General features: G+C 37.4%; 4 protein-coding genes and 1 long non-coding RNA gene across 10 annotated transcripts in view; 2 read left to right on the forward strand and 3 right to left on the reverse strand.

Annotated features, from left to right (window-relative positions):
- The window catches only part of LOC104604862 (F-box/LRR-repeat protein At4g14103), a 2583-nt gene extending 1977 nt beyond the window's left edge, over positions 1-606 (reverse strand). Inside the window, exon 1 of the mRNA XM_010269428.3 lies at positions 454-606. The gene's annotated coding sequence lies outside the window, so the exon portion shown is untranslated. The remainder of the gene's footprint in view (positions 1-453) is intronic.
- A 17914-nt stretch (positions 607-18520) lies between these two features.
- Positions 18521-44857, forward strand: LOC104604863 (polyadenylation and cleavage factor homolog 4-like). Of its 6 annotated transcripts, none has more exons than XR_736478.2 (8): positions 18522-19101; positions 24081-24182; positions 32630-32866; positions 39604-40410; positions 41289-42326; positions 42435-42974; positions 44065-44165; positions 44532-44857. XR_736478.2 is itself a non-coding variant. In XM_088903603.1 (8 exons), the coding sequence occupies exons 4-8, from the start codon at positions 32469-32471 to the stop codon at positions 43044-43046; spliced, it is 2724 nt and encodes a 907-aa protein (XP_088759729.1). In that variant the 5' UTR covers positions 18971-19101; positions 23320-23387; positions 24081-24182; positions 32289-32468; the 3' UTR covers positions 43047-44100. The 6 variants fall into 6 exon arrangements, 5 of the variants coding, with proteins under 5 accessions (XP_088759726.1, XP_010267732.1, XP_010267731.1 ...); XM_088903603.1 differs by lacking the exon at positions 44532-44857 and adding exons at positions 23320-23387; positions 32289-32498 and having other exon boundaries at positions 18971-19101; positions 42435-44100; XM_088903600.1 differs by lacking the exon at positions 44532-44857 and adding an exon at positions 32289-32498 and having other exon boundaries at positions 18521-19101; positions 42435-44100.
- A 5754-nt stretch (positions 44858-50611) lies between these two features.
- LOC148803420 (uncharacterized) lies at positions 50612-53306 on the reverse strand. Its single transcript, XR_016076383.1, has 2 exons — positions 51162-53306; positions 50612-50823 (listed from the first exon to the last, which is right to left on the reverse strand). It is a non-coding gene; the product is annotated as an uncharacterized LOC148803420 (long non-coding RNA).
- On the reverse strand, positions 51544-52344 carry LOC148803421 (uncharacterized). The gene is made up of 2 exons (XM_088895705.1): positions 52051-52344; positions 51544-51888 (listed from the first exon to the last, which is right to left on the reverse strand). The coding sequence occupies exons 1-2, from the start codon at positions 52342-52344 to the stop codon at positions 51544-51546; spliced, it is 639 nt and encodes a 212-aa protein (XP_088751831.1).
- A 1652-nt stretch (positions 53307-54958) lies between the features above and the next one.
- Positions 54959-56329, forward strand: LOC104604982 (aspartic proteinase nepenthesin-1-like). The gene has a single exon (XM_010269574.1). It carries the CDS (start codon positions 54959-54961, stop codon positions 56327-56329), a length of 1371 nt encoding a protein of 456 aa, XP_010267876.1.
- The last annotated feature ends 4619 nt before the right edge of the window (positions 56330-60948 follow it).

The raw sequence follows: 60948 nt of genomic DNA on the forward strand, positions 1-60948 counted from the left end.
AGATAAAATATAATCAGGAATAAGACGACATAAACCAAACCGAGTTCACGAGTAACACGGAAACCAGTTACCAATTAAATCGGAAACGCGTTTCAGATAAAACCGTAAAGACAAAGGGTCGAGCTCGGACTATATGAAGACGAAGGAGCACGTATATTTGTTATCAAGCAAAATGTACAACTCAAAAATGACCACCAAACCCTAGAAAGATGATATGGGTTCCGAATTCCGATCTCCTAATTACGTTACAGGAAAAAAATAGAGATCATAAAATCAAAAGAACCATTACAGATCCAGTTGAACCAGAAGAAAACCTCACACCTGAGCCTAACATTAACTTTGAGGAAAGAGCGAAGGGCGAAGATCCAAGGAAAAACGAATCAGAATTCAAAACAAAGGTCTGAACTTTGAAGCTAAAGGCAGCCGATAGAAAAGTAAGTAGCTCAAACGAACCTGATCGATTAATGATAGATGATTGCGCAATCGATCTTTGACAGAAATCGGGCTTCGTAGTAGATTTCAGGGTTTCTTTTGTTTTTTCAAATTTCTTTTGGTAATCGTGTTCAGGGGCATTCTCTTTCTCTTGATACAAGCACTACCGCAAAATCTGATTTTGGAGAAGAAATTATAAAAAGAAAAATAATTAAAAAAAAAAAAAAGAATGGCCCAGCACTCAATGACTCAACAGTTGATACGAATACCTCGACTCGCACGTGGGGCGCGGAGATTCGAAGAGAAGAATTTCGTGGCGACACGTGGCAAGCTATTTTGAGGAGCTAGCGAAACGAACCGTGAAGAACCGCCAGTCGGCAATCAGCCTGTACGGTTGGGCGGTCAAGAATCCAGACCCACCGTTGAATGGGTCCCACCCGAACCTATTAGAAACCTTGGCTTAAAAGAAAATTAAAAAATCAGCATATTAATCAAGATGATCTTAATTTTCACTGCACTGTTTAAACATTCATCAATCGTCCGATATGAGTAAAATCAGACGGTTATAGTTCGTTATGCGCACTCTGATCTTTTGCCCAGATGATCTTATACCAGTTGGGCCCCTTGGATGGTTGGTGCTGACGTTGGGATCGTGGGATGGCATGGGACATCGGAGAGGTGGCAAAGGTTTAGGTTTTAGGGTTTAGACCATAATAGGAATAGACTTTTTCATGGGTCGGGTTCGGGTTTGGCTTTTGCCGGATTTTGAATGGGTCCTGAAACTCGAACCCGATATGGTATAAAATTAGGCCCCAAGCCTGCCCTATAGAGCTGTTCACAAACAAGGCCAAACCTATCAAATCGGCCCGATCCAATCCAATTTGGTCGGTTTTTCTTCATCACCGATCGGTTTCAAGTTGTGAAGAGGGATAAACAGATAATTTGGTTCATGAAAATAGAAACCGAACCAAATCGAACTGAATTAGTTTTTGATTTCCTAGTCTTTCCCTATCTAGGTAATCCCTATCCTAGAGGTGTAAAGTGGATCGTGCCAGACTGGCATGGCACGGCCCGCGGGTGGCCTACGCAAAGTGTGGGCCGTGTCGTGCTGGCCCGTGGGTTGTCACGGGCTATGCTGCCCTCCCCGGTGAAAATTTTGGGAGTCGGCTCAGCACGGCCCATGGCCTAGGCCTGTGCGGGCTTGTCCCGTGTCGTGCCATACCGCGGGCCTTGGGCCTACGCCGAATCGGGCTAGACTGATTTTTTTTACTTTTTTTTATTTTTTATTTTTTTTATATAAAAGTGCAAAACTAAAATATTTAACTTTCCTTTGAACTTTGGAAACTATTTGAAAAATTAAGAAATGAGAAATCTAAGTTATCTAACACATAAATGAAAAAATAAATACTTAACCAAATAAAAATGATGGAATAACAAATTGGAAGAAAAATAGGAATTTTATTTCATTTAAATTTGAATAATATAAATTACAAATACAATCATTGGATCATTGGATACTTGGATGAATGAAAAATGAAAATGGAATAAATTAATAAAATATAAAAAATACAATATAGTTACAAATAGAAAATACAAAAATACATTGTTAAAAAATTAAAAAAAATAGCAAATAAATTAAATAAAATTACAATAATTTGAAAAAAATAAAAATTCTATACAACTAGTCAACTTCATGAATCATGACTTTCATCATATGCTTCAGGTTAAATATATGGTGTAATATCATGCCCTCCTTTGTCTTGTAATCTATCTTCTGCATCTAACCAATCCTTAAAACAGATGCGCATCTCTATACTTTCATCATTCATGTAGATTCTCTTGTTGTCCAACACCCTAGTACCTACACTAAAACAAGACTTTGATGGAATTGTAGACACCGCAGGGGTTAATAGATTACGTGCCATGGTGGCGAGAACTGGATAATTTTTTGAGTGTTCACTCCACCATGCTAAAATATCAAAATTATTTGTTCCCTCACCTAAACTAGAAAAATTTTGTTTTTAAAATAAAAAATAAGTTCAGTAAATGAACTTGTTGTAGAAATAGCATATTTATGCCTTCTACTTATTAAATAAAAAAGTTTTTCTCTTCTACTACTAGGCTCAAGATCAAAAGTAGAAGATATTGTACAAGTTGTAGGAATATTTTCTACAGTTTCAGATTCATATAAACTGTATATTTCAAATAATAAATTATTAATTTCTTCTTTTTTATTTCCAATTTCAATATTCATATTTTCACAATATGTTTCGAGTAAAATATCTAAACCATCTTTCCTAATCTTAGGGTCTAATATTGTAGCTAAACAATAAAGGGGAGAAATGTTCTCCCAATATTTTTTAAATTTATTTTCCATTATTTCAACAATACATTTAAATTATGGATTATTTCTATATTTTGAAAAACAATCACTAATTACCATTAATTGATAAGGTAAATTACAACTAGTTGGATAATAAATACTTGATAATTCATTAGTTGCATCATAAAAATGTTCTAAAAAATCTATTATACAAACTGCCATTTCCCAGTCTTCCTCAAATATAATATCATTAGTTATTTTTGCATAATAAAAATCAGTAAGAATTTGTTTATGAGAAATACAACTTTCTAACATATCATAAGTAGAATTCCACCTATGTTTTACATCTAATATAAAATGTTTATATTTTAAACCATAATTTTGACATAAATACTTAAATTCTTGTTTTCTTGTCCCTAAACTTTTAATATATATATATAATATATAATTTCTAATTTTAGAAATATGAATAGAAATAATATTCAAGGCATCTTGAATACATAAATTTAAGATGTGACATGCACATTTGATATGAATTAATTTACCATTTAAACATGGTTTTAATTGAGATTTTAAAATATTTATTGCGGAATCATTATTGCTGGCATTATAAAAATGAATAGAAAATCCATAAGCATGTAAAGTTTTTAAAATACTTGCAACAATAGCTGAGCCAATTTGTGGCCATTCAAGCATGGTTTTTAAAACCAAACCGGTCCAAGGGTCCGGTTACCGGGTCGAACGGTTTGACCATTCGAACCGAATGGTCAGCCCATTCTGACAAAAAAATTAAAAATTTTGAAAAATGGTTAAAACAATTCGAATGGTTAATCGGTCGGTTTAGCGGTTGTGTTGTACCGAGTCGAGTTGGTCCAATTTCGTGCTGGGCCGCAGGCGGCACAACCCGATTTGCACCTCTCCCTATCCTAATTTTTTTATTTCTAGTTAGTTACTTATTTTTAACATTAAAGAGCAATAAAAAATTAGTTAAATGGGAATTACTTTTGTCTTTATGATTGTTTTCCTTTTTTGAATAAGAAATTTTACACCAAAAAAAGGATGTTCACAAATAATGTCAAACCGACCCCTTATGTTTAGATTGGTTTTGCTTAATGGTAGATCGGTTTTAGCTTACTCTTTAAGTAACCTGAGCAGATCGGGTCGATTAAAAAAATCTATTAAACCGACCCAACCCGACCCGTGAACAGTCCTACCACTCCGTGACATAAATAGGAGCCAAGTATTGCCCCCCACTAGGTCACCAAAACCCTTTTCTCCATCAAGTTAAGAGCAATTTATAACATTGATAAAACTTAACACGTGGAGACAATTGTTTTAGAAAAGTAACAAAATAGACCTTTATAACATGGTGCATGTGAGCATTGTTATGCTCAGCGTCAAGCCTATGAGCCTCTAGCTCGAGCAATGCATGTTTTTATTTCCTTTCCCTCATCAATCCCTCATCAAGTATTGTTAAGAGAATAGTCTACGATTTAGAATAACACATTTCCTGCGAGCTGTGATCACCGTCACAGGACAAACCCAATACCATAGTGATTGAAACACATCAAGCCAGTGTGAGATTGAAACACTCTCGCGTGTTAAAATAAAGGGATAAGTAAATTGCACTCCACCTCAGAAATCTGAAATTACAGTTAGGGGGGCTCACCAAGGCAATAAGAGGCTCGAGTTCAAGTTTAGTTTGAGCTCAGCTCGAGTCAAAAACTCATAAGTTCGAGCTCGATTTGAGAAAAATGTTTTATAAAAATAAAAAAAAAAAGTATATATAAAAAATATTTTTATTTGATATTTAAAAATTAGGAATTATAATAATTAGTTATTATTATATATAAAAATAAAAATATTATATCTATAATATTTTTATTATATATATTATTTTCTATAATAATAATAATTATTATTATTATAAGTAAGTAAGTATGTATTTATGTATTTATGTATGTAGCTATTCGATTATTAGGCTCGAGCTCGACTCAATTAATAAGCGAGCCTGTAGATTGGGTTCAAGCTCGACTCAAATCTTAGTTGAAACCAAGCTGAACTCGAGTAGCTCGTGAAGAGCATGTCTCGTGGCCACCCCTAATTACACCCCCTCCTACTTTACTAGTAGCCCCATATAAATCACATCCTACCCGTGGATTTGGCATCAATTTACGGTCAGGATTCATCGCACCTATACAATGGAGCTAAGATTTCTGGGGGTGGACTGAATAGTAAAAAAACCCCTAAAATCAAAGGGATCTCGTAGGGGTGTAATTGTGTAAACGGATCAAATTCGAATCTAAGGCAATATTCTAATTCAATTGGATATCTTACGAATACTAAAAATTAATATTTGAATTCACATTTAATTAAATATTCAAATATTTGGTTCGGTTTGAATTTGACTAATTAATATTTAAGGTAATTAATAAATAAATAAAATAAATGTTTCATATATTAATTATTTTATTTATATAAAGCATTTAAATATATAAATTATTTATATAATCTAATTATTATATATATATATTATAAAACATTTAAATATTTCATATATTATATATAAGAATTAAATTATCCAAACTCAATTTGATTATGTCGAATCTCAAATTCGAAATAGGATTTTTGAATACCATTGACACTCTTATGCAATGGTGGTTGTAGGAAACGTAAGTTTGAGATTTCAGGTCCCCAACTATTGTGCCACATTGCCACATAGAGGGTAATTCGGATTAGTTGAACACGATGGTTGTTCAGTTGTAAGAATGGCAATTTTCTCTGTAAAATCGAAGCCTAGCCCCACCTTACCTCAAGGTGGGTTTTTCCCGATCTTGAATGAGGATGGGGTAGGGACAGGAAAAATATTTTTACCTTGAACCAGGGATGGGGTGGGGACAAGGTTTGCATATAATTCCTCAAATTCGATGATAAATTAATAAAATACCCTTAGATTTAATATTGTTTTTTAAAATATCTCTAAGGTTTCCCCAAATTCTTAAAATCCTAGAATCCCATCATTCCATTTCTAAAGTACCCCCAAATTGTCATAACTCAATTCCTAAAATACCCACCAATTACATTATTTTTAGGTGGTTGCCTTGGGGTGGAGAAAATTTGGGAATTCCCATCCTCGATGAGGAGTGGGTGCCATGCCTTGAACTTGCCCCACCACTAGGGACAGAGAGGGGGTTCCCCCGTCCCGTTGCCATTTGTATTCAGCTGGCTGTCAGACCAATGATAATATTCCACACTAGTAATAAATTCATAAGCCCCACTATGAGAAGGTGTAGGACTCGTGTACTATAATACCGACATAGGAAATTATCATTGGTTCCACATCTCGTTGAGCAAGAGGTAAATTTAGGTCATGCAGGCCTGTGAGCGAAGTTGGGTTGTGCTTCCCTCCCCTAGGATACTTCAAGGAGTCGGCCCGGCACGGCCCACGGCCTGCGCTCATGTGGGTCCGTGCCGGGCCAAGTGGGCTACAGGCTATGTCGTGAGCCTAGCCCATGTAAGGCTAGGCTACGGGTCGGGCCTTGGGCCTATGCCGATTCAGGCCAAACTATTTTCTTTTTTTTTTGCTAAGTAAAACTAAAATACTTCACTTTCCTTTCAGTTTTGGGAACAAATTGGAAAAATAAAAAATCTAACAAAGAAATAAAAAATACTTAAATACTTAACAAAATACAAAATAAACAACAAATTGAAAAAAAATAGGAATTTTATTTCTTGAATTTGACAACGCAATGGTCAATGGATGAATGAAATATAGAAAATGGAATAAAATATAATACAATTATAAATTGAAAATAAAAAATTACATTGTTGAAAAAATAACAACTAATTTAAATAAAATTAAAAAAAATTACAATGATTTTAAAATTTAAAAAATGATAATAATTGAAATATTAAGTATACAAAAATATAAAAAATATTGACTTCATTTTTCTTCAAGTTCCACCTTCACTTACATCTTCATTTAATCATCTCTTTGATTTTCATTATTTTAACATCCAACCAATCTTTAAGATAGATGAACATCATCAGACTTTCATCATTCATGCAACTTCTCTTGTCATCCAACACCTTAATTAGTACCTACAGTAAAACAAGACTCTAATAGAATTGTAGACACCAGAGGTGTTAGTAGATCATGTGCCATGGTGGCAAAGACTAGATAGTTTTTTTCATGGCCTCTCCACCAAGCTAAAATATCAAAATTTTTCCATTCCTTCGAATCAAAGGAATCAACAAAAGTAGAAAATCTTGCTTATAAATAAAAATTAAGTTCATAAAATGAACTTGTTGAGGAAGTGGTAGTAAATTTCTGCCTCTTATTTATTAGAGATCAAATTCTGTCTTTTCCACTACTAGAACTAGTTGTTTCATAAGTGGAGCTTGGACATGTACAAGAAAAACTTCAAAATCATCTTTCCTAATCATAGGATCTAACATTGTAGGTAAGTAATAAATGGGAGAAATTTAATTCCAATATTTCTTATATTTATTTTCCATTATTTTAATAATACTTTTAAATTGTGGATTTTCCTATATTTTGCAAAACATTCACTAATCATAAATAATTGATTAATTAAAAGGCAACTAGTTGAGTAATAAACACCCGAACTTTGGGGGTAGTGTCAAGTTAGTACCCAAAATTTCAAACATGTCACTGCAGTACCTAAACTTTCAAAAAGTGTCAAGTTGCTCACTGTTGTTATCTGACCATCAGTTATTTGTTAAAAATGTTAAAACTATCCTTCAAAAGAAGACATTGTTCATTGTCTTCTACCTTGAGATTGAACCACAAAAAAGAACATATGACGTGTAAATTGATTAAAACAAATTAAAACGAGGAAAAATAAAGAGAAAATAAGAAGGCAATGACCATTAATTCAGAAATTATTTGCAAAGCATTTGCTCATGGGGATTAATGTCAGAACTCAATGAGAAGTGGAAGCAACTCGTATATATCATCGAGTGTTTAGTATTTCAATCTAAAAGCAAGAACACGGAGACACCAACACCATAATATATCTTTAATTTGCTTTTTTGTATTAACAAACAATGAAATTGAAGAAACACAATGATTATTAGATCAAAAGTTGAAGCTTAAGCCATACAAAGAGAAGATTTAACACCTATTTTCAATCCTCAACCTACCAGAATTTGCTCGTCGGTTCTCTTTGATCAGTGCTGCACACACAGACATTAGTCCGTTGGGAACAAGTGATGAATTGAAAGCCAAACAATTGATCCAATCCTTCAAAAGATCCTCCTGCACCCATATATCTAGTATCCAAACATGACCTACCACCTCGGTCCGATGTCTCTTTAGTCTTTCACATCTAGAAACCTCCATTGATGCACAAGTATTAATAGTTTCCATTTTGATGCCAATGGTGGTGGTTGTTAGCGATGGGCCATGTAATTCTTAAATCCAGTCCTCCTCCTGCTCTTGGGTTTTACTGGGTTCTGAAGAAAGTGGAACCTCCAACGATGCACAAGTATCAACAATTTCTTTTTCGACATCAATGGTGGTGGTGGTAGATGTGGTCGGCGATGGGACCTGCAATTCTTCATCTGGGTTCTCCTCCTACTCTTGGGGTTTATTAGGTTCTAAAGAAGGTGGAGGAATCCAGTGGCTAGAGTTACTCCGGTTCTGGTGACTCATTTTTTGGGTATATAATTTTCTAATGAAAGGAGAATAGCTCTATCTTCTTGGTCGTTTTTGTTTTTTGGTGCTAATGCAATAGTGTCGAAGGAGGAGCTTTGAAGATGTATATATATATATAGAGAGAGAGAGAGAGAGAGAGAGCTTCATATGTGGGAGCAAAGCTCCATGGGAAGAAACGAATGAAGTGTCAATTTACACGTCATATGTTCTTTTTTGTAGTTCAGTCTCAAGGTAGAAGACAATTAATAGTGTCTTCTTTTGAAGGGTAGTTTCAACATTTTCAACAAATAATTGACAGTCGATTAACAATAGGGACCAACTTGACACTTTTTGAAAGTTTAGAGACTGTAGTAACACATTTGAAAGTTCGGGTATTATCTTGACACTACCCCAAAAGTTCAGGGTACTAAAGTGGAATTTTTCCTTAAAAAATTGTAAAAAAAAATCTTTTATATAGATTGCCATTTTCAGTCTTCCTCAAGTATAATATTATGTGACATTTTTGCATTATAAAAATCAGTAAAAATTTATTTGTAAGCAATACAACTTTCCAACATAGAATAGGTAGAATTACATCTATGTTGAACATTTAATACAAAAATGTTTATATTTTAAACCATATTTTTGACATAAATATTTAAATTCTTGTTTTCTTGCTCTATAACTTTTAATATATATTATACAATTTCTAATTTTAGAAATATGATGAGAAATCATATTTAAAGCATCTTGAATACATAAATTTAAGATGTGATATGCAAATCTAATATGAAATATTTTACCGTTTAAACATGGTTATAATTGAGATTTTAAAATATTTATTGTTGAATCATTATTACTAGCATTATCAAAACTAATAGAAAAATGCTTATTTTCAATTCCATAAATATGTAAAGTATTTAAAATACTTGCAACAATAACTGGCTAGTATATGGCCATTGAAGCCTAATAAAACTTAAAATTCTTTTATATAAAATCCATTTTTCATCAATAAAAGGACTGATAACACAAATATAACTTATATATTAAATCTGGATGTCAAAATATCAGAAGTAATTACAACTTTAGAATTAAAATCTGATAACATAGAAATCAAATTTTGTTTATATGAATAAAAGATTTTTAAAGCATATGTTCTAATAGTATTTCTAGAAACTTTTTTTTTGTTAAATTGTGACATAAAAAATTTTCAAGTTTAGTATCTTTAGCTAATAAAAATGGATGTTTAGCATGCATATAGGTGTAAATCGGGCCATATCGTCCACGGCCCAACATGACACGGCACGACGGCATGCGGGCCGTGCCAGGTCCGGCATGATGGTCTATGTCATGCTAGGCCTAGGGTTTGAAGTCCACTAGATGGCATAGCTATTGGGGATCCCCTCGCCCCCAACAACTAGTTTTAGTTTTTTTTGGGGGGTGGTTTATAGAAATACCCCCAACAACTATATATATATATATATATTGGTTATGGAGGAGAAAAATGACACAAATGCCCCCAATAGCTATATAACGCTAGTCTAGGGGCATTTTGGGTAAAGTGGTAAATAACTTTACAATGACCAAAATATCCTTCCCAACAACTAAACTACATCTAGTTTTTAGGGTATTTTGGGCAACTGAATTATTTTCAATTCCTATAAATAGCCCTATCCTTCACCATTCTCATCATACACCAATTCAACAATTCTCTTAATCTCTTCTCTAGTTCTCATACTTTCTTATGTTTCAATCTCCCAATCTCTCAAATTTTCAATCTCTCACATATTCTCTAAAGTTTGAACTCTGATTGATTAATTTTCGAATTCTCAACTTTATTGAGGTTTTAACAAGAAGAAGGTTTGCTCAACCAACTCAAGTATCTTAAGTTAGCAATTTAGGAGGCTTAGACTCTTGGAGTTGAAAGGCTTCAACCGTTGAAATCAAGTTGGGATTCTAAATCGACAATTTTAAATTAGTTTTAATTTTTTTAGAATTAAAAAAAAATGGCTGGTTCCTTCCAAAACCAATTCCCCAACATTTTCAATGTTAACAATATTCAGTCACATCATGATAGTGTTAGCACCGATATGAATGCTATTGATATTAATGGAACTTCCATCCTTGGTATTGCTACTAGGGGAAAGAAAAAGAGGGTCTCTAAGTTGATTAGCCCGGTTTAGAAAATCTTTAAAGTAGAAAATGTTGAGGGGAAGGGAAAAAGAACTGTTTGCAAAAAATGTAAGAAAGAATTTAGCTATTGTAGAAAGGATGAATGGTATTGGCCATTTGAACAGAGATTTACTCACCCATGAGAAAGAAGAAGAAGAAGGGAGAGAAATAACACAAACACAAATTGGGCGGGGGGCTGGTACATTTAAATATTCTCAAGAATTTTAAGTTTTACTAGGCTTGAATGGCCACATATTGGTCCAATTATTGCTATAAACATTTTAAATACCTTTCATGCTTATGGAATTGACAATAAATTATTTTCTATTAGTTTTGATAATGTTAGTAATAATCATTCAACAATAAATATTTTAAAATCTCAATTAAAACCATGTTTAAATGGTAAATTATTTCATATTAAATGTGCATGCCACATCTTAAATTTATGTATTCAATATGCTTTAAATATTATTTCTACTCATATTTCTAAAATTAGAAATTGTATTATATATATTAAAAGTTTTGGAGCAAGAAAACATGAATTTAAATATTTATATCAGAATTATGGTTTAAAATATAAACATTTTATATTAGATGTTAAACATAGATGGAATTCTACCTATGCTATTTTAGAAAGTTGTATTTCTCACAAAAAAATTCTTATTGATTTTTATAATGCAAAAATGTCTAATGCCTAATGATATTATATTTGAGGAGGACCAGGAAATGGCAATTTGTATAAGAGATTTTTTAAAACATTTTTATGATGCAACTAATGAATTATCGGTCCAACTAGTTGTAATTTACCTTATCAGTCAGTGGTGATTAGTAATTGTTTTGCAAAATATATAAATAATCCACAATTAAAAAGTATCATTGAAATAATGGAAAATAAATTTAAAAAATATTGGGAGAACATTTCTCCTATTTATTGCTTAGCTACAATATGAGATCCTAGGATTAGGAAAGATGGTTTAGATATTTTACTTGAAACATATTGTGAAAATATGAATATTGAAATTGGAAATAAAAAATACGAAGTTAATAGTTTATTATTTGAAATGTACAACTTATATGAATTTGAAGTAATAGGAAGTAATTCTACAAGTTGTATAATTGCATCCTCTACTTCTGAACTTTAGCACAGTAGTAGAAGAGAATTTTTTTTTATTTAATAAGTAGAAAGTAGAAATTTGCTACCTCAACAAAAAGTTCATTTATTGAACTTAATTTTTATTTACAAGCAAATTTTTCTACTTTAGGTGAGAGAACAAATAATTTTGATATTTTAGCCTAGTGGAATGAACATTGAAAACATTATCCACTTCTCGTCGTCATGGCATGTGATCTACTAACCCCACCGGTGTCTACAGTTCCATCGGAGTTTTGTTGTAGTGCAGGTACTAGGGTGTTGGACGAAAAGAGAAGTTGTATGAATAATGAAAGTATAGAGATGTGCATCTGTTTTAAACATTGGCTGGATGCTGAAGACATCTTACAAGACAAAGGAGGGCATGACACTACACCTGATATTTCACTTGAAGCAGATGATGAAAGTCATGAATAGTAGATGTATAGCATTTTTTCAAATTATTGTAAATTTTGTTTTAATTTTATTTAATTTATTTTCTATTTTTTAATAATTTAATTTTGTTTTTTCAATTTGTAACTATATTGTATTTTTATATTTTATTAATTTATTCCATTTTCCAATTTTCATATTTCATTAATCCAAGTATCCAACCATTGTATGCTTTGTAATTTGTATCATTTAAATTTAAATGAAAGAAAATTCCTAATTTTCTTCCAATTTGTTTTTCCATTCTTATTTGTTTAAGTATTTTTTTCATTTATTTGTTATATTTTTTCATTTCTTATGTTTTAAATAGTTCCCAAAGCCCAAAAGAAAGTTAATTATTTTAGTTTTACACTTTTACTTAGAAAAGAAATAAAAAAATTCAAAAAACAAAAAAGGTAAAAAACCAATCTCGCCCGGTTCAGTCCACGCCCAAGACTTGGCCTGTGGCTTAGCCTGGCACAGCACGGCATAGGCCTGCACGGGCTTTGCCCATGCTAGGCCGACCCCCAAGTTATCCTTAGGGAGGGCGGGACGGCCCGTAGGCCACCCACCTAGCATGACCCGTTTTACACCTCTAAGCATGCACAATATATTTAGTTCGAGTCTGGATCTACTCTTCACACGAATCTCACAACATGTCCCAAGCGCACATTGGGAACATGTCCCGTCCTTGTATGTTGTTATTCATGGGAGATGTTTAATTCCAATACACGGTATATGGTTGTGATGTCAACATGAGGAGTGCTCTGTGAGGAGCAAATCCCAATTCATTTAGTTTTTTATAAACAAGGTCCTTTGTTCAAGGTTGCCTTTGATCAATGAGGAGAGGTTTGTGTCCATGTAAGATGGAATCAATTAAAGCTAATGGGTAATAAAGGGCATCATTGGAATTTAAAAAGTTGCACATGATGTCATGTGAGAACAAACATGGATAGAGAGTTAAGGCTTAGTTTGGAAAGAGTACAAATACAAATATATACAATACAAAGAATAAACTATTAATTTATTCCTTTTTATTAATAAAAATGGTTTTTCTCTTCTACTACTGGACTCAAGTTCAGAAGTCTAAGATGCACCTATACAAGTTGTATAATTTTTATTATTCCCTATTACTTCAGATTCATATAAACTATACACTTCAAATAATAAACTATTATTTTCTTCCTTTTTATTTCCAATATCAATATTCATATTTTCACAATATGTTTCAAGTAAAATATCTAAGCCATCTTTCCTAATCCTAGGATCTAATATTGTAGCTAAGCAATAAAGGGGAGAAATGTTCTCCCAATAGTTTTTAAATTTATTTTCCATTATTTCAATAATACTTTTAAAATATGGATTCTTTCTACATTTTGCAAAACAATCACTAATCATTATTAATTGATAAGCTAAATTACAACTAGTTGGATAATAAATACCTGATAATTTATTTCATAAAAATGTTTTAAAAAATCTCTTATACAAATTGTCATTTCATAGTCTTCCTCAAATATAATATCAATAGGCATTTTTGCATTATAAAAATTATTAAGAATTTGTTTGTGAGAAATACAACTTTCTAAAATAGCATAGGTAGAACTCCACCTTTGTTTAACATCTAATATAAATTGTTTTTATTTTAAACCATAATTTGGACATAAATATTTAAATTCTTGTTTTCTTGCTCCAGAACTTTTAATATATATAATACAATTTTAATTTTAAAGATATGAGTATAAATAATATTTAAAGCATTTTGAATACATAAATTTAAGATGTGCACATGATATAAATTATTTACCATTTAAACATGGTTTTAATTGAGATTTTAAAATATTTATTGTTGAGTCATTATTCTAAGAATGATCAAAACTAATAGAAAATAATTTATTGTCAATTCCATAAGCATATAAAGTATTTAAAATACTAGCATCAATAGTTAGGCCAGTATGTGGCCGTTCAAGCCTAGTAAAACTTAAAATTCTTTTTTTTAAAAGCCAATTTTCATCAATAAAATGACTGGTAACACAAATATAACTTGTACTAAATTTAGAAGTCCAAATATAAAAAATAATTACAACTTTAGAGTTAAGATTTGATAACATATAAATTAAATTTTGTTTATATGAATAAAAAAATTAAAGCATATGATCTAATAGTAATCCTAGAAACTTTTTTAAATTATGGTTTTACAAAATTACGCAACCATATCTTCAGCTAACAAAAATGGTTGTTTAGCATGTACAATGTATTTAGCTAATTCTTGGTTTTTTTTTTCTTGAGAATATTTAAAAGTACCAAACTCCCTGCCCAATTTGTGTTTGTATTGTTTATTCTTCTTCTTCTTCTTCTTCTTCTTTTTCATGGGTGAGCAAATGCCTGCCCAAATGTCCAGTAACACCCTTGCTACAATAGCTAAAGTCTTTTCTACATTTTTTACAAATAGCTTTTTTTTCCCTTCCCCTAAACCTCCTTTACTTTAAATATTTTTCAAATTGGGCTAATCAACTTAGTGACTTTTTCTTTCCCCTAGTATCAGTACTAGGGGTGGAAGTTCCGTCAATATCAATAGCATCCGTATCAGTGCTAACACTACCACGTTGTGACTAAATATCGTTGACATTGAACATGTTGGGGAATTGATTTCAGGAGGAATCAATCGTTTTTTAATTATAAAAAATAAAAATTAATTTAATTGCACTTAATTGGATTGCCAGTTTGGAATCCCGACTTGATTTCAATGGTTGAAGCCTTTCAACTCCAAGAGTCTAAGCCTCCCAAATTGTTAACTTGAGATACTTGAGCTATTAAGCAAGCCTTCTTGTTGAAACTTCAATAATGTTGAGAATTGGAGAATCAGATAATGTATGAAAGGTTGAGAGATCAAGACTTGAGATAGTATGAGAACTAGAGAAGAGATTAAGAGAATTGTTGAATTGATATGATGAGAATGGTGGAGGATAGGGCTATTTATAGGAATTAAAAATAATTCAATTGCCCAAAATACCTTAAAAACTATTAATTTTTAGTTATTTGGAGGGGTATTTTGATCATTGTAAAGTTATTTATCACTTTACCCAAAATGCCCCCAAGCTAACTGTTATATAGCTGTTGGAGGGGGCAATTGTGTCATTTTTTCTCCCCCAAACCAAAATACATAAATACCCCTTATATAGCTTTTTATAGTTGTCGGGGGTATTTTTGTAAAAAGCCCCAAAAAGCTAAAACTAGCCGTTGGGGACCTCCCTAACAGCTAGTTCATTAGGCGGGCTTTCGGCCCGCTACGGGCTTGTGGGCTAGGCCGTGGATGGTCGTGCTATGTCATGTTGGCCCATGGACCTGGAACCCCAGGTCCAACATGGCTCGAACTATGCCAGACCTAGCATGACCCACGTGCTGTTGTGTCGAGGGTGGCACGACCCGATTTACACCTCTAGGTGCACCCACTATTAATGGATGAGTCATGAAGGTAACATTCATGAGTGTGAAAGAAAAAGTTTGCAATAAGCTGGCTGGTTGGACGAGAAATACCTCATCTTTGGCGGGAAGAATTACCTTGTTGATTTTAACTACCAGCATGATGCCTAAATTCCCCATGAGTTCCTTTAAGCTTTCTCAAAATTTAATTGAGGATATTGAGAGATGTCAAAGAAATTTCAACAAATATAAGTGATAAAAAACCTCTTCACCTCATAAAGTAGAGGAAGAATTGCTCTCCAAAATGCTGGGGTAGTTTAGGATTGAAAAACTTCCAATGGGTCGATGAATCCAATCTTGCAAAGCTAGGTTGGAAAATTATTAGAAATAAAGAAAACATTTGGGTCAAAGTCATCGCTGGTAAATATTTACAAAAGAGAGGATTTCTAGAATGCAAAGCAGAAAAGGTATATCTTGGAAGTGGAGTAAAATGCAAAGGAGAAAAGTCATCGCTGGTAAATATTTACCAGGTTACTAAGAACTCCCTAGTAAGGGGCTATGATGGGAGGTTGGCAACGGTAGGTCTACCAGATTTTGGAAAGGTAGCTGGTGGGCTATGGATGAGGCTTTCTCTGAGATCATACTCCGGGACGTCATTGAAAACCCTGACATGCGTGTTGATGAGATTATTGATCATTAAAGAAAAGTTTGGTTAAATGATAAGGTTCGTAATCTTGTTCCTCCAACCATTTGGGAAAAATTCAAACCTATATGTATCCCTACTGAACCTAAGGAAGATAAATAGACTTGGAGACTTAACCCAAATGGTAGATTCTCTACTAAATCGGCCTACAAAGTTAAATGCAACTCAATGTATTTTAAAGGAAATAACCAAAATTGAAATCCAGATATATGGAACCTATACTGTCCTCTAAAGTTGAAAGTGTTCATTTATCTCTTTCTAAATGAGAAACTTCCTACTAAATATCATCTTGGTAATAGAAGTTTTAACATAGATGGAGGGTGCAGTGGGGAGGAAGAAGACTTGGACCACATTTTTAAGAAATGTGAGTTTTCAAATCAGATATGGAGTTTGTTATCTCCAACTATAGTTGGTCCAAATAATTTCGATTCTTCTCTCACTGAGTGGTGGGATAAAATAACGAAGAGAGATATAGATGGAGATCCAAACATTAAAGAAATTTTATGAAATATCTGGAAAAGCAGGAATAAAAAAAACTTTCAGCAATGAATCTACCCCTCTCCATAAAAAACTCTCAAAAGAGCTTTAAAAGCTCTTTTAAAGCTCCACTGATTCCCTATGGAGGCTAATGCAAGATTATCTTCAACTACGTGATCGTCTAAACAAGGAGATCCATTATAGACACATTAATCACGAGGCAAATTAACCATGTTGCCGACTGGCTGGCTAATTAGGCTATTTCTTCTCACGGACTTGTTAACATAAAGCCAAACAACCTTCTGGGTCCTCTTGCGTTTATTTTCTTTAATGATTTGAGGGTATGTGCTACCCTGTCTTGTGTAGCACCTACACCTACTAGATTTATTAAAATTAAAAAGGCTTTAGAGGAAAAACATTTGAGTAAAAGGGTTGAGATAATTTTGCTTATTAAGCAGCACGATGAAATTTTGAACCAGCAAATCAGTGGAAACTTTATTGAAAGCAAATTACTATTGTAGTTGCTTGTGCTTGTGTTTTATTTATTTTTAGCGTAAAGAGACAATCCAAAAGATGTCAAACAAGAGACTTAGCAGCTATGGATCTATCTACCCCCACTCTAGTGTTGCCTTTCTTTCTTCGTAGGCAATGACACTATTGGTTGTTCTTCATTGGTGACAACATTATTTGTTTCATATTCTCCTTAAGGCTGAGTTTGGAAGCGATGTAAATGGAGTATAAATCTTGGTTTAGGGTAAATTTACGCTTTGTTTCAGTTTTGCTTGTGCTTTGGTAACAATACATTTATGCATTAATAAATGACAAAAAACACATTTTTCAATACATGTTTACACCAATAATGAGATATAAAAGTACATCAATAAAAAAGAAATAAATTTGCATTCAACCAGGCTTTTGATAAAAAAGGCATATACTTTATTGGAATTCTTATTTGCATATGATAAGAAGATTAGTTTGACAATACAAAACTAACCCAACTTTGTATTTGCATTCATACTCTATTTGCATCGTTTCCAAACACAACCTAAGTGAAAAACAAAGAGAAAACAAAGAAAATCTTCATTAGGGTTCAGTTATGAAGGATTAGGGCTTTCCTAATGATGATTTTATTTTGCTAGTGATGACCTTATGTTGAATCTTCTTTACCAACACAAACACAAACACATAATCTTAAGTAGAGTAGACGAAGAACATACCCCACTAAAGTACGGCCATTTTGGTCATTTAGAATTTTTACCTAGTGTTTCTAACCTATGTTGTTTTCTTGAAAAATGGTGTTACATCAGCACCACGTCTAAAATTCGTTTTTTAGGCATGTTTGGTTATACGTTTTTATTGAAAAATGTTTTCTCGTACCATGCCTTAAAAATAAAAAAAATGTAAGGTTTGAAAAAACATCCCTTTTGGTATTTTGTCATTTCTACTGTTGCCAACAATACTATGCTGATGTGGCATTGAGAAACATACTCGTGTGGTAGCAACCAGCAACGGTCCGGTCCGAAACAAAACAAAGGTGTTTTCTGAGAAACCAACAATCATTGCAAACACATTTTTTTTTCTCAAAAAACACATTTAAGGAAACAACATTGGTTCCAAATGTCTTTAATCTCTCTCACATTCAAATTGCGAATGGGCAGTTTGGTAATTTTATCATCCATTATAACGTTGGTTAACGGGTGCTCCACTAAAGTAAAAGGCACCTATATGTAATTTACCCTTTAAAAGTAAGGCGCCACCGCGACAAATAAAAAAATTTTCATGGGAACCACCCATTCTCAGAACTCAGAAGAAACCGATTTTTAGGCAAAATAGCACGGTAGCAGCAAAATCCAAAGTAGTTTTCTCTCACCTCTTTAATGGCGAATTGGCGACTGTGTCGTCCAGGCCTAGTCATTTTCTACACTTTTATAAAGACAGAAAACTCTAAGAACTGATACGCCAAAACAATTACGGCTATGGAGGAGGAGAGGTTCTTCTCTTCCAGAGAAAACCCTAGGAATTTGGGGTTTTTATCGGAACGTGGCGCTAGCAACAGTGGCAGCAGCAGCAACAACAACTGCAAGGCCGTGCCCAATGATCTCGTTCAAAAGCCTCCACCCCCAATTCTCGAGCGATTTAGGTCTCTGTTGAAAGAGAGAGAAGAGGAGATGAGGGTCTCGGAGGATAATGACGTTCGGGCGCCGAGCACCGAAGAGACTGTTCGGCTTTATGAAGTTGTCCTATCGGAGCTCACTTTCAATTCGAAGCCTATTATTACGGAGCTTACGATTATCGCCGGGGAGCAGAGGGAGCATGGCGAGGGGATTGCTGGAGCAATTTGCGCCCATATTATTGAGGTACGTAGTGCGTTAGTGATTTGGAAGGATAGGAGTAGCTACGATTGCCTCGTGTTTGCTCTCTGCAGATTAATGTGCGGAAAGTTTCGTTTAGTTAATCATTGATTTTTCTATTACACCTCTTTTTATTGGTTTGTAAGAGTACAGGGAAAGTTGGGTTTCTAAGTTCTATAAGTAGAGTAGTTCTTGGTTTCTTGCTCATCCGAAAAAAATGGACCAGGTGTGGAGGGGGACTAAACAAGGGATTATGCCTTTTTGGTGTTTGGGATCATCATCTTTCTTAACAAGTATTTTAAGCATTCAGAGATGCATAAGAAACTTATTTTTGCATTAAGAAATGTGGATATCCGAGATCACAATTTTGTTTATAGGCAATTAATAGATTTATCAACAAAGAAAAATGAAGCAGAATTAGTGCACTGTTAGATTAATCCATTAATGCAAGTGAATACTGTTTGCCCCATTTTTTTAAGCTCATCTGACAGCCTGCCAACGGACATAGAGATCCTTGTGAATAAAATGCTTCAACTGCACAAATGCATGTGGGTATAGGATATCTTCCAAAAGGTTGGCTCAACAAATGAGATGACATTGGTGAAGTTCCTTTGAAGCATATCTTCTTAACCCACTATTTTTTTTTGATAGGAAATGGTAACTTTCATTAAGATATTAAAACAAGATATTACAACTCCAGCATTCCAAGCTGAAATGCTGAACCCAAATTCATAACCACTGTTACGAAACAGCCCAGAAAAGTTCACTCCTGTTTGATCCTTGTTTGGCTAGAGCATCAGCCAGGCCATTTGCTGTTCTTCTAACCCATTGGAAGTTTGCTTCAATTTCCCGTGCAAGGCACCAGACTTCTCTCATAGCTTGTCTGTGTTTCCAGATTCCCAAATTTCCAGATTTCATCCAGTCTATTACTAATTTTGAATTCCCTTCCACTTCAATCTGGTGTAGTCCCATCTGTTTAGCCAATCTCAGACCTGCAACAGTGCTAACACCTCAGCTCTTAACGAATCACCCACTCCTATAGGCACCGAAAAAAGAGCCAAGATTTTGCCTTCCCCATCTCTAAAGACTCCTCTTACACCTGAGGGCCCCGGGTTACCAAGGGAGCTTCCATCAAAATTGAGCTTTACTTTTTGTGTGTAGAGGCTGCCCAACTCTCTTGAATTGTTGGGCTAGATCTTGAAGAGTTTGCTACTAAATTGCAGCCTCTGATTATATCATCCACTGTGATTTCCTTAAACAACTCATCTGATTTTACCCAATGTACTATCTTGATAGTGATGCAATCAATCAAGTCCTCCCTCGATTTCCTTTTCCCTTAAAAGACTCTATTGTTTCTTTCCTCCCAAACTGTCCATAAGATTGTGGCTCTTGTGTCTCTCCTCAACATCCTTCCCCTTATTTTTGGGCTGTCTAAAGAAACTTGCTTTATAAAGACCTGCTACATTGTGGTGGGGGGGGGGGCAAAGAGAGAAGAAAACCACTCCCTAATAAAAGAGACAAAAGTGCGAGAAATTAACAGGTGCTCAGAAATTTCACCACAACCATAGAAAAGGGAGCAGATGTGAGGGGAAAGACATTGATTTGGCCTTCTTTTTTGTAGTACATCACATGTATTGATCTTTGACAGAGCCACTTCCCAGCAAAAAGCCCTCACTTTTGGAGGTATTGGACTACACCACACTTATTTAGCTGGGAAAGACACAGCTGCAGATGAAGAGTGGAGGAGGGCACTGAAACAAGAGGAACACGAATACAGACCAAAGGAATAGGCTGACCAAATTCTACTATCTTCACAAGAAGCATCTAGAAAAATAGTGCTCAAAAGGGAAATAAATTCATCCATTGCCCCCATTTCAGCTTCCGTAAGGCCTCTCCTCAAACCCATGTCCCAAGAATCTCCATTACGATTAACAAACACGATCACTTTCCCCTTGTTCAAAAAAAGGGAGTACAAGGAAGGGAATTTGTCCATTAGAGGGCTATCCCCCAACCAAACATCTTCCCAGAACAACACTTTATTTTTGGAACAAGCATCATACCTGAGAAACGGTTGCAGAGTAGGGATGACTTTGGAAATGGCCTTCCATGGTGATAAGCGAAAATCCCTAGGGTCGAGTCCTGCCTCCAAACCATTAGATGCCCTGCCATGAAAACTTGCTATCACTCTATGCACAATCTATCCTGCTCACAGGGCCATCTCCACACCCACTTTCCCAACAATGCTACATTTTTCTTCTTGATATTGCCAATGCCTAAATCCCCCTGTTCCTTGCTTCTGGTCACTACCTCTCACTTTACCAAATGATCCTTCTTAGTATCAACTTGGCTCCCATAAGAAATCCTTCATAATTTTCTCTAACTTCCTGGCCACGCCCATTGGAATACTAAAGGTTGAGAGGAAGTACACCGATAAATTTGCTAAAGTGGGCTTAATTAAAGTGATTCTCCCCCCAAGAGAAATGTGATTCCTTTTCCAACCTGCTAACCTCTTCTCAAACTTCTCTATAACTGGGTTGCCAAAAACTCTCCAAACAAGGATTCCCCCCAAGCGTTATGCCCAAGTAGTTCATTGGACAGACACTCACCTCACAACCCTACACCAGTTAAAAAAGTGATTTTCTCTGTCCTAATTATTCTTGCCACACAACTCTTACACCAATTATTTAACAAAAAAAAAAAGAAAAAACTCTTACCCCGATTCACCTTTAGATTAGACACTCTTGCAAACCGGTTTACTAAAGCTTTAAGATGCTCCATTTCCTCCCTTTCCCCCTCACAAAAGAGAATTAAATCATCCGTGAACTGCAAGTGAGTAATCACCACCCCCTCCCTAGTCCCTCCCCACTTTCCATCCTTTTAGCAAGTTCCTAGCATCAACCTTAGCAATCATAACACTCAATACATCAGCAATCAACGTGAAAAGAAAGGGGGATAAAGGGTCTCCTTGCCTTAAGCATCTTTTTGCCGGGAAAAAAATCTCTAGCTATGCCATTTACCAGAATAGAGTAGTGGCTGGATGAGATACATCCTTTCACCCATCTACACCACCTCTCTCTGTAGCCCCTATGCATTAGGATTTCCAAAAGGAACTCCTAATCCACCAAATCGTATGCCTTCTTAACCCACTATCATGATTTATTCTCATTATATAGCAATTCTACAGCTTGTGCAGCTCAGTGCTGTCAAAATTTTGACTAGGCAGGTGAGGGCCAGATGGACTGCATCACTAACTAGCCGGTCCATACTCATGATGCTGTCTTATATGACTAGGGCTTTAATTGGGTTGCATCAGGGTTGTATTCAACCACATCCAAATAAGATCTGATTATTTAAAACCTAAATCTGAATTCAATTTGCAATCCAATCAGATTTAAGTCTAAGGGTCTCGGATCAGATTTGGATCCTATCAGATTTCAAATTGGATTTGGATTTGATCCAAGTTCACTTTATTGTTTCTGGAATAAAAGAATAATTAAAAAATTTAAATGGTTAATCACTTTTTTTTGATAAGTAAAAGGTTAGGTTAATCACTGTTAACAATTTAACATTTACATCTAAGTTTTTATAAATATATAAGATGCTGAATTTTTTATATTTAGGGATCCATACTTGGTATAATGGTAAAATCTTGGGCCGCAAGTTTGAGAATGTGGGTTCAAGTCTGAGAGCGGCCACTTTGTGCAAAAAAAAAAAAAAAGCCAAAGGTTGGAACCATATCCAGTCTACCCCCTCCCAAGACTCCAAATGGCTAGGACCAACATTTGGTAATAGCCTTATAAAATACTGAATTTATTAATTACAAGCTTTATATAATTATATATTTTATCTATGCATGTGTATACACATCATTATATAATACGTATAATACAAAATTTAATTGGACTCAGATCTTAAATGGATCGAATGTCAGTCGGGATCAGGTGTTAGACTTTTGGACTGTTGACAGCCCTGCCTAGGATGACTAAGCATCGACTGGGTCAAGTTGTTAAATTGAAGTTTTATTTGTTTATGTGTATCTACTGTTAATTAAAATAATAGAGAATATGCTTATATTTTATTATATTGATGATGTTTTAAATATTTGTGGTGGAACATGATTGGATGGTGATATATAAAATAAAAAAAGGCATAAAACAAAAGAAGGCAGTGAAGGAGTTCTTTTAAGTTTTCTTCCAATCAAGGCTTTTTTTTTTTTTTTTGCAGAGAAGAGTTGCCACAAATAAAGGGCACATTGAATAGTCAAGGTTGCGACCTTTCTTTGGAAAACAAAGGTTGTGGTTCCCTATACTAGCTTATCTAGCCTAACTTCTTCTTTGCAAAGACTGTAAACCTAATATTCAATATCATTCTTTTCTTCCATAATTGTAGTCTATGTTAATTATTTTTTGATAGCAATAACTAGTCAGTTCATTGGAAAGAGAAGCCAAAATGTCTAGTCATCGCTTCACCACATCGATAATGCTGGTTCACCTTTGCAGTAAACATGTGCTGAAAAGCTTATCTTAAAAGGCTTTTTGTTTCTTGCTTCTTAGCGGCCAACATGGTAAGGTAGGGGTAGGGCATGAAACCTGTCAATTCTGGGGTTGATCCAGCCATATCCGTATCCGTTGGTAAATGGGTTGGGGTTCTAGCCAGATTGTTTAAGGTAGATCCATACCTGGTTAATTTATGTATGTGGGTTGTAACCTAAACGAAATACATGAGAGGTAGGATCCATGCTGGGTTCACAATCTGATTGTATAGGGATAGATTACTTTTCTCTTTATAGACTTGTGCTACATTCTCTCTTTACTGCTTGTTTAGTGTCCTTGAATTCTAAATATCATATGAGAACCTAATGTTACAGTTGCCTTCATTTTCTGAAGTTTCATTTTACCATCTTCATCCTGCAAGTTACTTCTAGAAGAGTCACTGGGATTGTTTACTGTTATGTGTGGACAATTCATGGTACTTGCTTTTTGCAGGTCCCAGTTGAACAAAAGCTACCATCTTTATATCTTCTGGATAGTATTGTGAAGAACATTGGCCGTGAATATGTGATGTATTTTTCTTCCCGTCTCCCTGAGGTGAGTGGATAACAATTCAAGATGCATGCAATTGTCTTAATTGCTCTATGTATCTGTGTGTAAGTGTGTTTATATCTAGATGTATGCATACATCTCTAAATTGATTGCCAATTCTTCTTTAGATAGCCTGCTTATTATTTCCATTTGGAGAGAGAATGTGGCTACTACTGCAGTCCATCCATTAGATAGGGTACCTCTAGACCTTTGGAAGTTATTGGAGGCAATAGTTGAGGAAAAGGCCCTGAGGATTGATCTTGAGGCTCGTGCCTAAAGTCTAAGGGATATGCTCAGACAATGAGATGCCTTATGTCAAGAAAAGTGCTTCAAATATCAACTGTAATAGGATTATCATTAGTAGACTGAGTTAAAAGCTAGTTATAAATTTTCTGTGTCCATGTGCTTTTGTAGAAATGTAGTTTTTTAAGCTCCTAATGCTATAACTTTTGCTTATAAACTTGAGAAAGTTTTCTAGAAACATTAAATTAGTTAATAAACAGATCATTAGAATAAATATAACCGCACATTTAAGGCTCAAAAGACTATTAACAAAGAACTGCATAAATCAAATCGGAAAAAATTAAGTGATTGTTATATATATGTTTTTCTTTTTCTCCCTTTTGGTCTTTAGCCATTTTCTCTTCTTTATATATGCCATTGCTTGCCATTTCAACTTTTGTCTTTATTGCTACTATATGTTTTGATTAGATTGAGAATATTCTTTTGTAGTTATGCTAATTTTTCTCTCTTTTGAATTATAGTGACTTAGTGCAATCATATCAAAGTAGTAAGCCAACTTTCGGAAAATATTTTAGAAGATCATGATGATTTTAATGAAATATTGAAAAAAATTAATAATATTCTAAAATTTTAAAATTTTCTAAAATTTTAAATTTTAATTATATAGTCTATCAATGAAATCTGAAATATCGCTGACATATTGGCAAAATATTGGGGATATTTGAAAAAAAAAATATTCCTGGAAGATTTCATATTGCGGCTATTGCCACCTAGCAAATGGGGGATATATCGGGGATATTTCGCCAAATGTTGTTGATATTGGGAAGGTGCCAACTATCTGGGGTTTTTGGAGGGTTATACTAGATATGATCCTAACCTTCGACTTTTTTATTTTTTTGGCACAAAGTGTCTGCTTCAGACCCAAACCTGCCTTCTCATTCTTGTTATCCCGAGATTTTACCATTACACAAGCCAAATCTCTTATATGGACGATGGCCCTTGACAAATGTCTCTCAAGAGCAAATCTGTTGAGAAGAGGCATTCCAATTTTGGATCCAAATTGTGTTCTTTCTGCGACTGCCGCAGAAACTACAGAGCATCTATGTCTTCATTGTCTGTTCTCCTTTCAAATTTGGATGCATTTTCTTCAAGCTTTGGGTGCTAAGTGGGTCATGCCGAGATCAGTTAAGGAGCACCTCTGTAGCTGGAAGTTGAAGGGTCTGAATAAGAGAGGAAAGATCATGTGGAAGACAATCCCAGCTGCTGTTCTGTGGTCCATTTGGACTGAGAGGAATAGTAGAATTTTCTGTAATAGGTCTAAGGGTCTTGATGTTGTAATTCAGAGAGCTGTGGGTAAGCTGATCTCTTGGATTTCCATATCTGGGGAATTCAGGGATCTTAGCCTACCAGTATTGTTTCAGTCTTGTTTCTGGTGGAATCTGTAATCCCAGATGCTTTTCAGACTGCCTTATTGGGTCTGAATTGCAGTTTGGTTTTGTTTTCTGTGTTTGAATAAATTTTACTTTACCTCTTCCAAAAAAAAAATAATGGGATTTTATTAAATCAGAAACTGATTCAGGTTTACTATCTCATACAAGAGCCCTTGGAGAGGCATGAGCTGCAGCCTCTCCTGACTAGTGCAAAGAAACTAGGAAAAATAGTACTGAAATCACAACTGAGCCCAGAACAATTTTTCCTTTTTCTTTTTTTTTTGAAAAGGTCAGGTAAATTTATTAAGAAGAGAAACAAGATACGACAGAAGTCAGCCCAAAGAAGGCTGAACCAACCACTCCAACAATTACAGACACCAGATTGATTGAGTTCTCAGATACTGAAATACATTCAAGTGATTGAAGGCTGGATTAACAGCAATCCAGGAAGCAAGTTTGCCGACTACACACTGCACAATCTTTTCAGGGTTCTTTTTGTTACAGAACACTCTGTTGTGCCTCTCAGTCCAAATAGACCACAGAACAGCTGCAGTGATTGTCTTCTAAACCACTTTTCCTCTTTCCTTCAACCCACTGACTTTCCAACAGCATAATAAGTCTTTGATAGATCTCAGCATGACCCAATTGAGTCCCACCGCATTAATAAAATGAGCCCATACCTGGGCTGCTACAGGACAATGCAGACACAGATGATCAGTAGGCTCTGGATGCAGTCCACACAGCCCACAGGAGATATCTGAAATCTGTAACCCTCTCCTCACAAGGTTCACTTTGGACAGACATTTGTTGAGGGCCATAGTCCAAACTAGGAAGTTAACTTTAGAAGGACTGACAGAATTGAGAATTCCAAATCTGCTTATTTGGAAAATTCTCATCACCTGAACTGCTTAGCTTAAGAGCCAAAGATTTCACTGAAAAACACCCATCCTTACTTTACTTCCAAATCCACTTATCATCTAAATTGATGTCAATATTCTGATTTTGAAGAATTGCCAGCAAACTCACAACCTCTTCCAGCTCCCAATCAAACAAATTCTTCCTGAACTGAGAAGCCCAGGTCACTACATTTTCTGAGGTGGAATAACAATCAGCAATCAGGACATCTTGGTTTACAGCACATTGATACAAGAGAGGGAAGGAATCAGCCAGGGGAGTTTCCATGCACCATGGGTCCTTCCAAAAGCAAATTCTGTCACCTTTGCCAACTTTGAAGCTTAGACCTTCCACAAAAGAGGGGAAAATTTTCAGAACACCTTTCCAAATGGAGCAGCCCCAAATTGGAAAGGGATCCTGAGAATTCCAACTGCCCCTAGTCACCCCAAATTTAGCTGCAATAAGATTCCTCCACCAAGCACCTCTTTCTTGAGCAAATCTCCACAGCCATTTACTAAAGAGAGCCAAGTTGAAGACCTTGATTTTCCTAAGACCCAAGCCATCTTCCTCCATAGGGAGGCAAATTTGATCCCAACCAACACGATGAATTTTCTTATCTTCCTCCCAACCCCTCCAAAGAAAGTTCTTTCCAACTTCTTGGCCACTTTAGAAGGAATTGGGAAGAGGGACAGGAAATAAGTGGGAAGATTGGTAAGTGTACTTTCCAAAAGAGTAACTCTACCTCCAAATGAAAGGTATTTAGCCTTCCAAGAGGAGATTTTCTTCTCCATTCTTTCTATAATTGGATCCCTAATGGCAGGAAGAAAAACCACATAACAGGCCATTTAGCATACTCCACATTTGTCACTTGACCAATTGGAATTATCTAGCTTTTACTCAGACCAACTTTCAGCTCCGTGACAACTTCAAACCAGCTGAAAATCCCAAGAAGAATATCCAACTGAGCAGGAGAGGCATCAACAAATCAAAGAGTGTCATCTGCGAATTGTAGGATATTTACCTTCTCCCCCCTTCCGGACTGATAGCAAAACCTTCCCATAAACCAGCTTCAGCAACTTTCAGACTGAAAGAGTTAGGATTTCTGTAACGCAATTCTTCCCTATTTGCCCCTTGCTTGGTTAACACATCAGTCAAAGCATTTGGTGATCTCCCCACCCACTAAATAGAAACTGACATATTCCTTGTCAGCCATTTAATCTTCTTAATTTCATTCTTATAGCACCAAACAGACTCCTCAGGTTTCATTAACCAGCCCACCACCACCTTGGAGTCCCCTTCAATAATTAGTTGTTGTACATCCATTTGGTTTGCAAGCTGCACCCCTTGTACATCAGCTAGTAATTCCGTCCTAACAGAGTCTCCAAGTCCCAAAGGACCCGAGTAGAAAAGAACAACCTCTCCAAGCTCATTCCTCAGCCTCACCCCCATAATTCCAGATGGCCCTGGATTGCCCAAGCTGCTCCCATTCAAATTCAACCCTACTATCTAACCCCAAGTGATCTCTTCCCTATCGGCCTTAATGATTCTACTCAACACATCAGCTACTAAAGTAAAGAGGAAAAGAGAGTGGATCCCCTTGTCTGATACCCTTACAAGCTGGAAAGAAATCCTTTACCACACCACTAACCAATATAGAGTAGTGGCAGGTATTAACACACCCAGGTATCCATTTACACAATCTCTCCCCAAAACCATAATTCCTCAACACCTCCGGAAGGAACTGCCAATCTACCTAGTCATAGGCCTTTTCAAGGTCCAAATTGCAAACAAAGCCCCTTTGCCTAGACCTTTTCATCTCCTCTACACATTCATTTGCAATTAGAATCCGATATGTTATTTTTTTTTCTTGAATGAAAGCCCCTTAATTTTGGTTGATGATGGAAGGAAAGACTTCCAAACTAATAGACCTAAAGTCTTTTGGGTGGTTAGCATAAATCTTCTTAGGGATTAAAGCCAAGAACATGGCATTGATTCCAGGGCTTATGAAGCAATTTTTTGCAAATTCCTGAAATACAACACAAATCATCTTTTAGCACCTCCCAACAATCTTGATTAAAAGCCATTGTAAGTTTATCTAGGTCTGGAGCCTTAGATTTATCCATTAGAAAGACAGCATGCTTGATCTCTTCTTCCTCAAAATTCCTTTCTATCCACCTTGCTTTTCGTCCTCCACCCTAAGCCGATCTATCCTTTCCACAACTGCTCTTTCATTCAAAGGCCTTCTAAATATTGATTTAAAATTGTCCATGAATTTCCTGGCCATGTCGTCTTTGGTTGGTAATCACCTCTTCATCTACCTCTAGTTTGGTCACAAAATTCTTCTTCCTCCTTCCATTGGCCAGGTCATGAAAGAACCTAGTGTCCCATACCCTTAATCCACTTATGCCTAGATTTCTGCCTCCCAACTAATTTCCTCTCTCGGAAGTACCTCCTTTTATATGATGATTAATTCATCTATACTTTTTTCCTACATATAAAACTATTCTCCCGATTATTTTTATAGTTAATCTTATTTTAGTTCATTTTTTTCTTAAAAGAGTGAGATCTCCTGATGCTTATGCCTCATTCATTGGAAGATCTTAGTGCCTTGTCTCACACCTGTCTTTTAAAACGTTGGACTGAATTGGCCATGGGTTCTCTTTCCTGGCTCTTGTAAGTCCTAAGATCTATGATTCTATGGAGCTAATGTAAAATCCAAGAAATGAAAGCTTCAGTCTCTTAGTTCTGAAGAAGTCTGGAAAAAGATTTTGGTTGTCCATGTATTGGGCTGAGATTTGCTTTTGTTGAAAGAGTCTAGAGAATGGAATGTGTAGGGAGCCCTTTTAGGATGCAATTTTACTTCCACTTATATGATTCCATGTTGTCTAGAACATTGCTCTAGTTAGTCTACTAAATATGTGGGCTTGTTAATTGTGTCCTTTGGTGAAGAAATCTAAACAGATGTGGCACATTTCCAAAAAAAAAGTAAATAAATAAACAGATGTGGCAATATGATTTCCCCAACTAGGTGACCACTAGTGGTGTCAATTGGACTGGATTTGGTCCAACCCAATCCAGTCCAATATGAGTCCACTTACAAATGGACTGGATCCAATCCAGTCCAAATCCAATACAGTGCAAATCCAATCCAATCCATTAAAATGTAAATGGACTGGATTGGATCCAATCCAAACTGAATGAAATATAAAAAATTATATAAAAAAAGAACATATAAAAAATTATAAAAATATATTAAAATGAAGAAAATCTGAAAATTATAAAAAGCACTTTTGTAGAAGTGCTTTGATAAAAGTACTTTCATATAAGTGTTTTCGTAAAAGTACTTTTATAAAAGTACTTCCGTATAAGTGCTTTTATAAAAGTACTTTTGTATGTGTTTTGTAAAAGTACTTTTGTAGAAGCGCTTTCATAAAAGTTCTTTTGTAAAAATGCTTTTGTAAAAGTACTTCCGTAAAAGTGCTTTTGTAAAAGTACTTTTGTAAAAGTGCTTTTATAAAAGTACTTCCATAAAAGTGCTTTCATAAAAGTACTTTTATAAAAGTACTTCCGTAAAAGTGCTTTTATAAAAGTAGTTCTGTAGAAGTGCTTTTATAAAAATACTTCCGTAAAAGTACTTTTGTAAAAGTGATTTCATAAAAGTACTTTTAAAGTACTTTTATAAGTGCTTTCGTAAAAGTACTTTCATAAAAGTGCTTTCATAATACTTTTATAAAAGTGCTTTCGTAAAAGTACTTTTATAAAAGTGCTTTTGTAACAGTGCTTTTATAAAACTCTGTAAAAGTGCTTTCATAAAAGTACTTTTGTAAAAGTGCTTTTCTAAAAGTACTTTTTCATAAAATTACTTTTATAAAAGTGCTTTTGTAAAAGTGCTTTCTTTAAAGTGATTTTATGCCGACTTCAGTTTTGATAGGTTTCAAATTGGACAAGGATTTGTCTTCATGATCGGATTATTGGAAATTTGGTTTAGGTCCAATTCAGACCAATAAGAATATGGACCAATTTATTTTGGATTGATCCAATCCAATAATTATAATGGATTGTCTAAATCCAATTTGATAAGGTTTGGATCAGATTGGATCCAATCCAAAACCAGTCGATTGACACCCCTAGTGACCACCTAGGTGTTATGGATCAATCACCTAGAACTTGTTTGGAACCAATGCATTTTTTAAGTGTTCCGTTTCACCAAGGTTCAGGAGCTCCACAGCCCATGTTTTGAAGAACACCAAAAAGGTCCTATTTGGTGGAGATGCATGCTGATTGGCTGTTTAAAGTGCTTTGACCTTATTAGAGGTGTTAATATTAACACTAGAATAGGTGACAGGGCAGGTCAGATCTGTCATTATATGTCAGGTCAGCAGATGTGAGAAATTTGTCGAGTTTGTTTTCCCTCTCTTTTTTCTCTACTTTGTTTTCCCTCTCTTCTCTTTCTCTCTTTTCCTCTACTCTCTCTACCTTATTCTTTCTCTTTCACTTTAGGCCTCGTTTGTTTTGCATTACCTGGGTAACACGTTTCCTTGGGCAAGTGATTTCTGGGGAAACATTGCCTGAGTACTCACAAATACAGCGTTTGGCTGTGTGAAACATTACCCAGGTAAGGCGTGAGAATCCATGCAATTTGAGTTTTTGGTGGGTTGGGTAACTTACCCATCCTCCAGGAGAGTATTGGTGAGAGGGAGGTTAACCAATATTCTCCGGAAAAAAAGTTTTCCATGGGCCCTATTGTAGTGGTGACTGAATGCAGGATTGTTGCAATTCTGTGGGACCCACCCACTTACCCCCTCCAATTTTACCTGAAAGCGAATGGGGCCTTATTGGTCAGGGTTGATCTTACATCTTAGGTTATATTACAAACTTTATTTTTATATTATTTTCATTGTGGCAAGGATATGTCATCTTAGAAAAGCTGTTTCAATGTGCCACATCACTGGTGATTCAAGAAACCCTCCCTCTCAAAAATCCCAGGACATAATCATTGTAGCAATGTTCTCTCTCTCTCTCTCTCTCCCCCCTCTCCCCCCCAAAGAACGGCTTGCCAAAAGCAATTAAGTGGTGTTTCCATTTTTTTCTGATGTGGCAAGCTGGTGAAATGGAATGGAATAATTGTGAAACACATTGGTGCCAAACAGAACTCTAGACAACCAACTAGGTGGTATAGAACATCTTTGTGGGAGCAAATAACTAATTATGTCCTCTTTATATATTGATGCAAGTGTTTATAAGCTATTTTAGGTTGGTAGGAGTGTATGCAGTGCTAAAAATTAGGACTCGTAATCCTTGTGTGTCTGCTTTTTCCTTGGAATTAGGGAAGCTATTTAAAAAATATTCTCCAGTTTTCCCAAAAAGGCAGTTGTAAATTGTCATTAATCATCTGATGATTTAATTGATGGTTCAGTGGTTTATAATTAATATGTAAATACATAATACTTATGCATGCTTAGTTGCTTACATAATATACAAAAATAAAATATGTATATATTTATTTATACATCTTTCACCCGAGTGAAATCCAGTTTTTTCCTAGGCATAAACTCTCCTTTTCCAGCTCAAAGCACGTAGTTATCATGTAGCTGCGTCAACTACACTAGCTTGCCCCCACATACTACTTTTGGTTCGTTTTATCCATTCTCAAGGTGGAGTATGGGCCTGATTTTGGCCTAGGGATCAAATAAATGGCCAATCCGGAGGGTACCCTGTCAAATGGATGGTCCCAACAACCACAGGATTCCTCCAGGTAGCAAAAATAAAGGATGGTCAAGCAAGTTTATCTGACCTGATTAGGAAACCTCTTTTGATATACACATAAATTTACATGCATATACCCACATTATGTGTTTCTAACTTGCTGCTCTACAATGTTGCTAGGTGTTCTGTGAAGCGTACAGACAAGTCCACCCTAACCTATGTCCAGCCATGCGCCACCTTTTTGGCACATGGTCAGCAATATTTCCTGCTAAAGTTCTTCGCACAATTGAGATTGAACTACAATTTTCTCCACGTGCAAAAAATCAGTCTTCTGGTTTGAAAGCTGTGAGGTCATCTGAAGACTCTCCATCTCCTCGGTCATCTCATGGTATACATGTTAATCCGAAGTACTTGGAGGTAAGACATCAATTTTAAATTCATTTATGGAAAATCTAAGTCTCTTGTGGTCCTTCTCCTGGCTCTCTTCTCATTTCATCCTGCATGCATGTACAAATATTATCTTATAATTACTCGAGCTTTTGATTTATTCCTAATCTATTATCAATGGGTTGATATGCTTTAGTTGTCTACAAGTACAAAGTACAAAGTGACATCCTGGATGCCATTGACCTTTTCTGAAGATGATACTTTATTACCACCTAATAAGCTGATATATGGCACGTACTCTTTTCGTCCACTCTAGACTGAATATCAGAATCTATTTTCTATAAAAAATTGTGATGTCATCCCCCTACTGGTGACTAGTGATTTTTTTTTTTTTTATATTAAACAAGGCATTCATTAAAACACACACACACACACAAATGTATACAAGAAGTATATGGTCCAAACCCTACAAGTGGAGGGCAGTGGTGAGAGGAATAAAGAAGAAGAGGGGTTGGGTGAGAAAGGGATGAGAAAGGGAGGGGAACTGGCGATTGCGGGTTCTAGGGAGAAAGGTGCTTGGATAGGGTCTACTTTAAGAAGAGGAAGACGAAGGATTATTGTAGTAGAGACCGGTGGGGCAAGTTAAAGGATAGTGTTTGTTTCAAGCTTCTAGTAGCAAGTCGTAATTCAGATGGTGATCAACAAAGTTAAGTCTGATAAAGCCTTCTTCAGGTGGTGACCAACAAAAAATAATCTTTTCTTTCTTTGAAGAGCTTCTTGCCAGTTGCCACTAACATCCAATTCCTCCAAATATAATCAAAGGAGAAATATGAGAAGTGAGAAGATGTCTAGAATTTTCATCCAATGTATTACCCTTGCTGCTATGCATTCCATCACTATTTCCATACTTCCTTTCTTTTTCTAGGAAGATTCTAGTATTTCTTTTTTCCCATATAATCAGAGCAGAGCTGCCCTAGTACTCCTCCAAAGAATTCTACCCCTCTTTTGGGCCATCTAAAGGTAGAAGGATCAAACAGACAATGTAGTTCTAGCAGCAAATTTCACTTGCACCCAAAAAGAGAGAAAAACCTTTCCCAAATATCTACAACAAATGAGCAGGAGATTAGTAGGGGGTAGCAATTTTTCCCATCAGATTTATAGAGAACACATTGGTTTGGAGACAAGCAAAGAAGAGGCCTTCACTTTTGTAAATTATTCACAATATTAATATTCCCATAAAAAAATTTCCCAGAAAAGGCAGTAATTCTAGGAGAACAGGTTTAGACCGAATTTCCTTAGAATGAAAACCTAAGGGGGAGGGAGATGAGCACAAAGAAGAAAGGAAGGAAGAACAAGTCAAGGACCCATTAGGGTGAGGAGACCAAATGTGCCTGTCAGAAGTAGAAGGGTCCACCCAAACTTTTTCATGGATTTTTAGAAGGTTGGCTATTGAATTGAACTCTTGTTCTCTCAAGCCCCTTCTAAAATCCAAATCCCAAGATATACTGTTAGCTAGAGACTTGGAGCAAACAAACATAGTAATTGGCTCCTTTTTAAACAAAGAAATAGCATGCAAGGAAGAAAAACATCCTTAAGTGCAGCATTCCCAATCCACACATTTTTCCAAAATAAAATTTTGTTTTTGGAACAAGCTTCATAATTGAGCAGATTGAAAAGCTGAGGGAGAATACTTATGATAGCTTTCCAAGGAGAGATCAAGGTTGCCCTATGAGATACTCTAGCATACCAACCATTATCTGTCCTACCATGAATCCACCACCTTGCACTACAATCTCTCCCTCTCAAGAGGCCACCTCCACAACCATTTACCTAGAAGGGCTAGATTCTTTTTATTTTTTTATTTTTTTGATGAATGAATATAATCTATTAAACCAGAAATATGAGGCAATACAGGAGACCCAAGAGGAGGCACGAGTTGTTACCTCTCCTAGCAAGTATTACATCAAATTAAAAAACAGAAATAGCCAGAAATAAAATTACAGAGCAGCCCAAAATAAATGTTCCCTTGAAGCCCCTTGCTTAGCTAACCCATCCGCTAAGGTATTTGCTGATCTTCCCACCCGAAGAGAGGTAACAGTCATGCTTTTTGTGAGCCAGTTGACTTTCCTTAACAGGTTTCTGTGTCGCCACATAGCTGAAGCTGGGTCTGTCAGCCATCCCACAGCAATCTTAGGTCCCCTTCAACTACCAAATGCTGAACTCCTAATTGCTCTGCAATCTGAATACCTTGTACCGCCGCTAACATCTCAGCTCTATTGGATTCTCCTATTCCCACGGGGCCTGAAAACAATGCTAATATGTTGCTCTCCTTATCTCTCAGCACCCCTCCTATCCCCGATGGGCCTGGGCTTCCTTGGCTGCTTCAATCAAACTTCAGCTTTGCCCATCCTTTAGGCAGAGGCATCTAGTTAGCCACCGCTAGATTCTTCTTACCAATATTATCTATTCCTAAACCCCCTTGTAAGGAACAACACATTGCTATCTTCATTATATGAAGTAAGGAACAACACATTGCTATCTTCATTATATGAAGTAAGGAACAATATATTGCTATGTATATTATATGATCCTATATGTCATAAAGGATATAGCACAGAACTTAAAAACAACATACGATGAGACATCTGCTTTGCAACTTCTCTCACATAAGAGGACACTAAACTTGTAAGCAATTCTGGCATCGAATAAAGGTGTCCCCTAGAAAAATGCCTTGATGTCTAAGTGCCAGCTTAAATAACACGGAAAGTGAGAAGTGCAACTAAAGCACAAGGGTTGCATTTTGGGTGGGCTTAGGTTGAGCATTTAAAGGGTTGCATTGGAATTTCTTTAAATCAAGTGCCCAATTTTCGCCCCTAGGTTAAGTTGTTTCAATGCCTGCCCACATTGTGCACCCATAAGAAGTTTGGACTTTACTTTGCTCCCATCCATAGAAATAAGGAAAAAACTTTGTACTTCAAAAATGCCCTTTTTGCATATTTAACTGTCAATATTCCTGTGCCGATGACCCAGTCATTGAGATGGATGCTTGGCGTGGAGTAGGATCAAACTGTGGAACTGCAGGCTCTCTATGGTATGGCTAGTGGGCCTCATGTGCACTCTGCTTTATCCGCACCCCTGATTCCCCTCTAATGTGTATGTTGTAATACCAGAAAAAATGTTAATATTCATGTAGCTGATCCCTTACCCTGTTTTGCCATCCCATTTTGTTTGTGTTTAATTTGTTAATTTTCACATTGTCCAGATATATGACCCTTAAGAAGGTTTATAAGAGGGGAGTGGTGAAGGATATAAATCAAGCTGCAAAAATGGCTGAGCCGGAAAACAAAGATCTGATTTTGGGTGCATTTTTTTAGAGGAGAGAAGCAAAGAAGCTATCATGGAGGTGATTTTTACCCCAGAGTGGTACACTGGCTGAAGCCTTTGGAACTCTTTCGAGATTTCTCAATGGATGATCTGTGAAGAAGTGGGAGAGCAGTTACCATTCTCAGCCCTGGTTAGGGAGGCCTAGGTCCTGTCTTGGACCCCTCCTCCCAGTGGTTTTCTTGAGCTGAACTTTAAGGCTCCATTTGGTTTGTGGGAATATTTGAGTGGGATGGGATGGGAAAGTGTAAAAATTTACCTTTCCATTGTTTGGTTTTATATATGGGAAAATAATAGGAAAAACACTGTAACGGGTTCTTCACCGGAGCTGAGAAAGCAGATCTCCATGAGTTGCAGCAGCAAGAGTTGCCGAGAGTTGAAGAACAGAGCTCCATGAGTTGTAATGGCGAGAGTTGAGAAAGCAGATCTCCATGAGTTGCAGTGGCGAGAGTTAAGAAAGCAGATCTGGTGAAGATGGGAAGAATAGGAGTGCTGAGAAAGCAGATAGTTGCTGCCGAGAGTTGCAGCGGCGATCAGAGAAAGGGAGGAAGACGAGAAGAAGAAGAATAAGATGGAGGGAGAAGAGGAAGATGGAGGGAGATCGCCACTGCCCCTTGCACTGGTTCCTTGCCAGCATCTGGTATAGAAGAAGGCCAGTAACAGTGGTTCTTTTGATGGTAACAGTGGTTTCTCAAGTTTTTCCACCGGGGTTGCACGGTTTTGGTGTGACCCCAAATCCACGATTTTGGGATCTGACATCCCACATTTTTCTCATCCCATCCCTCTATTTCCCTCAAAACAAATGAGAGAAAAAGGAATATTTTTGGAATATTCCCTTTTTCTCATCCCCATCCCACAAACCAAACGGTGCCTGAGGGAAGCAGTGCTGGAAATCCAGGCCCTTGGGCATTGGGGGCGTGATAAGGAATGAGAAAGGGAATTTAGTTGCTTTTTTCTCAGGATCAATTGGAGTAGGTGACTCCCTTAGGGCTGAGATTCTAGCAGCCTTGGAAGGTGTACAAAGAGCCAAGGAGCTGAACATTAGCAAACTGATAATAGAAGGGGATTCCAAACTGGTGGTGGGTTGGTTGAAGGAGAAGCAGATGGACTGTGGGCTTACAGTAATGAAAAGAAGAAATTTCAAGTGGCTGACTCAGGGCATTGAAGTTAAAATGTTCTGGGGCAAAAGAAGTGCCAATTCCTTTGCTGATGGGTTAGCCAAACAAAGGGTGAATAGGGTGGCATTGTTTTGGGCTCAGTTGTAATTTATCTGGCTTGTTTACAGTTTTTTTTGGGGAGAGTAAAGAGAGCTTACCTCTCCCTTTTGTACCTTTTTTTAATGAAATTGATAAAAAAAAAGAGCTGATTAGTGCTGGAAAGAAGTCCAGCTTGTATTGGCATGGGTTTTAGTTGGAAATGAGCTGGATAGGGGTTGTAATCTTGTGATATGTATGTGGTCATCTTTTGGGAACTACACGTTGGTGCTGAAGTTCTTGGGGTGGGAGAAGTTGTTGCTACATTTGATGCTGAACCGAGATTGAGGGAGATGCTTTGTTTTGTGTGCTTGGTATTGATTTCAGTTGACCCTAGTTGAGCTATTACATTCAAGGTGCTAGTTTTTCATTTATTTTTTATTTTTCTATTTTTATAATCAGCAACATCAGATTGGGATTTATTAATGTGGGGAGAGAATTTATAATGATGATAAATTACGAACAAAAATGTTTACTAACATCCCCTGATACTGAGCACCATCTCCCCTCTCCTCTCCCCACAAATTAAAAGTCAATTACCCAATGTTGTCCCAGCTCTCTGGGTTCTTGATGTGTGTGTTTGTGGGGGAGGGGGGACTGGATATAGACCTATTTTGCTGTACAATGTGGCATTGTGTCTGCTAAGTCATTTGCCGATTTTTTGTGCCCATCTAGATATTTCATTTAGCTTTCTAGCCAGAGATCACTTCTAATGTGTTGATGTTGCCAAGGCTGTCTTGGACATTCTATTACCATTTGAGGATCCCCTTCCATCTCAAGGTTGTTATGCTTAAGAGACCATTCCAATTTTAGTTTTATCCAAGACTTTTCATTGTATGGAAGGTGCTTGGACCTATCAGGTCTGATATGGGTTGCTTTCTCTAGGTAACTTGGTAGCTGAATGATCCTCATAGCACAACAAACTACATCTGGTGTATATTCCTATTGTGCATAAAAGAATTCAGAAATCCTTTTGTTTTAGCATTGCCTAACTTCCAGATCGTTCTGTTAGGCAACTTAATTGTTGGGTGCCATGCATGTAGCCCTAGGCAAATGGTTTGTCCCATTAGGTCATAACTTTTGTGATATTTTGGATTTCATCAACTTCACAATTTTGGATATTTTAAATATTAACTTTTTTTTGAAGAAATATATGAACTAATTTTGTTGCGTACTGTGCTCTGAACTAACCTTTTCACTGTTTATTATCCATGCATTCAGTACTCCAATGGTTGCAAACATTACCATTACATTTTGATACAACCTAGACCTAAATTAGTGCTGAAACTTCGAATTAATACTTTGGTCTTGCCCTGTGCATGTTTCACGTGCATGGGTAGTGTCTGTGTCTCTTAGTTGACAATAATCTGGGGTTTAGGGGCCATATATTTTCTTTGAATTATTTTCTTCATCGGAAGTGACATGCAATATCTTCTAACTATTGGCACTTTGGGAAATGTCATGCAACTAAGGCATTTTTCCACTGAATGGAAACCATCTGTGTTTGCAGATGCATGAATGTACTGCACATGTGACCAAGGTTCAAAGTATCGATACGGGGCGTATTGTATCATAGCTTTGGGTCCCCGATACCTGTTGACAGGTGTTTTCAGGAACCCTTTTTTTTATAAAATAATATATAAAAATATGTTTAAAACTGAAATTTGAAAAAAAAACTAAAAAAATAAAAAGGCGTATGATTTAAAGTACCGATACACCTCTGCCCATAGACAAAGGTGTATCGATACTTTGCACCATGCATGTGACAGCCTTTGGAGGAGAAAGAATGGATAAAATTGCTTCAGCAAGCACAACAGGATGGTCTGGACTATGGATCTTCTCCAGAACCTGATTGTGCAATTTCAAGCATTTCCTTACTAGTTCTATCCTAATATTATTTACCAATTTCTGTACTTCTTGACCTTATCCGTGTTTTCTCACTAGACATGTTTCCTGGATATATCTTTCTTTGCTCCCTTTTGTTTTTCCTTTGTGGGTGTTCATACTTTATTTGTTTTCTCAATAAGTTCTATGATTACTCTAGTCGGAGTACCTTTCCATCACATAGATAAATTGGTTATTTATTTAAATACTAATAACATCTAAACACAGGATTTGTTGTCATCTATGTAGGAGGTTCAACGAGGAAGAGGGATTTCTTCCAGTCTACAGATCTATGGGCAAAAACCTACAATTGAATATGGTGAACATGATTCTGATCATGGTGAGGTTATTTCTCCACGAGTTGTAGTGCAGAGGTTAGATTCACAAGGAGCTTCAACCCATTCTTCAGTTGGAAGTGCCGAAAGGTTGCTCCCTACAAAAATTAGACTCACAAGACCCTCTTCTCCAACAATTGGGCCTGCTAGGTCTTTGTCACCATCTAATGATGGGTTTTCTGTAGATAATTCTCCTAGAAAAGTTGTTGATAGGGTCTCACCATCTCATTCTGGGTCCATATATGGACCTAGGAGAATGACTGATAATGATGGTGAGAGAAGTTACCAGTGGTTAAAACACTGGCCCAGCAAAAAGGATCAGAAAGTGGAAACTTCTAGTATGTACAATATCTTCTCCAACATTGATGCTTGTGGAAATTTCCTAGGGAAAAACGTACTCAATGAGAAACATTCAATAATCAAACAGCTTGATGTAAATGGCATAAAAAGCAAGGAGGCTGCAACAAGATGGCAGAATACTGAAGAAGAAGAGTATATCTGGGAAGATATGAGCCCAACTTTAGCGGATCGTAATCGGGGCAATGATATCAGGCCACAGAATTCCCCTTTTAGTAGCATAAGCAGAAGAAATGGTTTGGGAAGACCAAGTGCTGCAATTTTGGAACCTGATTTCAAGAAGGGCAATTGGCCTGACCAGGTTCACTTCTCTGTGCCGGATGATTCTGCCGCTTTTGCTGGAGATGTGGTTTCGATCTTGGGTGTATGCCTCTTCAACTTTTTGACCTTCCACTTCTTTTTGTTAGTAAACATTTTTACTGAATGACAAGAACCCAGAACTGCTTGGTGTCTTGTATTAGTATGGTCAAAATCCAATCATTGTTTCGTTGCAACTGTCCATCTTTACTTTACTTCTTACTTTTGCAATGATATAAAAAGTAGCATATGCACATACAAAATTGTTTACCCATCTGATTGTGTCGATATAAAAATTTTATGTATGCTCTTCAATTTTTTGACTATGTATTTCTCTTTTCGTTAGTAAACATTTTTACTGAATGACAAGAACTCAAAACTGGTTAGTAGCTTGTATTACTCGTGGTCAAAGTCCAATCATTATTCTGTTGCAACTATCCATGTTTACTTTATTTCTTTGGCAATGTTGCAAAGAGCATTTGCATTTGCAAAATTGTTTACCCAAGAGCAACCAATCATCTGATTGTGTTGATATCAAAATTTGATGTAGTAGGACTACAAAACTTTAGTTCTCTTACGTGTAATCACGAGTTTTCCATAATTTTTTTTTCTTGTTGCAATTGAAGTGTATCATGCTGTTCCATACGCCCACAGTTAGAGCTCTGCACAAATATTTTGGTTTGCGCCCCATCTCATAATAGCAAGGTTCTTTTAATTTTAAGGCTTTCCCTTTTTGGTTGGTATTTAATAAGTATCTGGGGTTTTCTTCGGATCCAAAGCTGGCATTAGTTCTCTTTTGACAATTGAGTGACCGATTATAAACATGTAATATTCTTTGGGTTTAGTAATTGAGACATGGAAATGTCCTTTATCATTTCTTATGTGCCCAAGAAAATGAGCTCCATTTGTTACCTTACAATTTAAAATGTCGTGTATTTCTTGCAGTCTGGCCATTTTTCTATGGGTAAGAAGCCTCTCAGTGGTCCAGGAATTCGAAATGAATCAACTCAGGTTCAGTGTTCTCATTATCCTCATGAACCTCGGAATTTTCTTCATCGCTTCCCTCAACCTTTACAAGAACATCTTGATCCCAAAGCTAGAGGAACAGCTGTCCAGATGACATTTCCAGCAAGTCGAATAGTTGCACCAGCCAGCCAGAATGTGCCTTCTCAGATTGATAAGTTTCCAGATGCTGATGTACAACCGCCAAGATTCTCAAGAATAGGATCTTCAGGAGCCACTTCTTTGAATGTGGAGGTTCCATCTGCTGTGATGCCAGCTTCTACATTGCTGAAGCATGTGGAACAAAGACCTTCCTTGGCTCCACCTATCTGGCCTCTTGTAAATGTGTCTAAATCTCATCAACCCTGTTTGCTCCCAGTTATTCCTCAACAGAACCAGATTAAGAGTCAGTTTGATATAATGGATGTTAATAACCCAGTCAAGGGTCAAATCCCCAAGAAGCCCTTGACTTTGCCTGTGCAGCACTTGGATGGTATTGAAAGAAATGTGCTGCAGTTTGCTAATCAACAGGCTGGGTTGATTTCTTTGAATCAGCAATACCAGGGTCATGCCTCTCTTTTACAGCAACAACTACTTCTGTCTCAGAATGCTCAAGAAAATTTGGTTCCACCTGCCACTTCTCGGATTTCATCTCACATGATGGAACAATTCTTGAGTAATGGACATATGCGACAAGGTCATGGACCTGTTGTTAGTTCAATTTTGTCTAATTCAATACCTGGGATACCACCATCATCTGTAACTAGTCATGGTATTTCAAATACTCGCTTCCATTTGCAGGGCCAGGCCTTGCCTCCTCTACCTCCAGGACCCCCACCCGCCTCATTGCAAATGGGACCCATAACTCAAAATGTGGGTCCCATCGCATCTCATCCATCTACTGGGAGTGCATTTTCAGGTCTGATTGGTTCTCTCGTGGCTCAGGGTTTGATCTCATTGACAGCACTAGCTCCAGTCCAGGTACCTTAATTAACTAATGACCCTTGTGTTTTAGTTATCTTTATTGGATGTAGTTTTTGGTCATGTATTAAACTAGGGTATCTCAAGCAAGCAAATCCATTCTTTCAGGACTCTGTAGGAGTTGAGTTCAATCCAGATCTTCTTAAGGTGCGGCATGAGTCTGCAATAAAGGCTCTCTATGATGATCTTCCAAGGCAATGTACAACATGTGGATTACGTTTCAAGTGCCAAGAGGAACACAGTACTCACATGGATTGGCATGTGACCAAGAATCGGATATCTAAGAACCGCAAGCAGAAGCCCTCTCGCAAGTGGTTCATAACTACCAGTGTGTGGCTCAGTGGTGCAGAGGCATTGGGAACTGATGCGGTTCCTGGGTTTTTGCCCACTGAAGCCATTGTAGAGAAGGATGACAGTGCTACGGCTGTTCCTGCTGATGAGAATCAGAGCACATGTGCACTGTGTGGGGAGCGTTTTGATGATTTTTATAGTGATGAAACGGAAGAATGGATGTATAAAGGGGCTGTCTACTTGAATGCACCTGATGACCCAACAGCAGACATGGACAGATCCCAGCTAGGCCCAATTGTGCATGCAAAGTGCAGATCTGAATCCACATTAGTTCCCTCTGAAGATTTTGGGCTAGATGTAGGGTTATACTTCAAACTCGCCTCCTCTCCCGCACCTGTTTCTTTTGTCCCTTTCTCTTTGCTTTTATGATATGGGTTATTTGCTTTTGTTGACAGATTTTTAGTATCAATTTGGAAGGGGTACAAATACAAATATGTACAGTGTAAAACCTTGCATTTTGTAATTATTTTATATGTATTTGTATTGTACATATTTGTATTTGTACTCCTTCCAAACTGAGCCCTAATAATATTTCTTGTGTTTGCAATTAGATGTATGGCTTTTTGGCTACAAAATTTAATCTTTCTGGTATAGTAGAAAGTCTAAATGAGCATTTGTTCAGAAGTAAATAATTTATTTGCTGTAGGGGTGCTCACGGTTTGGTTAACTGAGCCATGAGCTAAGTTTTGAAACCAAACTGGTACCACCTGTTTTTTGAAAAACCGGGAACCGAAACTGAACCAAAACCAATTGGTTAACTGATTGATCGGTTTGGTTCATCAATTTCTCGGTTTTTTTATATTTCCAATATATATTATAAAAATATATAAATATATATATATATATCATATTATAAGTAATATATAACATATAAATATGTATATTCTATATGAATATAAATATACTCTATATTTTAAGTGTCTATTATATAATCTATACCAGTCGGTTTGGTTAACCACCAGTTTTCTTTGAGATTAACCAAAAACTGAACCACCGGTTTTTTGCAAAACACCAAACCAATTTCAGTTTGGTTTTTTGGTCTTGTTGAGCACCCTAATTTGCTGTTCTTACTATATTTTTCTCAACAATGATAGTTTTTTTAATGCTTGTAGCCTGTGGCCAGGACAATGTCTTATGGCATCTGAAAGCTTATTGTAACCTTACAATGCTTACAACCTTATCAGACATCCAATTTTAGTAGTTTGCAATATTCTTCTGTGCTTGTACCCCCTCCCCTCGTTTTCTTCTTTTTCTTTTGTCATTTTCCCCTCTTCTTATCCTTCTTTGTACCTCTCTTGGAAAATTTTATTTCTTCACATTTAAAGATGTTGTGACTGTTGGTCAACCAATTTCAAAATAATGAATTTTCTTCTATTGATGATTGCAGGGAAATGCTGGAGAGGGTAGTGAAAGAAAAAGGATGCGGAGTTAGATTAGAATACCGGCATTAGTCCTGTGTAAATTATACCGAGTTTCTTCATGTTTGCGGTATGCTTTTCTAATTTTCTCCCTCGTTCTGGAGCCTGTGAGCTATGACATCATACCATGCATAAGCATGTACATGTAAAGTTGGGCCCTGTAACATGCAAATTCTCTTTCCCCAAAAGCGTAAAAAGTTTTCCCTTCACAGTTGTATTTTGTCTTCTTTTATGTTTTCCATGTTATTTTACAACTAATGCACGCTTCAAGGTTCCTTGATGAGCTGTGCTTGCTTGCAGACATTATCCAAATTACAGGTTCTTAGATCACCTAAAAAAGCACATATAAACTTAATGAACAGGCTATTTTTATCAAATCACCATTACGGGGCAGTTTGCTGGAAAACTTTCTGCTGTTTGATATGATTTTCTGCAGGAGGGATGTCTAGAACGGTGAGTTACTAGCGCAGTTTCCCACTTGGCAAAACCTTTCAACTTTCAGATTCAGGCTGACGGATTAGTGATGGTGGAATCTATAGCGTAACATCACCACCAGCATCTCTAGATTTTCCCAATTTTATTTTTTTATTGTCTACCTTTTATATTGTTGTCCATTTATTGGTAACAAACATGAGTAGAAATGCTTTTATTTTATGGTGTGTAAGGTACTTTCTTTCTTTTCTTTGCTTCCAATTGGCACAATGATCCTTGTTGAACAGTTTTCATGTTTCCGTGCATATTCTGTGATTTTCTTTCTGGCTAGTCTACAAGCTTTTGAGGAAGAAATGCTAAAATCCTCTGCGACGACCGACTATTGGCGAAGTTCCTCTGCGCATATACCTGTGACTGTGATTATGTTTTTGAAACTTTGTTGATAATTGAATATGGCTTTTCTGCTACGTATTTAGATTTTTTGCACCATGTTTGTCATGTAGAGAAGCGTTTGTGTGTGTGTAGAGAATGGATTGAGATTGGACGAGGTACCCTCTCACAAGGTTAGGCACGTAATCAGTGGAATGGCCGAATGGGTCTTGGGCCGTATGGGCCCCCGGATGGGGATTTCGGTAAACAGTACCTCAATGATTGATCAATGATCAATCAATTCTCTGCCGCATGGAGAAGGCTGAAGACAAGGCCCTTCACCCCAAAATTTCCTCCATCCGTCCATTTCTTTTTGTTTTTTTGTTTACTTTAAACCGATAATTTATAATTTGATCTTATTTTATAATTTACTTATCATGTGGTCTTACATGAAATCTATCAGAAAATTTAATATTAATTTCCACCTTTGTACTGTTAAGCAACATAGGGCAGAATGACTTCACGCAACTCTCAGCCGTGCATTGAAACATTTTCTGTACTTGTAGTTATGTGAAGCATGTTCTGTGAGTAGCAAATCCAATTTTGCGTCCGAAACTCCTCACAGCATGCTTTGCACCACCTTCACAGCACTTGCAGTGGCATATTGAGAATATCTTTCCTACATATATTTTGTCATTCATGAGCATATTGAGAATATCTTATACGGAGAAGTACACCGCAGTCCAATTAGAGGTGTAAAACGGGCCGTAAGGGCATGTGGGCGGCTTGTGCAAAGTGTGGGCCATGATGTGCTGGCCCATGGGCCATTTTGGGCCATGCCGCCCTCCTCTGGGATAACTTGAGGGGTTGGCTCAGCACGACCCATGGCCTAAGCCTGTGTGAGCTTGTGTTGTGCCGCATGCCAGGTTGGCATGTGGGTCAAGTCTTGGATTAGGTTGGGCCGTGGATCAAGCTAAATTTATTTATTTAAAAAATGAAAAAAAAAACTTAAAATTTTAATTTTATATGAATTTTGATGTATACAATTGCTTATATTAACGTTTTAAAAAATAATTCGGAAACGGAACCGTTTTGGCACCTGTTTCCGAGTCGTAGTTTGATCGTCTAGTTCAAACAAACGGTCCGTTCTGACAAACAAATTAAAAAATTAAAAAAAATAATTAAAAATAAAAAATGATCAATTGTTGAACGGGTTGATGGGTTGGCGGTTCGATTGCCTGGGTCAATGGGTTGTTGACTTTTTCAACGGTTTTTGGTCAAAAATTGGGTTTGGGGTAAAATGGAACTGGTTGTTTGAATGGTTCTTGAGCCAAACGGTCCAACCGTCTAGGTCAACGGCGGTTCGAAAACCTTGGCTTATATATACAATAATTAAATAAAGGATAAATTTCTTAAACTACCTTTATGGTTTAGTGAATTGACTAAAAAAAGACTATTTTACCCATCTCCACTGCCCTCTCTCAACCTGTATTCTCTCTCCCCTTTTGACCTCCACTCTCCCTTCTCTCAACCTGTACTCTCTCTCTCTCTCTCTCTCCCTGCCCCCGCTCTCCCTTGTTCCACCGCCCAAGCTACGTCTGAGCGCAGTGGATGAAATTTCAATTCCATCCATACTCCCTCTCACTCTCTCTTCTTTCTCCCTCATCTCTCCCATGAATAGAGGAATCGATTAACTAGATCCAAAACCCAAAATGTTGGTTGTGGATTTGAACAGAGGTTGACTTCAACGTTTTAGGACCAGTTGTATGTTGCCAACGAAGGAAAAAATGACGCTGATTACATGAAAGACAATGTTGCCGATGAAGGACCAGTTGTAGGTGACGACAATTGCTGCACGATTAAGAGTGCTGGTTCAATGCTTGGGTGAGGTGGAGAACCTCGTCACCTCTGGTTCAACATTGTAATAGAGATCATGAACAGGGTATCAGGCAAGAGGTTGAGGACGATGGATGAATAGTGTTTGATGAACTATGCCAAAATCTGATTTGCGAGGAGGTATAAAATCTCACTGCCTCAGATAATGAACTGAGTATCAGATTTACGGGAGATTGGGGACGATGGATGAATAGTGTTTGATGATGAACAATGCTGAAATCAAAATTACGAATTTGTAGACAGGCATGGTGAGGCTTCGTTGTCCAGGAAGGAGAGAGAGAGAGTTCGATGATGAACAATGCTGAAACCAAATTTACCAATCAGTAGACAGGCATGGTGAGGTGTGAAAATCCAAGCATGAAGAAAATTCCAGAAGATAGAGGAAAAAATTCTCTGTATTACTTCAGCTAAATTGTACAAAGTGCAAGACTACTATTTATACAAGAAATGAACCTATACAAAGCTGCCACGTAATAATTCCAGCTCAGCTATCCTACTAACAAACTAACTAACTTGTATAACAGACTAACAGCTAACTAATAGCAGTAACAAACTTGATAACTGCTCAAGAATAAATAATATATATTCTGTACATCCCCCCTCAAGTTGGAGATTGAGTTTGATGTAAATCAACCAAGCCCAACTTGGAAACAATAGAATGAAACTGAGGGCCAGCAAGACTCTTAGTAAAAGCATCTGCAAGCTGCAATTTAGTAGAAATGTGCTTAGGAAAAACAAAACTAGCTTTATACTTATCACGAACAAGATGACAATCAATCTCTAGGTGCTTTGTACGTTCATGGAAGACTGGGTTGGCAGTAATATGTAAAGTTGCCATGTTATCGCACCAAAGAGGGATTGGCAAAGGAGGGCTGACTTGAAAATCCTGCAAAATATAACTAATCCACTCGAGCTCACGAACAGAAGAAGCAAGGCTTCTATATTCTGCCGCAGCTGAAGACCTGCTGACAGTGGATTGTTTCTTAGTCTTCCAAGAAATGAGAGAAGACCCCAAATATATGTAGTAACTAATGAGTGACTTGCGGGACTCCTTACATGCAGCCCAGTCTGTATCACAAAAGGCTTCAAGGGACAGATTATTATTAGATGAGCAAAACAAACCTCTGGAAGGTGTACCCTTGAGATACTTGAGAACATGATGCCAATGATCTTGAGTAGGAGAGTGCACATATTGACTAAGTTGTTGGACAACATAAGATATGTCTGGCCTGGTGAGATTGAGATACAACAATCTACTAACTAACCTGCGATATTTCTCTGGTTCATCCAAGTAACTACCAGTAGAAGAAAATTTTTGCCCCTTTGGCAATGGTGTAACAACAGGTTTAGCTCCAAGAAGGCCTACATATTGCAAAATATCTAACACATATTTTCTTTGATTGACATAAGTTCCATCAGAACCCCTTGCAATTTCAAGGCCTAAAAAATATTTAGCATACCCCACGTCTTTAATGGTAAACGTGTCATGAAGAAACTGTTTGGCCTTCTTAATCTCAAACTCATGAGTCCCAATAACAAGAACATCATCTACATACACTAATAAGGCTAAAAATGAAGTAGAAGTCTTCTTAGTGAAGAGACAATGATCATGTGCACTCTAGACAAACCCATAAGCTTGAAGTTTAGCACAAAACTCAACATTCCATTGGCGAGAAGCCTGCTTTAAACCATACAAAGACCTTTTTAACAAGCAAACTTCATTTGGCTTAGCTTTAGTATAGCCTGGAGGTGGTAGCATAAAAACTTCTTCATCAAGATAACCATGTAAAAAATGCATTATTTATATCTAATTGATGCAAAGCCCAATTCCTAGCAGTAGCTATAGCCAGGAAGATCCTCACTGTAACAAGTTTTTCTATTGGAGAAAAACTATCCGAGTAATCTACCCCTTCAATCTGATGATACCCCTTTGCTACCAACCTTGATTTGTACCTATCAACAGTACCATCTAGGAGATATTTCACTTTATAAACCCATTTGCATCCGATTGCCTTTTTTTTGTGGTAGGCTAAACAATTCCCACGTATGATTAGATTCTAGATTCTGAAACTCCTTATTCACAGCCTCAATCCATTTTTCATTTTTGCTTGTTTGATAATATGAACTAGGTTCAGGAATAGAGGACACAATGGCAAGAAATGACATGTATGCATTTGTGAATATAGGTGATTTAGTGTAAAGAAATGTTGGTGGTGTGTGGGCAGAAGAATTAGGTGTATAGGCTGTAACATAAGTTGTAATAGCAGTAGATAAATTTGTAGGAACTGACACATTAGATACATAATCACTCATCCATGCTGGTTTGAATCTTTGTCTAGTACTGTGTCTTATGGTAGGAATAGGAACATTTGAAGAAACAGAAACAGGAGAATGATACAATTCAGGTGAGGAATGAACTGGTGTCAAAAAACTGTTGAGACTGTAAATCAATGTCAACAGAAGAAGGTTCAAAAGAAGAAGGAATATCTTGAACAATATTCTGATTCAAAGTAGCTGGTGTCAAAGAATTTTATGGGAAATTAACTGGATCATGGAAAGGAATAGACAAAGACACTTCATCGTTGTCATCAATAATATTTGCAAAAGGAAAAATAGTCTCATGAAAAATCACATCTCTTGATGTATAAAACTGATGAGAATCTAAATCATAAATTCTATAAGCCGTGACCTGTCACAAATTCTACAAATACACACCTATATGCCCTTGTTTCAAATTTATCCTTATGTGGCCTAGTATTAGTAGCATAGCATAAGCACCCAAAGTACTTTAACAAGTTATAATCTGGTTTTTGATTATGAAGAAGCTCATAAATGGTTTTCCAACCTAAGATACTGGTAGGCAGCCTATTGATGATGTATACAGCCATCAAAAGTGAATGACCCCAAAATTTTGTAGGCATATGTGCCTGAAACATGAGAGCTCTAGCTATCTGTAATAGATGTTTATGCTTCCTTTCAACAATACCATTTTGTTTAGGAGTATAAACACAACTCTTTTGATGTAAAATTCCTAACTGAGACAAAAAATTTTGGCACTCTTGACTAGTAAATTCAGATCCATTATCTGTCCTAATACATTTAACTTGTTTATGAAATTGAGTTAGTATCATTTGAAAGAAAGTTTTTAAAGTCTGTAAGATTTGATGCTTGTGAGCAAGCAAAAAAGCCCAAGTTGCCCTGCTATAATCATCTACCACAGTAAGCATGTAATGTGCCCCAGTGATAGATGCTTGCTGATAAGGTCCCCACAAATCAATGTGTAAAAGATCAAAAACAGAATTTGACCTAATAGTGCTAAGTGGAAAAGGTAATATGTGTTGTTTTGATTTGTGACAAACATCACATGGTGAGAGCAGTGTTGTATCAATGCCATTTAAGAAAGAAAGATGTTGAAGAGACTGAAAAGAAGCATGACCAAGTCTGTTATGCCACAAAATTTTTAAATCTTTATTGATATTAACAGAAACATTACAAGGAAGATTAACTGAATTAGAAGCAAAATCAGAGGAAGATTTATTCAAGTCAATCTGATTATTACAGGAAACAAGTAATGATGAATCATCTACCACAGTAAGCATGTAATGTGCCCCAGTGATAGATGCTTGCTGATAAGGTCCCCACAAATCAATGTGTAAAAGATCAAAAACAGAATTTGACCTAATAGTGCTAAGTGGAAAAGGTAATATGTGTTGTTTTGATTTGTGACAAACATCACATGGTGAGAGCAGTGTTGTATCAATGCCATTTAAGAAAGAAAGATGTTGAAGAGACTGAAAAGAAGCATGACCAAGTCTGTTATGCCACAAAATTTTTAAATCTTTATTGATATTAACAGAAACATTACAAGGAAGATTAACTGAATTAGAAGCAAAATCAGAGGAAGATTTATTCAAGTCAATCTGATTATTACAGGAAACAAGTAATGATGAATCATGAAATGAAGATTTGTCTAAAATGTACAAGTTCCCAACCACTTTACCAACTGCTAATACTACTTCAGTCTGAAGGTCCTGCAATATACATTTGTCAGGATAAAACTCAAATTTAAGTTCTGCAGTCTTTGAAAGTTTATTTACTGAAAGTAGGTTATATTTGAAACTAGGAACACAAAGGGCATCAGTCAAAGTTAATTTGGGTGTAAGGGATACATCACCTATATGGTGTACAAGTTTAACAAAACCATTTGGTAAGAAAACTTGAGTGATTTGAGTTACTGGTTTTGGTTTACGAATTAATTTGTTATCAATGCACATGTGATTTGATGCACCCGTGTCCACTATCCATGTTCCACAGTCCAAATTATCAAATGAATGCAAAGCAAAATGAAAAGCACAAGTAGGATTGTTACCTTCTAAGTCACCAATGTGTGCAAAATTTACAAGGTTGTTGTCAATCCTAGCCTTCCCCTTCATCATCTTTGATAGCTCCAGCTGAATCATTTCTGCCAAAGATAAATTCTGATATGTTGCCTTGCTAACAGCTTGATCCATGTTTGCATCCAAAGGATTATCAGCCATATTAGCCACATTTCTTCCTCCTGTCATTTTGTTCCTTTGTTCCTTAAGTTCTTTATACCACTCAGGATATCCATGCAACTTGAAGCAGGTATCCTTAGTGTGGCCTCCCATGTTACAATGATCACAATGCAACTTTTCATACTTCTCATTCTTCTTATCATTATGATTCTTATAAAAATTAGATCTCTTATTATTTCCCCTTCCAACATTAGATCATTTTCCCATAGGTGCTCTCACAAACATTGTTGAGTTCTCTGCATTCTCAGTCATGGTAACTTGTACCTCTTTCTGTTTCTCCACTCGTAAAATCATAGAGTATGCCTTGTTAACTAAAGGCAAAGGTTCCATCACCAAGATCTGGTTTCTAACATTATCAAATCTATCATTGAGGCCCATTAAAAACTGCATTAACCTGTTAGAACAAGCTAGATCTGAAACAGTCTTTGCAACTCCACAAGTGCAGTTTCTACATGTGCATTGTGGTGTTGGCAACAAGCAAGCCAATGCATCCCACAACTTCTTCAGCTTCGTGTAATACTTTGCTACTGATTGATTTCCCTGAGAAATAGTGCTTATTTCTCGTTGGATCTAATAGATTTGTGGTCCATTTGACTCTCCAAACCTCTCCTCTAATTCAATCCAAAGTTCCCTAGCAGTTGAAGCATAAAGAAAGGCTTCTACTATTTCTTTGGAAATAGAGTTCAAGATTCATGATCTAACCATACAATCCACACAAATCCATTGTTCAAAATCAGGAGACTCTTCATCAGGCATAGCACACTTTCCATTGATAAATCCAAGCTTCACCTTAGCTCTTAGAGCTATCTTAATCGATCTACTCCAAGACAAATAGTTATTACCTATTAAAGGAGTCGTAACAAGTTGCATCCCTAGATGATCTGAATTCTGCAGTTGCATTGGATATCCATTGGTGATGCTCCCTGTTTCTTTGTGCACCGTCGCATTTCCAGCTTGAGGTGCAACCAAGATCGCAGGTTCTTCAATCTCCTCCATATTCTAGTAAATCCATGATCGATTTCTGCAAGTAAATCTTCAACGTGTTACCAAAACGAAAAGAAAAGCAAATCTGGATCGATTTGCTCTGAAACGATGTGAAAATCCAAGCATGAAGAAAATTCCAGAAGATAGAGGAAAAAATTCTCTATATTACTTCAACTAAATTGTACAAAGTGCAAGAATACTATTTATACAAGAAATGAACCTATAGAAAGCTGCCACGTAATGATTCCAGCTCAGCTATCCTACTAACAAACTAACTTGTATAACAGACTAACAGCTACTAATAGCCGTAACAAACTTGATAACTGCTCAATAATAAATAATATATATTCTGCACAGAGGCTTCGTTGTCACCGCCGAGAGAGAGGGGAAGAAATGGGAGAGCAGAACAATGTCCGTCACGAACAGAAATTGTTCTGTTCGGAACTGCTGCAAGGCTTCGTTGTCACCGCCGCTCTGTTCGGAACCACTGCTCACGAATGTCCGTCGACTCCACCGCCGCCCCTCGTCCACCTCTGCTCACGAATGTCCGTTAGGATCTGACGCCACGCCATCGAAACCGCTTGAAATACTGCCGACCTCGCATAGAAGCTCACCGATGATCACCGAGACCGTTTTGGTTTCCAGAACACCACATTGGCAGTTTGTTGCTCACTGAATGTGAAACTTGTATACTGGCACAAGGTTGAACCAGGAGAGAGAGAGAGAGAGAGAGAGAGTCCCTCAGGATCTGACGCCACGCCATCGGAACCTCTTGAAATGCTATGCCGACCTCGCCTCGAAGCTTGCCGGTGATCGTCGAGACCGTTTTGGTTTTCGGAACACCACATTGGCAGTTTGTTGCTTCACTAAATGTGAAACTTGTATCTACGGGGGTTTCAGGGTTGTTTCGTGATAGCAAGAAACATATTGTCATTGATTTTTTCTATACGGTCGATAAGCTAGGGGTTTGCCCATCCGCTCTGATGACGGTTCGGGTACGGGAAGGAAGCTTCTTGCATGAGAATGTCGCCGACTTGCAGATGATAGGCGACTTGAATGGTTATAAGAAGGGTTAGTTTGCTATTTTTTAAAATAATAACAGTCACGTGATACATATTTGAATGGTTTATGAGTTAATGGTAGGAGAAGTATTAGTAAATTGTCATAAACAGTCATGTTAGCGTTAGTCAATTTTTAAAGAGTAAGGGTACTCAATTAACTAAACCATAAGCATAGTTTAACAAATTTACCCTTAAAATAAATTAAATAAATTAGTATAATAAATTAAACAATAAATAATATATATGGGCCATGTTATGTGGGCCACGGACCTAAAATCCCAAGTCCAGCATGACCCATACAATCGTGTCGAGCTTGGCATGGCCCGGTTTACACCTCTAAGCCCATTGCAGAATTCTGAAATTACAGCTAGAGGTGTAAATCGAGCTATGCCAGGTCCGACACGATGGTCTGGGCCGTGCTGGGCCTGAGGTTGTAGGACCGCGGGCCAGGTTGGCACGATCCATACATATTATTTATATATTTATATATATATATATATAATATTATATTATATAAATTATAATTATATAATTATATAATAATATATAGTATATAATATATTAATAAAATAAACAATTGTTTTCAATTTTATTATACTAATTTATTTAATTATTGTATATATAAGCAATTATATACATCAAAATTCATATAAAATTAAAATTTTAAGTTTTTTTTTTCAATTTTTTTAAATAAATAGGAAAAAATAACTTTGGTCGGTTCATGGCCTGACCTGGCCCAAGGCTTGGCCCACAGACCAGCCTGGCCCATGACACGGCATGGGCCCGCACGGGCTTGGGCTATGGGCCATGCCGGGCCAACCCCCCAAGTTATCTCAGGGGAGAGTGGCACGGCCCACACTTTGCATAGGTCAGGTGGCCGGTGTCGGGCTGGCATGGCACAACTCATTTTACACCTCTAATTACAACCCCCATAGTCTACTAGTAACCCTCCCCCTATAAACCGCATGCTGCCCGTGAATTTGGCATCAATCCTTGGTCAGGATTCACTCAGATTATTACACCGTAGGGTGGACTAATAATTCTGATGTAAGTTGAACAGTCATTCTCCGTGGTGGGGATATTGAGATATTCCCAACTGTGAGATTGGTGTGAGCTGCCCAGATACGCAACCAATTAGTAGGTTCGGTAGTTATAAACTTCGGTTCAATTTGCAGAAAGTAGAGAGAAGATTAATTGATTCTTCAGGGTATAACTCCACACGGCCTGTGTCTTTAACAAAGCTGAGCTCTGGTCGAACTCCAAGTCTCCAACCCTGAATACATTTGGAATATATCAGAAAAGAGGTCAGTTGTAGGTTTTGGGGATTGCCACAAAACGTGCACATATTGTGCACAACTCACTCAGTGCTTTAAGACAACAACCGTCTACAGTTTTCTTTTGCTTTAGTAGTTAGCTCATTAAACGAGTTACTAAATTCGTTGTTGTCTCGATTCACAGTTCCCAACTTGGAAGAAAGCTTGGTGTAACATCAAGTATCACACTTCTATAATAAGCAAAGGAATTCAATACGGTTAGGCTCACGTTCATTGTTCACCATTAGAGACATGGCTGCAGGCGGAGAAGGTTGGCTGGTTCTCTCTCTATTCTTCTCTGTCTCAACATTGTCTCTACTGCATCTCACCGCTGCCAAAACGACGGCCGGCTTTAGCCTGGAGCTATTGCACAGAGACTCTCCGCTCTCTCCTCTGTATCCAGGAAACCTCACTGAGCTCGAACGACTTCAGAGGCTTGTGAAGATATCTGACGCCCGGGTGCAGTATTTGAAGTCAGCAATGGCGTTTGAAACATCCAATCTAACAACGCATACCAACATCTTCCGTCCTAAGGTGGGAGCTGAAGCTTACCCTTTCCTCTACGTGGTGCGAGTGGGCATCGGCACCCCTTACAAGGGTTTCCAGCTGCTCATGGACACGGGAAGTGAGCTTGTTTGGACTCAGTGCAAGCCTTGCACCTTCTGTTTTCCTCAGAAGTATCCAATGTTCGATCCCAAACAATCTCAATCCTACCAGAAGCTTCCCTGCCAACACCCTCTCTGTAAGAACCTCCAGTGTGTTAATGGTGAATGCATCTACAGAATAGAATATGCAGGTGGGCAATCAACTAAGGGTGTCCTCTCTTCAGAAACCTTCACTTTTCCGTCCAATAATCACTCCCTTGAGGCCAAGAGTGGTATGTTCTTTGGCTGTAGCAATCTGAACCGCAACTTCCAATTCAGCGGTGGGATTGATGGGATATTGGGAATGAATAGAGGCACTCTTTCTTTAGTAACCCAGTTGAGCAACCAGATTAGCCAACGCTTCTCTTACTGTTTAGTAGAATCTGCTCTCTCCATGAAGATTTCCAGCTTTCTAAGGTTTGGCAGCGACATAGTCATCAAAGGAGGAAACGTCCAGACAACCCCATTTGTGCAGTACAGCCAAAACCCGAAATTGTTCGCATTGAATCTGGTAGATATCACTGTAGGGACCCGCCGTATGAACTTCCCGCCGGGAACGTTTACGTCGAAACCTGATGGCACCGGTGGCTGCGTCATTGACTCGGGCTCTGCCTTCACTTACATTGATCAGAAGCCTTACGAAAGTGTGAAGAATGTATTGGTAGATTACTTTGCTCGACTGAAACTAAAGAGGATTAATCAAAGGCCATACACTTTGGATCTCTGTTACACATTGCCGAAAAAATTTTCTGGGCTTCCCAAGTTCATATTCCACTTCCAAGGGGCTGATCTTGAAGTAATACCAGAAAATGCGTTCTTAGTAAGTCAAGCAGGGAAGTTTTTCTGCCTGGCTATGAAGCCAGAGCAGGGACTAACAACGATAGGAGCAATGCAGCAGCAGAACGTGCGGTTCATATACGACGGAAGCAGAAATGCACTTTCCTTCGTTAGTGAGGATTGCTCCAAAGATGTATCTTGATTTTCTTCATGTTTTTGGCTGTGTACTTCGCTCAGAAATTTGTCACCCAAATTTAAGTTGAATAAATTCTGCTCAGAATTCTATCATCAATATTGTGATCTTCTTAATCTTTACGGTCCAACCAAGATAATGTGATATACTGGAAAGGTATGATATCATATTATCAATTTGGTAACATGGTAACATGGTAACATGGGAATTGCCTACAAAAATAGATAATCATTGTCCACCCCTTATCCCAATTATATGCACAGTTGTCCTTTGCGTTATGTATACACACAAGCATGAAGATGATTCATGACTGAGAATAAAAGGGTTTACAAATAATTTATAAAGAAGAGAAAAGAACAAAAAAGAAGGATGAAATAGGATTTCATATATATCATGCAAGAGCAAAAGAGTTTTTTCTTCCTTTCCCTAATTTTATTTTATTATATATAAAAAAAATTATGAAATACTGCCACATGGTTTCACTCTGAGGAGTGGTTTGATTTCTAGGAATAATTAGTAAAAGTTAACAATTTGTTTTAGTGAACAATGTTTAGTGAGCTGAATATGGATCACCAAAGGAGTATAATATGATATTGATACTCCGATTCCTTTAGGGGTGGATACGAAATGAGTTTTTTAGGAGTTATTTGAGCTCATCTTGTGAAAAGCTTGATTTGGCTCCATTTAAGCTAGTTTCGAGCCGAGCTTGAGCCAAATATATAGGCTCATGTGCTTATTGAGCTGAGCTCGATCGAGTCCAGTGAAGCTCATTTAGTGAGGCTTGCAAGCCTAATCGAGCTTATATTATATTATATATACATAATATTTTTATTAAATATAATTATATTTACTTTTTATCTATAAAATAAGAAATAATTTTTATATGTTATAATTTTTATTTTTTATGTGAAGCTTAGACTACATTCAAACTAAAACCACACTAATTTTGAACATATTAGTTTTTGAATCAAGTGAATTTGAGTTCAAACTCGAGGTTCATAAATTTTTGCCAAGCCAAGTTAAAATAGTTGGATATTTGGCTTGGCTTGACTGAGCTTGTATACAACCCTAATTCCTCTACCCCGAGGGGGGTTATATAAGGGAAAATTTCTTAAACTACCCTTATGGTTTAGCTAATTGACTAACTCTACTCTTATTATTCACATACACCCTTATGTTTTCTGACAATTGACTAATTACTCCCCTACTATTAGGGTTCCATCACAATCTGCTCACATGTCACACCACACACGTGATTGTTATATTTTGAATAAAATGGCAGTAATACCCTTTCTCCAAATTTGGAGAAAAAACTCCAGTGGTTGTTAGAGAGAGAAAGAGGTTACTTGGCATCTACTTCTCTCCCTCCCCGCCCCACCTCTCTCTCTCTCTCTCTTGTCTACTTCTCTCAACATGCAAAGATAGTCTCGAGGCTCGCCGGGGTCAAAGCTCCAAAGCCATGATAGAGGAAAAGGAGAGAGGGTCGATGAGGATGACCCAAAGAAAAGGGAAAATGCCGGTATCAGCGGTTGTGTAGTCAACAAAGAAGAGAACAAGGGAAAGAAGCTTCATTGGTTAATGACTTCTGGTGGATCAGATTTGACAGAGATCAGAACTTAGATTGTTCTCCTCTAAATTGACAGAGATCAGATTCTATCAAATCTACAAATATGATCTCTATAAAAAAGAATGAACATAGAGGAGAAGAAGAAATACATGGATGAAGGAGAGTGATCGAATACAAGTCTCGATTGATACAAAGAAATCATCACGGACTGTATGGAGTGAAGCCTCATATGATTGACAACTCAAACCAGAGACAAGATGGAAAACTTAGGTAACGACTAAAGGGAACATAGTCCATGATGCCCTAGTGGAACAAGAATCCATTGCCCCAAAGTTGGACAACCGACTGGATATGCGGGAAAAATGTTGGCTCCAACATAGATATGAAACCTTTGAATTCCTAGAATTTCAGAAAGTTTTATATAACCTATATAGCAGTTGATGACGCGCGATCTAGTAGCTCCTTGCTGGCTGATGACTCAGAAGTTGAGCTGGGGAATTCCTTGCTGGAAGGTGACTTAAATGTCGAGCTAGAAGATAGCTCAGATGTCGAGCTATATAACGGAGAGCTGTGTAATTTTCTGGGAGACCTATAGAGAAACAATGTTAGAGTGCCTGGTTTTATTTACTCGGGGTGGGCACTTCAACCCTTAAGTCAGCGAATTGGAGATTTTTGAGAGAGCTAAAACTGAGAGAGTTAGAGAGTTGTGAATACTAAATTGCACATACATTCTCTCAAGAAAATGGTGCCTTTATATAGGTGTGAGGGATTAGAGACCTCTTGTAACAGGTCCTAAATTCCCGAAGAGCCGCTTCTACTAAGTTAGGAGAGAATATCTCTGTCGGTTAAATAATCTGCGCATAGATATGAGGTCCGTCCGATCAACTTTGTTGCGGATGATGTGGGTAGGTCAACCTAATGGTTGAGCGTTATTACTCTAGAGAACTTGGTCTTGATAACGGATCTATGTAATAGGTCGGTGAGCACGCTTTGTAGGTCGTCACTTATACCCTACTTTGCTCGACTGATCTCCAAAGGAGGTCGTTCCTTAAGCGGAGGTCCTTTAGGTCGGTCAAGCTGAGGTACTTTAGGTCAACCATAGGCGAGGTGCTACTAGTCGACCTGCTATGGTGATCTACTTACTCAATGCTGAGGTGTCACTTGGATGCCACGTGTCATGTTGTTATTTAGAGGTAGGTCGCCAGGTCTCTAGTAGGTCTTTGGAGGTAGGTCACTAGGTCTCTAGTAGGTTTCCAGAGGTAGGTCTATGAGTCAGTGGAGGTAGGTTGCCAGGTCTCCAGTAGGTCTTCGGAGGTAGGTCGCCAGGTCTCCATCATTTTGGCTAAGGCAAGTCATCGCCTACGTGGTGTCGGGGTGTCATCCAGCTGTTCAGAGATGCCACATGTCATGATGTCAGTGGAGGGCCAAATCTGCCCCCAATTACCCTCCACTCCTGAGCTGAGGTCAACTTAGCAAAGGGAGTAGCTTGTTGTAGGTCCTTTGGCCCAGAATGACTAGTTTGATGAGCTCATAAGCGTCGATCCAGGTTTCCAAAGCGGTTATAATTTTAGTTGTCAAAATGACGCTGAGCTAGATAGATGGGGGCTAACCTGCATACGTCGGCCTACCTGTTGCCAATACATTTCAAGGTCGGCTTAGGGGGTGTTGATGCTGAAAGCGGTTTGGCTTCCCCTTAGAGAGCAGTTTGACTAGGTTGCCAAAGTGGATGGTCATTCTGTAGTAGAGCGGCTGCATCTCTGCCATCATGGGGGCAACCTTCTCGAGTATGCATTCACAGGTCAATGCCACACATGTATTGCACCTACTCCTGGAACTGCTGGTCACCTGCTCATACTAGAGCCATGGGCAGCTCACCTTGAGGAATGTTCGACTTGTGAGGCTGGCTTCACATTCACTTAGCTGTCTACTCTCATGGGAGCCATGGAGATTCACTAGTGAGGCTTTGTAGTTGGGCTCGGAGATAATCTAGGCCAAACCGCTGAAGCTTGCTCAAGCTGGTCGTTTAGTTCCTGCCCCCTTTGTGATACATGTGTTGTTGTTGGCATTTGAATAGCGGGTCGATGCCACGGCTGCACTGTGTTAGTCCTCGGAGATGCTAGCCATCTACTCCTACGATAAGCCACGGGGAGATCAACTTGCGGGGGGCATCTCTACTAATTGTAGGTTGCTAACTCGCATTGGAACCTTGAAAAGCTCAACCCACAAGGACGACTGCAGTTCGTTGGCCACTAACTCCCGTGAGAACCACGAAGGGCTCAACCTGTAGGGGCAACCTTGCGAACAGAGTTGGCGAGGCTCATCTAGGATGATTATGTATGTCACAAGTCAGCTCGTTCAGGTCACCAAAGTGAGTCTTAGTCAGGTCATCAAAATTTTAATAGGCCAGTTTGCTCTCAATACCTTGGCCTATAGACACCTTGTCACCTCGGTGGGGTTGACCTGTGAGGGTGGCTCCACAATCTGTTGGCCATCAACTTCCACGTAGATTATGGAGGGCACGACCTACGGGGTGGCCTCATAGTTTGTTGGCTATCAACTCCCATGGAAACCGCAAAGGGCTTGACCTGCGGGGATGGCCTCACATTCTGTTGATCGTTAACTCTTGCAGAGAACATGTAGGGCTTGACTTATGGGGGTGGCCTCACAGTCAAAGAGATTCTTCTGGACAAGACTACGAGAACTTGTCTAGGCTAATCATTCTGATTTTGTCCCCCTTAGGGGTTCCTTCGATCTAGGTGTTGTTGTTGTTGCTTGAAGATGCCATTATTTGAGGCTGAGAGAACATGTGAGAACTTAGCTTTTGTGTAGCGGTTTCCCACAAATGGTGCCAATTGATGACGCACAATCTGGCAACTCCTTGTTGGCAAATGACTCAAAAGCCGAGCTGGAAAATTCCTTGCTGGAAGGTAACTCAGATAACGAGCTGAGTAAAGTCGAGCTAGAAGATAGCTTGGATGTCGAGCTATATAATGGAGAGTTGTGTAATTTTCTAGGAGACCTATAGGGAAACAATATTAGAGTGCCTGTGTTTCTTTACCCG

The sequence above is a fragment of the Nelumbo nucifera genome, chromosome 1 (assembly GCF_055504915.1).
Source record: "Nelumbo nucifera cultivar China Antique chromosome 1, China Antique-T2T, whole genome shotgun sequence".
Lineage (NCBI taxonomy): Eukaryota > Viridiplantae > Streptophyta > Magnoliopsida > Proteales > Nelumbonaceae > Nelumbo > Nelumbo nucifera.

What these genes read in the sequence shown, in the direction of transcription:
- LOC104604863 (XM_010269429.2), top strand. Translation starts at nt 18,721, where the DNA reads ATGGAGGAGGAGAGGTTCTTCTCTTCCAGAGAAAACCCTAGGAATTTG. An exon ending in TTTGCGCCCATATTATTGAG is followed by an intron (nt 19,102 to 24,080) that starts GTACGTAGTGCG and finishes TGCTTTTTGCAG; the next exon opens with GTCCCAGTTGAACAAAAGCT. An exon ending in TTTCTTCCCGTCTCCCTGAG is followed by an intron (nt 24,183 to 32,629) that starts GTGAGTGGATAA and finishes CAATGTTGCTAG; the next exon opens with GTGTTCTGTGAAGCGTACAG.
- LOC148803421 (XM_088895705.1), bottom strand. Translation starts at nt 52,344, where the DNA reads ATGGAGGAGATTGAAGAACCTGCGATCTTGGTTGCACCTCAAGCTGGA. An exon ending in GGATTTGTGTGGATTGTATG is followed by an intron (nt 51,889 to 52,050) that starts GTTAGATCATGA and finishes ACTATTTCTCAG; the next exon opens with GGAAATCAATCAGTAGCAAA.
- LOC104604982 (XM_010269574.1), top strand. Translation starts at nt 54,959, where the DNA reads ATGGCTGCAGGCGGAGAAGGTTGGCTGGTTCTCTCTCTATTCTTCTCT.